At 45.5% G+C, this 71,867-nt stretch overlaps 1 protein-coding gene across 3 annotated transcripts; it reads right to left on the bottom strand.

Moving 5' to 3' along the window:
- Positions 1-31,229: 31,229 nt before the first annotated feature.
- Stk35 (serine/threonine kinase 35) lies at positions 31,230-64,028 on the bottom strand. Of its 3 annotated transcripts, none has more exons than XM_028878547.2 (4): positions 62,497-64,013; positions 61,326-61,932; positions 51,883-52,632; positions 35,711-35,797 (listed from the first exon to the last, which is right to left on the bottom strand). In XM_028878547.2, the coding sequence occupies exons 1-3, from the start codon at positions 62,995-62,997 to the stop codon at positions 51,920-51,922; spliced, it is 1,821 nt and encodes a 606-aa protein (XP_028734380.1). In that variant the 5' UTR covers positions 62,998-64,013; the 3' UTR covers positions 35,711-35,797; positions 51,883-51,919. The 3 variants fall into 3 exon arrangements, with proteins under 3 accessions (XP_028734382.1, XP_028734380.1, XP_028734381.1); XM_028878548.2 differs by lacking the exon at positions 62,497-64,013 and adding an exon at positions 62,340-62,490; XM_028878549.2 differs by lacking the exon at positions 51,883-52,632 and having other exon boundaries at positions 31,230-35,797; positions 62,497-64,028.
- Between the last annotated feature and the right edge of the window lie 7,839 nt (positions 64,029-71,867).

Raw genomic sequence — 71,867 nt, 5'->3', positions numbered from 1 at the left:
TTAGCTGGTCTAGGATGGCCGCATTTATGCATCTGGCACAATTGGGTTGGTTTACCTTCTCATAGCCTCCACCCCTCCCACTGGATAGCTCAGACTCTAGCACTATAGTCTGAAGAGAATATAAAGAGAATAAATCTGTTACTTTCCAAATCTCTGTCACGTTCAACACCGTCGCTGTGGGTCAAGCAGGCCACATGTCAGTGACCAAGTCAGAGTGAGAAAACACCACCAAAGAGCAGATGAAGAACACCAAGGCTGGAGGTGGTCTGCGGAGGACTTGGGTGGGTTCCTAGCGCCCACATGGTGGCTCAACCATCCATAACTCCGGTTCCAGGGGATCTGATGCCCTCTTTTGGCCGCCATAGGCATTGCATGCTCATGGTACACATGCATGCATACATACATGCAGGCAAAACACTCATACGCATAAAAAAATAATTAAATCTTGAAAAAAAAGAAATGGCCGTGGTCACCATTTACCACTGGCAATGAGCTGTGGTGAGCAGATGGAGAAACCCAAGGGCACGGTAGGAAAGTGGCTTGAAATTGGAGGGAGGCAGAGCAGGGAGTCCACGGTTCAGGGCTGGGTTTGGTTTTTCTTTTCTTTCTCTTTCTTTTCTTTTCTTTCAATTTTTGTTTTTCAAGACAGGGTTTCTCTGTGTAGCCATGGCTGTCCTGGAACTGACCTTGTGGACCAGACTGGTCTTGAACTCACAGAGATCCACCTTGTCTGTGCCTCTCAAGTACTGGGATTAAAGACTTGCGCCACCACTGCCCGATTTGGTTTAGTTTTTCTCCAAGGCCACGTAAAACAAGCTGATTCGATAATATCTTGTGCAATAAGGAAGATGTAACAGTAAAACATTTGTTGTGAGAATAAGCTAGTCTTGTTTCCTGTGCCGAGTGCCAGCCTGGGGTAATTGCCTTCTGCACAGAAAAATAAGATGGACTCGAAAACATTTTCCAGAGTCCAGAAAGGTTGCCTTCTTTTAAAGAATCAATTATGAGTTCGCGCTTGAGAGAAAACACTTGACAGAGCATTTACATTCTAAGTGGATTCAGCTCCGGGCGGAAACGTACCTGGAAACCCTTCTAGTAAAGAAGACAGGTGGAAATCTCCAGTTCCCTCTGCTTCAGCTGCGGGTGATTCAATAATGAACCGCTTTGTTTAAATCCACAAAAATCTGTAAATCAGGTTTCCCTCTGCTTCCTGCCCTGCCCCTCCCCCAAGCGCATACCTAGAAAAGGACTGAAGCATCCCATTCCCTCTAGGTCACCCCTACCTGAGGCCGAGCTCGCTCTTGGTTCTGCTGCCTTCTCACAACCGCTGGCTAATGTCGGTGGCTCCTGACCTTGGCTTTTCTCTGTAGTTTAGGGGCGCTAGCTATGTTCCACAGGGTTGGAGGACACGGAGCTCTGAGGGCAGCTGCAGAGGGCAGTGCATCGCACCAAAGCCAGGGTGCGGAGCTGCCTGCCGTGAGGGACATTTGCCATGGACCCCTGCCTTCAGACTGCCCATGATGTCCCAGCTGCCGGGCAGCCAAGCAGAGCAGTTCCCAAGAAGAGGTGATGAGAAGTCAGCTAGGATGAAGTGGGAGGGACGTTAGCCCCACTTTTCATAAGCTGGTTGAGGTGTCCTTGGTAGGGATAAGTGGTGATTGGGGTGCATTTGCCTGAGTCACTGCTGTGTGACAGACTTTTCCTGGGGAGTTGAAACACACAAGTCTACCCAGACAGGGAGTCAGAAGAGATCTAAGTACAGATACCACTCAAGTCTGGCCTAGAACCAATTAGTTTTATTGGGGTTACTCACAGGAATATAGGTGAGGTGAAGGGTTACTTACAGGACCAGACATGACCCCAAAGCCCACCCCTGCATGAGGGACAGCTCACAAAAGCTGGGAACCTGGAGCACACTGCACAGCTTGCAGAAACTCAACAGGTTGGAGAGCATCCTTTGCAGGTGGCTCAGTTGGTCTGAGCCTCTTCTAAGCAGCTTGGTGGGTCTGGTCAGTTTCAGGGACTTCCTGTAGTCATTTTTTAGTTGTTTACTAGAACTCTGTCTTAAGGGGCGCTTCCCAGCAGAAGCGATGTTTCGATCTCAGAAGAATCTGCTGAACGACAGAAGTGGGTGGACAAGGAGTGTGGAGTATGGCTCTGCACTGGGCAAAGGGAACCATGTCGGACAGCCCCCTTCCCACAGGGGTGGTGTGTTCTGCCTTCGGAAAGAAGAGTCAGAAGTGCTGCTAAGGGGGAAAGAGGGCCCTGGCTGGCCACTGCCTCTCTGAGAGCAGCGACAGCACCAGGCAGGGCCAGCAGCCCTCTGGTCACATCATCCCCAGGTCACTGACCCCAGTTCCTCCAGTTTAAAATGAGGACGGAGACGCACAGTTTCTGGGGTATTGTGATGAGTCTAGAATGTGAGGACACGAACCCAGAACTGTATTGCTGACCCCACTCCGTATGTTCAGAGTCCTCTTGCCAGCCAGGTGGGTGGCTCTCCCCTTATACATACCGGATACTGGCTACTTCTTCCCTACCATCTTGGCCACAGAGGAACCACATCCTCTTTAGGCTTAGGAGGCTGGTGCTGGCCCCGCAGCCCACCTCCAGCTTCATCCTCAACTCCTACCTTGAATAGACTTCATCTCCTCTCCTTGTTTTCTCTGCCGGAGTCCCTTTGCCCCCAGGCCCACCCAGACCTTCACCTCAGGGCCTGTGAACGTCCTATGTCTTGGCTCACCCTTCTTTAGTTAGGATCTTCCTCAAACACTACCACTGCAAAGAAGCCGTCCTGACCCTGATCCTCTTTGCCCCATGACTTTGACTTCTCAGAGCTTTACTGCCTGACGGATACTTTTTCTTATTTACATTCGTCTCCCTGCATTGGATTCTAAGTGCCCGCAGGGTAGAAACTGGAGGCAAGAGTAATGTTGGGACCCCAGCAGCTAGCCTGTGGCTTTAACAGTGGTCCTTGCTATTGACCTTTGAGAAGAAGCAAGGCTTTCCATCACTTCCTGAGGTCAGTTTGATTTGATGGTAGACAGAGGATGACCCCCACTGGGTCACTGTGGGTCAAAAAAAGAGACCTGAGGTGCTGGGTAATGCAGCTCGGGCCATGAGTCCAGTGCAGAAAAAGGCCAGTAGGCAGATAAGCAGTCAAATCCATAGCACTTAAGAGCCCCGAGCATGTGCAGGCAGGTGGACAAGTGAGAACTGCCCAGGGCACCGAGGCACCCAGTTACAGCATCAAATACATGCCAGAGTCCAAGCTCTTCCCATGCCCCAACCCTCCATCCATGAAGGTTCCTTTCCTAGCCAGTAGGCCAGCTGAATGGGAGCTGAAGCCTGTCAGGGCAATTAGGAAACACAAAGCTGAAGAGTTGATAGCCCAGGATGTGGCCTGGAGAAGTTTCTCTGGGCAAACACGGAATAAAAGATCTGCCTGCCCCTTTCACCCCTACCCAGTGCCAGGTTATGTAATGTGTTGATGTTGCGAGTGGCATCCACCCAGCCCTCTGCAAGCTGTGCCTACACCCCAGGAAATGAGTCTCAGGATGACCCAGATAGCTGGATGCTTCAGCGAGAGAGACATGTGGCATCAGAGAACAGATGGGAAGGCCAGTGTAGCCTGACCAACACACACACACGCACACACACACACACACACACACACACACACACACACATCCATACATGCATGTACACTGAATTCACACATACATTCAATGCATACATATCACAATCCAAATAAATACACAAACCTGCCTTTGGAGTCATTCACCTAGTAATTTTTATTATGTCCTTAATTTTTATTAAGTACAGTTAAAAAGCAGAAAACAAGATGGAAATGAGCACCCTTGAGGCACTGGCATTTAGTGGGGGAAACAGACATGTGATGCATCACATTAGATGCTTATTTGTGCTCCAGAGAACAATAGTCAGTCAAGAAGAAGATGAGAAGGAGTAGGCTGGCGGAAATCAAGGAATGGGTAGGGGGACCATTTCAGAAGCATAAATAAAGTACAAGAGTTCCAAGGTAATAGTGTATGACCTCAAAATTGCAGAAAAACCAGTGAGGCTTGAACAGTGTTAGTGAGAGAGAGGGACTGGGAAAGGGTAGGAAGTGACAGTGGGCAAAGGACCTTGCCTTTGTGGTCAGGATTTTCACTTCAGAAAGAGAGACATGCAGCATCAGAGAAGAGATGGAGGAGCAAGTGTGGTCCTGTGCATGGGCACAGTGCAATGGCTGCATCTCAGCTACAGGCCGAGCTAGGGACTCCTGAACCTCTTGAAACCACCTTGGGAGTCCCAGAACATGTGCAGCATGCCTATGAATTACTACTGTATATGGACCCTGTCCATGTACCTCAACCAGACCTTGTGGGCCGTCTAGAGGGCATGAGATGAGACAGAGGAAAGTCTGTATGAGGAAAAGCCCTCCTAATGTCCCTGGCCCAGGCCCCAAACCCAGGCAGGCTGGGAGTAAGGCTGACAGACCAGGGGGCTCAGGTACTGCCTGCTGCCTAGAGGTCAGAGCCTTAGGTGGACTCTCCAAGCTGAAAAGGCTAGGGGAGGCCAACCACCATTTTGTTTCTCCTCCAACTCTTCATCTGTGTATTTTCATGGTGGCAGAAAAGCAGAGGAATCATACAATGGAGACTCTTTCATTCTTTACCTAGGCTCCTGGATGGAGCACATGGCCAAACATGTGTGTTCTGTCTCCCCCCTTGGCAGGTGGGATGTATCTATGTCTACTTCTGTATCTATATCTATATTATATATGTAGATATTTCACACCAAAATCCATCGCATATTCAACTAAACAAGGGGCACTCTCCCATACACTAAAATACCAACTATGTTACCTTGTCACAAACCATCATAACACAACCCTGAGTCTTGACAGCTTTTATTTGTATCTTCATTCTTTTTCAATCTAGGGTTGATTTTCACTGTTTCCACTGAGGAGGAGCCTCCTCACTTGGTTAAGTTCCTCTTGGTAGAACTATAATGACCTGAGCTCCACTGGACCAACCTTCCCAGCTTGTTTCTTTCATGGCATTGACATTTTCAAGAGAGTCAACACGGTTGTCTTGTAAAATGTCTCTCCATTTGGGCCTGATGCGCTGTTTCCACATGATTAGACTCTGGCTAAATGTTATGGGTAATACCCTCGGAGAGGTGGGGCTGTGTCCTGCCCACTGTTACGTAAGGAGGCACCACGCCAGTTTCTCCGATCGTTGGTGAGGCTAACTGTGGTCATTTGATTAAAGTGCTTCCATTATGAAGGTAATCTCTTTTGTAGATAATAACTCATCTGTATGATGGATTATATTTGAGATGTGAATATGCTCTTCCACCACAAATTTTCACAAAGTGACTTTAATAGCTGTTGATCATTTGTCTTGAATCAATCATTGCATTAGTGACTGCGAAATGAAGATTTTCCTAATTCTGCTCTTTTTTCTATATAAAAAGCTTCTCTCATCCTTCCTTCTCCTCCTCAGTTTCTGTAGGATTACCACATACTTACGTGGGTTTTTAGAAAATTATTGTTCAATGTGTTAAATATATTACTGCTGTCCTTTTTTATGTTCACATTATTACAAATTTTGCTGGGGGAGGGTGAATCCCTTTAAGCAAATTTAATACTCTTTCCCTTCCTTTCTGAGATGGTTTTATTGAGGCGTAGTTGACGTACACTAAATTACACATTTTTGAAGTGTGTGGCTTAATAGGTTTTGACCTATGTTTGCATTCGTGAAGCCATCACTGTATACAAGATAAGGAACATATCCACCACCCTCTACAGTTCGCCTTCCAGCCCTTCACTCCCCTCAAGCAACCACTGACCCGCCTTCAATTATTGCATATCTGTTTGCATTTTCTAGAGTCGTGTAGAAGAACAGAGTTGTAATTCTTCTGAGTTCAGTTCCTTCTGCTCAGCATAATTGCTTCAAGGCTATTCTGCATTACTATATGCACCAAATAGGTTTTTTTCCCTTCATTTTTGTTATGAATAGACCTCCACTGTGTGGATATACCACAGTGTAATTATCCAGGTGTTGATTTGCAGACAGACATTTTGGTCCCGTTTGGGGATATTACAAAGCGGGGGTGGGGGGGTGGGGGGTGTGTGTCTATGAACATTTGTGTAGACCTTTGTATGGATACAGACTGCCTTTTATTTTTGACAGAAAAGATGGAATGAGCGACTACTACACTGATCTCTCACAATTGAAGACATCACGGGAGCATCATTTTCCATTCATACCAGCAGGTAGAAGACTTTCAGTTCTTCCACACACTTCCCAGCATTGGTATGGTCAGCTTTAATTTTAGTCAGTCTATTAGATGTGTATCATTATCTTCTTAAGGCTTGTTTTGGTTACTTTCCTGTTGTTGTAGTAAAAAAAAAATAAGGATTTCTTTTGGCTCACAAATCAAGGCCACAGACATCAGGTGGGAAGGCAAGGTGGCAGGAGCTGGAAGCAACTGGTCATATAGTGTCCACAGCCAGGCAGAAGCAAGCAATGGCTTTCTTTATGTGCAATCTGGGACCCAAGCTCCGGGGATGGCACCGCCCTCCTTTAGGGTGGGCCTTCCCATCCAGATTGACGGTAAGATAAACTCACACAGATGTCGGCAGGTTTGTCTCCCAGATGGTTCCAGTTCCTGGCAAGTTGACAACTGATAGTACCCACTACAGGATGATGTACAGCAGTTCCCTGAGACTCAACATTCCATCCTGCAGGGAAGCTCCTAAAGCGGGAAGATAGAGAACTCAAGAGCTTCAGGAAGTCCCTGAAACCGACCAGACTCACTCTGCCCATTCCTGCCAGAGTAAGCCATAAATATTGAGAGTCCCAGAAGAGCACAGCCAAGCTGTAAAGAAAACTCTCAGAGCAAACCAGCCTTGCCTAGAAGAAGCAGAAGCCAGCTGGCCTGCTTGGAAGGGATTTAGACCAACTGAGGCACCTGGAAAGGACCCTCTCCAGCCTGTTGAGCTGCCTGCAGGCTGTGCAATATGCTTCAGGTTCCTAGCTTTGTGAGCTGTCACCCACGCTGGGCTGGCCTTGGTGATGCAGTTGTCTTGGAGTCATGTCTGCTCTTTTAAGTAACCCTCACCTGTATTCCTGTACGTAACGCCAATAAAACTCATTGGTTGACCAAGCTGGACTTGGGTGGTGTCTGTGCCTTGGTCTGCTGTGGGCTCCCTATCTGGGGTGAGTAGACGTGTGTGTTGAGTCTCCCCAGGGAAAGTTTTGCCACGCAACATAGGGTACCAAAGAACCTCTGTGGTTGTAAGGAAGAACTAAGTTAGATATTTCTTTTTTGTTTGTTTAATACATTTTTAGAGAACCTCATACATCAGCACTAGATCTACATTTCTTCTGCCTCTCCCTCTCTCTCCCCTCCAATTCCTCCTGGGCTCCCCCTCCCAAATGCATGATCTCTTCTTTGGTGATCATCTTTAATTATTACATATGCATATACATATGTAATATAACATGTATAGATTATCTGCTGAGTCAGTTTTGCTCATATGTACATGTGTCAAGGGCTGACCATTTGGGATTAGACAGTGTATGAGGCAGCTTGTCACTGGAGAAGGCAGATTATCCCTCTCTCAGCCAGTGCTAACCCCTGTAGCTTTTTATCTAGGGGTGGGACCTTGTGGAATTTTCACTGTCCATGTTGGCATGTCAGAAGGTGTTGTCATCGACATATTGATGGTTAGATAACCATACTGTTGAGGGTTCATGGATGCAACTTACCAATCACTTCTAGAAGACACTATTTCACAAAAGATGTTCCTGTGGCTCTTACATCTCTCCAAGCTCTTTCGCATGAATTTCCCTGCCCCTTAGGCATAGGGTTTCATTAGAGATGGATCAGTTTGGCCAGGAGAAGCCACAGGCATCTGTTATCTGCACTTGGTCAGCTGTGGACCTTTGTAAGATTCTCCAGCTGTTTCAAGGTGGGACACTTCTTTGGTAAGGAGAGAGGGTTACATTAACCTGGGGTATAAGGATAAGTATTTAGAATGCAGTTAGAAATTATCCTGGTTTAGGAAAGTGACCGTACAGTAGAGGGTTCTCTCAGGGCTATGACCTGCGCTGCCATGGGAAGTCGGTCAGTGCAGTGGTTTGATAAGTATGGCCCCAGAGGCTCATACTTCGTCCCCAGCTGGTAAACCTGTTTGGGAAGCTGCGGCCTTGTTGGAAGAGGTGCATCGCAGGGGTGGGCTGTGAGGGTGCCGGGTCATTCCACGTTGGGAGGCAAACTTGGCAGTGTCATCCATGTGGTTGTGGCTTTCCTGAAGGATACATGAGTGAAAGAGCTATGAAATCTCCCTCCATGTTTACACAGCACTGCTGAGGTCAGGTATCTAGCAGGGTAGTTCCTACATGGAAGCCTGAGAGGCCGCTACCTGAAACTGTGAAAATGAAGCCTGGATTGTGTAGGATCCCTCAAGATGTTAGTGGTGTCAGAGCCATGGGCTATCCGCCAAGAAGAGCCGCACAGTGGAGCCAGCCCAAGAGAGAGAAGGGTACCAGAGGCAATGAAGCTGGAAGGGCAGAGCCATCCAGCCCTTTGAGACCAGACATGGAGCTACAGGATTTGGAGTTCGGCATGCTGAGTTTCAGTCTTGTTTGGTTAAGCATTTCCTTGCCATACCCCTATGCATTCCTTTCAGAGTGGCAATGTATATGCTGGGCTATTTAATGTTGGAAGAACGAAGTATGCTTTTTGATTGTATAGGGGTTACAGTTAAGAGCCTGCCTTGAGGCTCAGAAGTCTTTGGACTTTTAAACCATGTTGAGGCTGTGATAGATTCTGGGGACTTTTGAAGTTGGACTGGATGCATTTTGCATTAAGATATGGGCACCAGCCTATGGGGACTAAGTGGTAGACTGTGGTGATTTGAGTGAAGATGGCTCCCAGGGCTGATAGGTTTGAATGCTTGAGCCCTCGTTGGTGGCCAGGGAAGACTTAGAAGGTGCGGGCTTGTTGGAGGATGTGTCACTAGGGCTGGGCTTTGAGGTTTCACAGACTTGTGTGATTTCTAGTGCTCTCTCCGCCCAGTGGAGGGGGGCCAAGACGGGAGCTCTCAGCTGCCACCTCCTTTGCCACAGTGGACTCCAAGTCTCTGAAACAATGAGTCAAATTAAACATTTTCTTTTATTAAGTGCTTTGGTCACAGTGTTTTGTCACAGTAATAGAAAAATTGCTAAGACAGCTCGGTTTATAATACCAGGCATGAATTCCCTTCCTGTTGAGAGGACTTTAATTCTAATTAAACAGTTACTGGTTACTTGAAAGATAAAAGTTCACCATTGAACAGCTGTAGCGGTCTTGCCAACCTAGTCATTGCTGTGGCTCGCTGGCTTTACAGGTGGATAGGATTACCTATTTCTCATCTCTCTTGGCCGCTGCCATAACTCCTTCTGAAACTAGGAGAGCCAGTCCTCGGGAGGAGGCATCCAGATCAGCCTCAGCTGGATTCCTCGAAGTCCTGTTTCCCTGCGGCTTCTTCAATCATCCCTGTTGTTCTTACTCTTGCCCCACCCCTCATTCTCGGGTTTTCCCTCACTCCCCTCTTCCCAGATAGACTCCCCTCCCATTTTCCTACTCACCCCTTTCCAGCACCTTGTGAACCCTGTCTCCTTCTACAGCTCCTTCTCACTCCACCCAGTCCCTCTTTACTTTCCTGGTTTCCGTGCCCACTCCAGGTTATATATACTCACATCTAAATACTTGGAGGGAGGAAGAAGACAGAACATGTAGTATTTGTCTCTCTGGGTCTGGGTCACCTCCCTCAGTATCATACACTCTGGTTCTATCCATGTACCTGTAAATTCCACGATTTCATTTTCCTTTATGGATGAATAGTACACCATTGTGTTTACATACTACATTTTCATTATCCATTCATCAGCTGAGGGACATTTAGATTGCTTTCATTTCCTAGCTAGTAGAGCAGCAATGGTCATGGCTGAGCAAGTATCTGTGGAGTAGGATGTCAAGTCTTTTGGGCATAGCTGGGTCATATGGTAGATTTATTTTTAGCCTTTTGAGAATTCTCCACACTTATTCCCAGAGTGACGGCCACAGTCTGCAATCCCACCATTAATGAATGAGGGTTCCCTTCCTGGGACACTTACAATATTTGTTCTCAGTTTTTGTTTGTTTGTTTTGGGCTTTGTTTTCATCTTAAAGTGTTTAGATTTGCATTTCCCTAATTGCTAAGAATGAGGAACATTTCTGGAAATATTTCTTAGCTGCATGAATTATACTCATTAGTGATTAACTCAGAGTTACCAGTAATGCACAGGTGTCACACTAGAGAAAGATATCAAAAGACTTCCCCTAGGATGAGTCTAGAATTGAATTCTCTGCTTTATCTCCTGCATATTCTATCCTCTACCTGTCTGCACGAGTCTGGATCTGTTCCTGGTTGAAGAATGTTTTGTGAATCTGTTTGCTCCTATGTCTGTGTCTGGGTCTGTGTGTCTCTATGTGTCTGTCTGTCCCCAACAAAGGGCTTCACTCTGTATCTATTAAACAGCATAGAACAGAAAGCATCACATGGGGAAGGAATGGAATACTTCACAGAAACCTTTAACAGAGTTGTACAGGGATTGAGTCACTGGCTCCTGATTCCAACTGACCCAGATAACAAATATCATTGTTTATCAACAAATACCCATAAATGGTTGCTTTCAACCTTTATGGTAGATTTTAGAAGTTGCTCTCAACTGTTGTATTTGATGCTTTCAGCAAATGATACACATGCATTATCTAGGTCAAGGGCATGAAAGACTGCATATTTAAGATTATAGCTAGGCATTAGCTTAGGTCTGAAAAGTTGATCACATAGGAAACCCAAGGCAAGTAAGGTTGATTGTTACACTGTTCTCTTAAAGGCAGGTTAAACAAGCAGCTTGAGCACACAGTAGGACAGCAGTCTTAAGTCTTAAGTGACCTCAAAGTGTATTATTAACTCTGGCTATGAGGTCCAGCAAAGTTGTTAGAAGGCAAGAGATATTTTCATAATATTATATCACCAAACATAGTCATTTTTATTTCTTTGAAAAGTCTTTGTTCAAATCCATAGGCCATTTTTTTTCACTGGGTCATTTGTTTCCTTGACTCTTTTTTTTTTTTTTTTTTGAGTTCTTTTATACATTCTGGACATTAATTCTCTTTCAAATACATAGCTGGCAAAGACTCTTTCCCACTCTGTGGACTTCCTCTTCATTCGGTTAACTGTTTCCTTAGATGTACAGAAGCCTTTATGAGGTACCACTTGTCAATTGTTGGCCTTAATTCCTGGGCAAACAGAGCTCTATTCATAAAGTGCTTTCCTACACATCTATTTTGTAGGGTACTGCCTGTGTTTCTTTCTATAGTTTCAGCATTTCAGGTTTCACACTGAGGTCTCGATCCATTTGGAGTTGATTTTTGTGCAAGGTGATAGATGTGGGCTAATTCATTCATCTATAGGTAGACAGACATTTTCTCCAGCACTATTTGTTGAAGATGCTGCCTTTCCTCCAGCGGATGTTTCTTGCATCTTTATTAAATATCAGATGGCTGTAGTTATGTGCACTCATGTTAGGTCTTCTATTTTGTTCTACTGGTCTACAAGTCTCTTTTTCCGCCAATACCATGCTGTTTTTATTACTATAGCTCTGTAACACATATTGAAATCTAGAATGGCAATCCCTCTAGAATTGTTCTTTTTGCTCAAGATTGCTTCAGCATTGTGGGGTCTTTTGTGGTTCCACATGGATTTCAGGATTTTTTTTTCCTGTTTCTGCAAAGAATGACATGAGGATTTTGATTGGAATTGCATTTAATTGTAAATGGCTTTTGGTAGGATGGTCATTTTCACAATATTAATTCTACCAATCCACGAGCATGGGAGATCTTTCCATCTTCTACTGTCATTCTGTCATTTTCTTCAGATGTCAAGTTTTCACTGCAGAGATCTTTTACCTCTTGGTTAGGTTTATTCCAGACATTTTATCTCATTATTTTTGAGGGTATTGTAAATGGAATGCTTCCATGATATTGTTTCTCAATATGTTTGCCACTGGTACATAGAAAGGCTAGTGATTATTTAACATTGATTTTGTATCCTGCCAGTTTATTGAAATTGTTGGCCATTTCTAAAAGTTTTCTGGTGGAATCTTTGGCATTTATATATATATATATATATATATATATATATATATATATATATATATATATATATATATATCTGCAACAAGTGATAATTTGTTCTTATTTGTAACCCTTTAATTTCCTTCTTTTGTCTTACAGCTCCAGTGAATGCTCCCTGAACTATACTGGAAAGGAGTGGGGATGGTGGACAGTCCTGTCTTGTTCCTGATCTTAATGGACTGATTCAAGCTTTTCCCTACTAGGTCTTCGCTATGCTGAGGTGTGTTCCCTTTACTTCTACTCTCTAGGACAGCAGTTCTCAACCTTTGTGGGGGGTCACATATCAGATATCCTGAATATCAGATATTTACATTATATTTCATAACAGTAGCAATATTAGTTATGAGGTACCAATGACATGATTTTATGGTCGGAGGTCACCATAACATGAGGAACTGTATTAAAGGGTTGCAGCATTAGGAAGGATGAGAATCATTGCTCTAGGATTTTTATCATGAAATCACATTGCATTTTGTCAAAGGCTTTTTTTAAACATCTATTGAAATGATTATGTGACTTTTTTTTTTAACTTTAAGCTAATTCATATGACTTATATTTATTGACTTATGTATTTGAACCATCATCCCTGTATCTCTGGATAAAGTCAACTTGATCATGGTGAATGAGTTTTCTGATATATACCTGCATTGGTTTGCAATAATTTTATTAAGAATTTTTGCATCTATGTTCATCAAGGATATTGTTCCGTGGTATTTGTGTGTGTGTGCACACGTGTGTGTCTTTAACCTGCTTTTTATATTACACAATGACTTTATAAAATGAGTTTTGAAGTGTTCTTTCTGTTTCTTTTTTTCTTTTTTGAGTTAATTTAACAATTTTTGGCTGTAGATCTTTTTTGAAAGTCTGGTAGAATTCTACTGTGAATCTATCTGGGCCTGGGGTTTTTTTTAATTGCTGTTTCAATCTTCTTCTCCTTCTTTTCCTTCTTCTCCTTGTTCTTCTTCTGTTGTTTGATTTTAGGGTTTTTTTGGGGGGACAGGGGGCAGTGGACAGGGTCTCTGTGTAGCTCTGGCTGTCCTGAAACTCTCTCTGTAGACCAGGCTGGCCTTGAACTCACAGAGATCTGCCTGGCTCTGCCTCCCAAGTGCTGGGACTGGAGGTGCATGCCACCATTGCCCATCTTGTTTTAATCTTCATATATATTGATTATATATAATCAGTCTATTTAGGATGTTGAACTCAGGCAGTGGTGGCACATGCCTTTAATCCTAGCACTTGGGAGGCAGAGCCAGGCAGATCTCTGTGAGTTGGAGGCCAGCCTGGTCTACAGAGCAAGATCCAGGACAGGCACCAAAACTACAAAGAGAAGCCCTGTCTCGAAAAACAAAAAAAAAAAAAAAAAAAAAAAAAAAAAAGAAAAAAGAAAAAAAAAGAAAGAAAAGGATGTTGAACTCTTCTTGATTTAACTTGAGTGATATGAATGCCTCTAAAAACTACTAGAAACTTGTCCATTTCTTTCAGATTTTCTTTTTTAAATTTTAATCTCATTAAATTTTGCCAGGCAATGATGGCACACACCTTTAATCCCAGTACTGGGGAGGCAGAGACAGACAGATCTTTGAATTCAAGGCTAACCTGGTCTATGGAGTGAGTTCCAGGACAACCAGGGCTACACAGAGAAACCCTGTCTCAGAAAAAATAAAATAAAATGAAATATAAATATAAATAAATAAATTTAATTCAATTTGATATGTATGCATGTTCTACTTGCACATATGTCTGTGCATCATAAGTGTGTCTGGTGCAGGTGAGGGAGGGCATTGGTTCTCCTAGAACTCTAGTTACAGATGGTTGCAAGCTTCCATATGGATGTTGGGCATCACACTTGGGGCCTCTGGAAGAGCAGTCAGTGTGGGTTGTTGTTGTTGTTGTTTTTCATTTCCAGTCCCTAGATTGCATATGCAGTCAAGTTGAGAACCACGGTGAGCCATCACAAGCTATTGGAACTGGTATCTTATGTAAACTCCATGAATTTTTTGATGAAGTTTATGGTTTCTTCTTTTAAGTCCTGTTGTGTGGTGTTCACCTAGGTGACTCTCATTGGACACCATTTCTATAGGACTGGTGGATTTGGGTCGGGTGAAGGTCATATTGTTTTGGCCTTTTATGAATGTGTTTGTATGGTGAGACCTGGACATGTGAACTTCTTTTTTTGTTTGTTTTTTTGTTTTTGTTTTTCGAGATAGGGTTTCTCTGTGTAGCTTGGCACCTTTCCTGGAACTCGCTTTGTAGACCAGGCTGGCCTTGAACTCAGAGATCCTCCTGCCTCTGCCTCCCAAGTGCTGGGATTAAAGGCGTGAGCCACCAACGCCCAGCTGTGAACTTCTTTTCTTGGTTGTGTGTCTTATGTGAAGTTCTAGGCTGCCTTTATAGACTGGAAATTTGACTGTGTTCTTGCTGCTCAAGCCTAGTTTATTTCAGATCACATATGAGAACTTGGTAGGTCAGTCCTCTGGAGGCTCAGTGTTGCTTTTGGATTGGAGGAACGGGAGAATTCCAATTCAGTGGTAAGCAAGAAAATCGGTGAATGGGACTAATGGCTGGAATTGCTTGGGTTGTGCTTCTTAAATTATGCCTGGCCAGGCAGTGGTGGCGCACACCTTTAATCCCAGCATTTGGGAGGCATAGCCAGGCAGATCTCTGTGAGTCCAAGGCCAGTATGGTCTAGATCCAGGACAGGCACCAAAACTACACAGAGAAACCCTGTCTCAAAAAACAAACAAACAAACAAACAAACAAAGTTTTACCTGAGAGTGTAAAGATGGTGTGGGTGGACCAGGGTCTTGGATACTTATTAGGTCAGCATACAGTCTGTCTGTCTGCGGCTATATCTGAGGTGTGGGTATGACCATCTGTGGTTCGTGGTTTGAAAGAAAACAGCCCCCACAGGTTTATAGGGAGTGGCACTATTAGGAGATGTGACCTTGTTGGAGGAAGTGTGTCACTGGGGGCAGGCTGTGAGGTCTCAGATGAGGTCCCATTCTCTTCCTACTGCCTGCTGATTCAGATGTAAAACTCTCAGCTTCTCCAGCACCATGTCTGCCTGCACACTGCCATGCTTCCCACCATGATGACAACAGACTAAAACCTCTGAAACTGCAAGCCAGCCCAATTAAATGTTTTCCTTTATAAGACTTGCCATGGAGCCGGGCGGTGGTGGCACACGCCTTTAATCCCAGCACTCGGGAGGCAGAGCCAGGTGGATCTCTGCGAGTTCAAGGCCAGCCTGGGCTACAGGAAAGGCGCAAAGCTATACAGAGAAACCCTGTCTCAAAAAAGAAAAAAGAAAAAAAAAAGACTTGCCATGGTCATGATGTCTCTTCACAGAAATAGAAACCCTAACTAAGAAACCATCCAAGCTTCCAGGGACTCATCAGGCTATATAGGTACACAAATGTGTTTCCCTGCCTGGGCCTGGAAGTTAAGTGTAGTGCAGGTTGGCTAGGGTCCAGAGGACTCACCATACTAGACAGTAATAGTATGTGATACCTGGGCTAAGCCTGGAGGTTGGATATGGCATGAGCAGTCTAAGGTCTGGTGGATTCAGCAAGCTGGGCTAAGTAACCCTGCGGCAAGTCTGGAACTTGGAAATAGTGTGAGCAGGACTCACTAGGCTGGGCTGGTGCAGACAAGATATGAGAACTGGGGTAGGTCTGGGGATCGGGAGAGTACAAGTGGACTAGGATCAGGAAGATTCATCAGGCGAGATCAGAGCTCAGGATGTATGGCTTAGGCTAGGTCTGAATATGGTGGGCAGGATAAATTTGAGTGGATTCAGTGGATTGGGCTGGCACAGGGGGTCAGGTAGATACACCAGGCTAGACCAGAACACAGAATACACAACCAGGAATAGGTCTGGAGATTGAATATAATCTAGATATTTCTTTTCTCTCTTCTTTACTCCTACCCCAAACCTTTTTGTGGCTTTAAATTGTCTTGCTTTGTTCTGAAGCTAAATCTGCAAAATTTTTTTGATGTAGAGTTTTTCTATGTGTTTTTCTACGTAGACTAGGATGTTCTGAACCTACTACATTGCTCATGCTAACTTTGAACTCGCAGCAACCCTTATGTTTCAGTCTTCCTAGTGCTGGAATTACAGGCATGCGCCACCACAACTATTATCTGCCCTGAAAGCCATGAACTACAGACAAGAAAACCAAGCCTCCCTGACTTGATATATTCAATAGGAGTCTCGTGTCGTCTTGTTCTGTGTGTAGAAGAAGACAAGTTCTGTCTTGTTTCAGCAACTGTTGTTTGCGAATCTCCCGTCTCTGCAGCAGTGACCAATCCTCACAGGCATGGGTAGTTATTAGCCTCATTTGTATAGGAGGAAACTGGGTTCTTGAAAGGTAGAGCAACTTGGCCGGAACCTAGGCTGTCTCATAGTAGAGCTAGTATGCAGAACCGCTGAACTACAGGTGCCTCCTAGCAAAGGCTAATGGGATGTGTTGGTATTAGATATTGATATTAGGTATACACTAGGTGAAAGGGCAAGGCCCTGCCAATGTGGGGCCAGGAATGTGTGGGTTTGGCACCACACTTGGTATGTTGTCTGGAGCAACCACTCTGTGTTCTTCCCACATTCAAATTGTCTGGTCAGTGCTCCCAAAGCATTTGGGCAGGGGACCTAGCTTGTGGTTATTAAATTCCCAATATTATTTGTCTGCCCTCAGGGAACCAGAAGACCAAGCAGAGGAAATGACTGGAGGTTTTGTAAGAGGGCTGTGATTACAGTCTCATGGGAAACAGGATGCAGCAGCTCAAGTCCCCTGGAAGGAAATTAGGATCTTAAGGTGCAGAGATGTGCTTCGTTCGGCATCTCCCAACACGGACTCTGAAGCAATTCTCTCACAAATTAGTGTGGGGAGATGTTAGCAGGTGGTGTCCAATGTGTGAGCAGTGGTCTAAGAAGCTTAAGGAAGAGCACTGAGTGCAGGACTTCTCAGAGCCTTGAAGATGCACACGGGAAGTTCCAAGAGGGAAATAAACAGCATTCTTAACCATTATTTGAATTTAGGGCCTTTTATTTGAAGAGCGTCTTATAGGGTGCCTTTGGCACAAAACTAGGACATGGAAGGGGCCCTCGACCATGAGCACTTAGCTCAAATGTCTACTTTCTCCCAAGCTCCAGGCACTGACAAACAGGGAGACCCAGAGGAATTGACTTTCTAAACTTTTGTCTTCCACCCTACTCCCAACACCAACAGGTAAGATGTTCCCAGACCCTGAGACTTCCAACACCTACTCAAGTACTTGCAGTACCAATAGGTAAGCAACCACAGATGCTCAGCCTCTGGGTGGGGCTAACCTTCCACTCAACCAAGTCCAGATGTGCAAGTTCCAGTGCAGAAACAAAACAACACAAAGATCCAAGACAATATGTCTCCTCCAAAAATTACTAATCCCAAATTGGACCCCAATGAGAATGACCTGAAAGCATGCCCAAAGAATTCAAACAAGTGATTTTAACTCTATCTAAGCATCTCAAAGAAGAAATGAATAAACCCCAAGAGAGAAAAAAGAGATAAATGAAATAAAAAAGTTAATATAAGAAGTAAAAACAAAATTCAACAAATAATTGAAGAGAAGCCAAACTGAAATGATATTGGAAATGAAAATTCAATAAAACAAATTAAAAACTCAGTGGAAAGCCTGACCAACCTCACTGACAGAATGGATCATGTGGAAAACAGATGCAGAGCTGGAAGACAAGGTAGAGAAATTTGATCATACAATAAAGGTCAATGATAAATTCTTTAAAATATGAATGGAATATAGGAGAGCTCTGGGACACTATTATAAAGTGCAAGTCTTCAAATTATGGGCACAGAAGCAAGAGGATAATATTGCACCAAAGGCTTACAATATATTTTCAATAAAATCATAGAGGAAAAATTTCCACACCTAGAGAACGAGATGCTCATCCAGGTATGAGAAGCCTATAGAACATCAACTGGACAGGAGAAAAAAAGAAAAAAAATTCCCATGACATAGTTAGAACATCAGAAGCATAGAGGAAGGAAAGGATATTGAAAGCTTCACGCTACCTATAAAGGCAGGTCCACTTGAATAAATAAAACTGATGATTTCAAGAACCTTAAGTTTTGAAAAACTGTATCTGTTAACCTACTCTATTCTACCCAGCAAAACTATCTAGTAAAATTGAAAGAGAAATAAAAACTTTCCATTATAAAAACAGAATAAAGGAATTTATGATCACTAAACCAGGTCTACAGAGGATACTGGAAGGAATGCTTCAATTTGAAGAGCCAGGTATATACACCCAAGAGATCACAGGGAATAAATAAATAATACAAGGACAGTGGATCAAAAGAGGTCTAAAAAAAAGTCATAAAATCAAGAAAATAACAGGAATGAATACACACTTCAATAATAACCCCAAATATTACTGATCTTAACTCCTCCAGTAAAAAGACAGCCGAGCAGATTGGATTAGAAAACACAATCCTCTGGTCTTGGGAGGCCAGGGTTCCCGAAAGCCACTGAAGACTACTTTCAGTAGAAAAAGAATTGAATAATAAAATCAGGAGTCAAAAAAAGAAAGAAAGAAAGAAAGAAAGAAAAGAAGGAAGGAAGGAAGGAAGGAAGGAAGAAGAAGGAAGAAAGAAAGAAAGAAAGAAAGAAAGAAAGAAAGAAAGAAAGAAAGAAAGAAAGAAAGAAAGAAAGAAAGAAAAGAAAACACAATCCATGGCTGAAAGATGGTTCAGCAATTGAGCACTAGCTGCTCTTCCAGAGAACCTGAGTTGGATTGCCAGCACCAACACAGTGGCTCACAATATCTGTAACTCCAGTCCCAAGGGACAGGACACACTATTCTGGCCTCTTTAGGCACCAGCCATGTACATGCTTCACAGACAACATTAAATTAAATTAAACTTAAGAAAGAGAACACAATCCATCTTTTTGATGCCTCCCAGAAAAACACCTCACCATCAATGGTAGGCAACACCTTAGGGTAAAAAGTTGGGAAAATAGGGCTGGAGATATGGCTCAGAGGTTAAGAAACTGCTTTCAGAGTCCTGATCACACACCACATGTGGCACAATCGTAATGAATCTCACGTAAAAAAAAAAAAAAAAAAGTTGGGAAAATATTCCAAGTAAATGAAACTATGAAACAAGCAGGTGTAGCCATTCTAATATCTGACAAAATAGCTTTCAAACCAAAACCAGTCAAAAGAGATAAAGTGGGGCATTTCATACTCATGGAAGGAACAGCTCTAAGAGGATATTATAATTCTAAACATGTACACACCAAACACATGTGCACCCAATTTCATAAAATAAATTCTACAAGGTGTTAAAATACAGATTAATCTCAACACAGTGATAGTCTGGGAATTTTAATATTACCAATAGCCAGGTCAGCTGGACAAAAACTAAGCAGAGAAACATTGGCAGAAAAGAAACCACAAGTCAAATGGATATCTTCAGAACATGCTACACAAGCTCTAAAGAACACACGTTCTTCTCAGCAGCATATAGAAGTTTCTTCAAAATTGATCACATATTATGACACAGAAGTCTGAACAAATCCATAAAAACTGAAATAACACTCTGCATTGCCACCATGGAATAAAGCTAGATATCAACAGCAATAAAAACTACGGTGAGAGGCCAGGCGGTGGTGGTGCACGCCTTTAATCCCAGCACTCGGGAGGCAGAGGCAGGTGGATCTCTGCGAGTTCAAGGCCAGCCTGAGCTACAGAGTGAGTTCCAGGAAAGGCGCAAAGCTACACAGAGAAACCTTGTCTTAAAAAACAAAAAACAAATAAACAAACAAAAACTACAGTGAGTAAATAAACTCTTGGAAGTTCAACAACACACTGTTGAAGGGCTTTATGTATGTTGATCCTTCCCTAAATCTCTGTGAAGCTAAATCATAATAGATGAACTTTTTTTTGTATGAGCATAAATTAGGTTTGCCAGGATATAACTGAGAGTTTTTGCTATGTTGATCAAGATATTTGTAAATTTTCTTTCTTTCTTTCTTTGTTTTTTTTTTTTTTTTCCTTTGTCAGGTTTTCTTTGTCAGTTTTCCTTTCTCAGCCAGAGTAATACTGGCTTCATCAGAAAAGCCTGGAAGGCTGCCTTCCTTTTTTTATTTCGTGGACTAATTAGAGTAGTGGTGGTGTTAGCTCTTCTTTGAAGTTCTGGTGGAATTCTGCAGAGACTCCGTCTGGTCCTACTGTTTTGTTTGTTTGTTTCTGAGATTATTACTGCTTCACTCTCATTGCTGGCTGTGGATCTGTTTATCTCCTCTTGGTTTAATTTCGGTAAGTTGTATGCTTCTAGTAATTTGCCCATTTATTTTAGATTTTCCAGTTTCATAAAATGAAAGTTTGTTTTGAATGAGAAATGCCACACACAGGCTCGTGAATTTGAATACTTGGCTCCAAGTTGGTGGTGCTGTTTGGGGCGCAGGGGTTATGGACAGGGGTGCAGCCTTGCTAAAGGAGGTATGTTACTGGGGCCAGGCTTTGAGGGTTTACAGCCATGCCTCACTTCCAGTTCACGTTCTCTGCTTCATCTATGCTGTTGAGACGTGGACCTCTTAGCTTCTTCCTTCAGCTCTCTGCCACCACGTCTCCTCCACTGCTATGGACTCTAACCCTCTGGCATCATAAGCCAAAATAAACTTTTTTCTTTAAGCTGCCTGTGGTCATGGTGCTGGGAAACCTGTGTATGGACACACAGAAAAGTGAAACTGAATACTGCTTACCTCTCACCCTACACAAGACTCAACTCCAGACAAACGAAGGACCTCCACATAAGGCCTAATACCCTGAACCTGCTACTGATAAACGTATGGGGGCAACTTCAATTCTAGGCATAGGAAAGGACTTTCTCAAGAGAACTCTGATACTCCAGGAAATAAGATCAACAATTGACAAATGAGGTTTTGGGAAACTAAAAGCCCTGTAGAGCAAAGGAAATGGCCAATCAAGTGAAGAGGCAGCCTGCGAGAGGGAGACAATCTTTGCCAGATATGCCTGTAACACAGGATTAGCACCTGGAATATACAAAACACTCACAAAACTAAACACTGAGAAAACAAACTACCTAAAAACTGGGCCACAAAACTGAACAGAAAATTCTTAGAAGAAATACAGTGGCTAGTATACTCTTTTTTTTTGTTTGTTTGTTTGTTTGTTTGTTTTTTTGTTTTGTTTTTTTTCCGAGACAGGGTTTCTCTGTGTAGCTTTGGCACCTTTTCTGGAACTCACTTGGTGGCCCAGGCTGGCCTTGAACTCACAGAGATCCGCCTGGCTCTGCCTCCCGAGTGCTGGGATTAAAGGCTTGCGCCGCCACCACCACCACCACCGCCTGGTGGCTAGTATACTCTTTAATGGGTGTTCAGCATCCACAGCCGTCAGGGAAATGCAGAGTACGACTATGCTAAGATTCTATCTCACCTCAGTCAAAATGGCCACCAGCAGGGATAGAAATGACACCAAAGGCAAGGCTGTCGGGAAGGAGCCTCAGCGAGCAAAGGCACTCTGGAAGTCAGTCTGGAGGTTTCTCAAAACTAGGAAATCACCCTATGACCCAGCCATACCACTCCTGGGTATGTACCCAAAGGACCTTCTATTCTACCACAGCGATACCTGTACGTTCATGTTCATTGCTATTCCAGTCACAGCAGTTAGTAAACTACATCAACCTAGATGTGAATCGGTGACAGGTGGAACATGAAAATGTGGTCCATATACACGATGGACTATTACTCAGCTTTTGAAAAATGAAATAATGAAATGTGCAATTAAATGGATGGAACTGGGAAGAATTTTTACTTGGTAATGTTATCCAGACCCTGAAAGACAAATGTTGCGTGTTCTCTTTCACATGTTGGTGGTAGCTTCCGATGTTGTGTTTTAGTGTGGAACACATGTAGAAGTCAGAAAATCAGTGACAGGTCAGTTGGGGGTGGGGGGGCACACGACGTACTTTAAAAGGTGGGGACAGTGGATTATAGGTAAGATGAAAGTAGAAATGAGGCAGGAAGGTTCCAGCAGGTAATGGAGTGATGGGGATGGGAACTGAGGGGACAGGAGAAGGTTTAACCAAATGGAAGTGAGCACGAAGAAGCTACATGGAAACATATGATCTTACAACCCAAGATGTGTGTGTGTGTGTGTGTGTGTGTGTGTGTGTGTAAAGAGGAGATAGCAGAACACATGTGATATAGAACAGTGGGTAGGGAGATACAAGGAATAAGGGTTTAAGTGGAGATATGGGAGAGGGAAACTGAGGGGTAGAGGTTGGGTTAACCCAATTAAGTATGTATGAAGAAGCTTGATAAAACTCCACTAGTTTGTAAGCTAATTTAAGCATAATTTTAAAAATGAGTTTGAATAATTCTGCTTCCAGAAAACAAGTTACTAGGTGAAACTCTCAACATCAGGACCAGGTTACCTTCCTATGAGTTGTTTGTCAGGGAGGTCTCTGAGCCATCCAAAACAAGACAGGCTATTGCCATTGCTCGATTACCCCTCATAACTAGATGCTAAGATCCTGTTGGTGAAGGTATACTCATTTTGGATGCAGGACAGAGAAGTCCAATGAGCTGACCAGCAAACTCTGTCCCTAGCTTTTACAGTGATGGAAAGTGCTATGCAAGCTGTCAGGGTAGAACTACATCAATGGTTTTAACCAGTGCTGGATCCTGATGCTGGAGTAATGACCTGCTTAGCAAGACGTGTCCACTGGTGCATTAACAGCAAGACAGTTTATGGACGCAACCAACTACTCTCTTGATTAAATTTGACACATGCTTCCAGGAGGAATTTCACACCTGGTACCATAAACATGGCCAAAATACATGGCTAGGGAAAACACAGGCCATAAGGAAGAACCTACTGATGTCCTGCTAAATGGTCATGTTGTCCAACTCTCCTACATATTTATGTTTCTATCCATAGAGTTATGTGTGGTGACATATTGTGTCCCCCAATATATTGTGCACCCCAAGAAAGCTTACCTGAGGATCAGAGGAAAAAGCCAGCCACTATATTAAACATAGAAGTCAGGCAATGGTAGCACACGCCTTTAATCCTAGCGTTTGGGAGGCAGAGATCCATGTGGATCTCTTTGAGTTCAAGGCCACACTGGGGAATAAAGCCAGGCAGGGTGACACATGCCTTTAATCCCAGCACTAACCATAGAGGTTTGGAGGTCTGTACAGACAGACAGACAGGAAGTGATGTAGCTGGGCAGAGAGAGGAAGTGAGATGCAGAACAGAAAGGCTTATAGGCATTGGTATACAGGAAGTAGGTCTCTTTGGATGAGGATTTCCAAGTGGTAAGAATGTGGCTGGCTTCCTTCTGCTTTTCTGATCACTCAGATTAGCCTTACTAGGGTGCACAATTGGGGGACACAGTATATCACCACAGTTGTGTTGTTCTCAACCTTTGTCAGAAACTTATTAGAGAGAATAGTGGTTAGTTTAGAGACTCCCAATGTTGAAAAAGCTAGGAATAAGTGAGTGTTCAGCCATATATGGAACATCTACACCACTCTACCCCACCCAAGACTCAGAGAACACTGCAGAAGTGGGGATGGAAAGAACGTGGGGGCCAGAGGACAGGAGGACTATGAAAGGCTGGCCTTTGGACATGACATGGATGTTATATGAACTCACAGTAGCTGTATTTATCTGAACAAGTTGTAATTAGCAAGATCAAAAGAGTTAAATTACACAATGAAGGAGAGAGGGTTTCCTGATGTCCCTCCCCTATCTGGGAAGCAGGGATGGGCAACTGATGATGTGGAGGGAAGGTGAGTCATTTTTCTTTTCAGGAGTAGGGAGTGGCCATTGGTAGTTTGCCCATATCCCAGTGGATGACCCCACATACACATACATAGAGGCAGCACTAATTGGACCTAGTGGGTCATAACAATAAAAAAGACAAGAACTTGGGAGGGTGAAGGGGGATATGTTGAGGAGGCTGGGGAGAGCAGAAAGGAAGAAATGGGAATGGATATGACCAAAATGAATTGTATATCTGTATTAAATATAAAATATAACTATCAATAGAGGTCCTGTATGGGTAACTAATTACCACATGCCAAATCCTATAATATGTTCACTATCTCATTAATGTTCAGAAAAAAAAATCACAAAGAGGAATATGTATGCTGTATGCATTGTTCTGAGGTCATATCCATGCCAGAGAGGAAGTAGTGGACAAGGAGAGAGGAGAATTGGAAGCAGAAGGCTGAGACGAGAGACACTGCAGATGCTGCATGACCAGCAGCATGTGAAGACCATAAGCTACAGCCATGTGCAAGTATAGATTTATGGAATATTAATTTAAGCTATAAAAAGTTAGCAAGAAGCTGCCACGCCATACAGTTTGTATCATATAAGTTCTGTGTTTACTTTTTTTGACGACTGTATGTGACAAATTTGTCTGACTTCAAGGCAAAAAATACAATCAAGAAAAAATATCAAGATATCAACACTATGAAGCAGAGTGGTAACCTAAACACCCACTCCCTGGTTTCTGAATCTACCACACTACTAGCCCCAAAGAAGAGTGAGCCTGCCACTTCCTACATAGTTGCCAGGAGGCCTTGATGGATTTAGATCCAGGACTCTTGACTTCTCTTCCAGTTGCTTTTTCTCACTTTACTTCTAGACACAGCCATGTCAGATGGCAAGTGTCCTAGTCAGCTTGTCAACTTGACACAGCCTAGGATCATCCGAGAAGAGCATCTCAATGGAAGGACTGCCTACATCAGATTAGCCTTTGGGTATGTCTTGATTATTATTACTGAATAATACTAATTATTGAATCTCCCATATGGGGGGATTGTCTTGATAGTTAAGAGGGCCTAGGCCACTGTAGACAGTACCATTCCCTAGGCAGATGTTCCTAGGCTCTATATGAAAGCTAGCTAAGTAGGAGTCAATGAGCAAGCCAGTAAGCAGTGTTTAACTTCCTGTCCTGATTTCTCTCGATGAACCTATAAGTATAACACGACAAACCCTTTCCTCCCTGGAGTTGTTTTCTGTCATGGCACTTGGCACTCCCACGGAAGGAAACTATACAGTGGCTGCCATCTACTTCCCTTGTCCCTACTCAGAACTGTAGCCAGGGAATCAGGTGGGCATGGAGCAGATCTCAGGGCTTGGACCATCCTCCCCACTTTTAACATGCACAGGCACCATCCTCATTCCTGTGAACCTGACACATCACTGACCTGGCCCCATCTCATGCAGATCACAGACTCTGCTCACAAAAGTTTGTTTTTATCTATCTATCTATCTATCTATCTATCTATCTATCTATCTATCTATCTATCCATCCATCCAGCTATCTATCTATTTTATTTATCTATCTATCTATCTATCTATCTATCTATCTATCTATCTATTATCTATCTATCTATCTATCTATTTCATTTATTTATTTAGACCAGTTTTCACTTATGTAGCCCTGGCTGGCCTGGAACTTACCCTGTAGACCAGGCTCTGGCCTCAAACTCACACAGATCCATCCACCTGGCTCTGCCTTCCAAGCGTTGGGATTAAGGCAGGTGTGGTTCTAAGCAGCTGAAGGAAGAGTAACTGACACTCGGGAGAAAATAGGGAATTCCCATTTCAGTGGCCGTAAGTCAAGGCCGCTCATCTGTGTGCACACGCTCAGCGGCAGCCATGCATCGCAGCAGTGGAGCCGAAACAGTCCAACGGGCCCCGTGGCCAGCGAAGCCCAAACTGTTTACTGTTTGGCCTCTGGCAGGTTTGCCGATCCCTGATCCAGATGAGAGAAATTAAACCGCAACATCACTATGGACACCTGGTAATATCCGAAGACGTGTCATCCCCGTGTCTCCGGGCTGGCTGGACTGAAGCCAGGCAGAGAACGGGCGAGGGCTCCTAGGCTCTCGGTTCCCGCCCCACCGCCACAATCGGCCCTGCTGGCTCCCAAACAAGCTCTTTCCTTGAAACTGTGGAATAATAAACAGACTCTGACTACACGGGTCTCTCATTCATCTGCTTAACACTTACAGGCTTACCAGGCACTCTTTAAGGACATACACATATTTTAAAAATTTTTTTATTTAGAGAATATAACTACATTACATAATTACATTATTTCCCCTTCCATTTCCTCCCTTCAAACCCTCCCAGAAGCCTTTCCTTGCTTTCTTTCAAATTCATGGTCTGTTTTTTGATACATTGTTGTTACATACATATGTATGTATATATGTGCGCATGTGTACATATAAATTCTTAAATTCACAAACACAACTTGCTCAGTCTGTATAATGTTACTTATATGTGTATGTTTTCAGGGATGACCATTTGGTATTAGATAATCAATTGGTGTGCTCTTTCCTGAAGACGACTATTTCTCTCCCTCTCAGTGAAAGGACTCTAGGTAGCTCCAGCATGACAAACATTGTGTGGCAAGCCGAGCCCTTCCCCCATCCATTAGATGACATTCCTAAAGCTAGCCACCAAGGTCTATTTCCTTATTCGGCCACTTCCTCCTCCTGAGGCTGACTACCAAGGTCCCACTATGGAAGTATTGAAGTTCAGCAATCAAAAGCCCCCTTAGGCCGCCAGAATTAACATATCCAATTAAAATTAAACACAATGATCTGGAGAGATGGCTCAGGGGTTAAAAGCTGTTCTTCCTGAGGTCCTGAGTTCAATTCCCAGCAACCACGTGGTGGCTCACAACCATCTGTAATAAGATCTGGTGCTCTCTTCTGGAATGCAGGTGTACACTGTATACGTAATAAATCTTTAAAAAAAAATAAATAAACACCTCATCCTAACATAGGGTTCCTCCTTTTACCTTTATAAGCCACCATTTTCCTGAGCCACATCTGTCTCCTCTTTAGCCAGAGGCGGTCCTTTGTCTCAAATACCCTGCCCCCACTCCCCTGTTCCCTTCCCCTTTTCCTTAGTCCTCTATCTCCTGTCTTTGTCTCCTACTCCCTGCCCTCTGTCCCTCTGGGGCAAATAAATCTCCTTTGTGCTGAGACTTGGTCTTGGGGTGTCCTGAGCGGATACCGTTCACTCCACTCAGCATTCCTTAGTTGTCTGTCCGTGTGTAGGGCTGAGGTCCCAGGAGCTTTCTTGCATCAGTGTTAACACGACTGCTGTTGTCCTTGTTCAGTTCATGTTTAGGCAGTCATGTTGGTGAGGCTTTATGGGCGTGGCTTCTGACATTCCTTCAAGACACAATATTACAGCAAACTCCTTGTTCTCTGGCTCTTACAATCTTTCCGCCCCTTCTTCCACAATGATCTGAGTCTTAAGCTCAAAAAGCTGTGTTGTAGGCATATCAGTTGGGACTGTGCTCCACATATACATATTTATAGCTGCATCTTGATGACTTATATACATTTGTGTATAAATTATAGATATGTACATTATATAGTACACTGTGGTAGTGATGTACTTTTAAGAAAAATGAAGCATGTTAATGAGTCAGTGATGACAGGGACATGTTTCTTTAAATAAGTCGGGAAGGGTCTCAGGTGACATGAACAGACCTCCTGTATGAAGTAGGAATACCAATGTATTCCAGGTAGAGGGAACCGTAGTGTAAATGCTCAGGGTAGAAATGTTCTGTGTGCTGAGGGACAGCAGGAAAGCCAAGATGACTTACTTGAAAGCAGAGACAGAGAGGATGCTGGGTGGCAAGGCTCAAGAAATAAGCAGGAGAAATAAGGGCTACTGTGTGGCCTGCTCTGTTGACTTAGAAGGAAATTGTGTGGATACTGACCACGATGGGTCTCAATGACATAGGAGCTCCTTTGGAACCTCAGGCATGGATATGATGATAGGAAGACCTCATGCAAGGCTTCAAGTTGGAAGGCCAGAAGGGAGACCTGGGCCGTTGAGATTGCAGGCTAAGCAGGGTCTAGAGTGGGATTCTGGCTAAGCAGTAGGGTGGACAGGGCAGTCACCCAGGCTTTGTCTCCTCCATGCCCCCCGAGATGTTCCAGAGCCTCATTTGTCTCCCTCTGGCCCAGCCTGCCAGACCAATGTGCCTATATAGTCTCCCACTTTCTTCCTCTGGAACAGAAGCTCCTGAGCAGCAGTGTGTAGGCTGGAAGCAAATATTTATCAACCACTAAGCCAGAGCCTGAAGCTGAAGAGCAGAGAGAATCGGGTAGAGGCAGGATTAGTGAGCTTCTGGGTAACTCCTTCCACTAACAGGAGCATGACTTAGTTGGGTGTGATAGTGGTGTCAACTTGACAGAATCTAGAATCACCTAGAAGATGAGCCTCTGGGAATATCTGTGAGGGATTATTTTATGTTGGTAGGTGTAGGAAGACCCATCTTAATTGTGGGTGAGGCCATTCTCTGTCCAGAAGATCCCAGACTGTGTGGAGAAACAGAGCTGAGTACCAGCATGTATGCATTCACTGTCTCTGCTCCTGACTGTGGATGTGATGTGATCATCTGCTTCAATCTCTGGCCACCCCGACGTTCTCACTCCGTGAACTTCAGAGGAAAGGTGTGTGAGCAAGCTTTAAGTTTTGGGTAAAGAATATGTAGACAGCAAAATGCTGTAATTGTCAGAGAGAAGAGCCATTAACAGAAACCTGTGCTGCCCTGGAACCATAGTAAAGGTGTCCCCATCCAAACGAAGCGGCTGGCAGTATTGTCAACTGGTTTTGAAGCCGTGAAAAACACAAGACTGAAGGTGTCACTGAGAGTAGCTGAGGCCAGGTAATCTCTGACAGGGTCAGAATCCCTGTAAAGAGGTCCTGAGAGGCCATTTGTGTGCAATTATGAAAGTGAAGCAATGAAGACCCTCAGGATACTGGAGATGGATTGTGGGATGTGAGCCAAGGCAAGTTGTAAAAATGAATTGGGACCAATTGGAGAGGCCACAGAGCTGAAGGGGTGTGGCTACCCGTATCTTTGGAGATCAGCCAATTTTATCACAGCCTTGGACACTAGTAGAGAGCTTCAGGGTTTGGTATTTGCTGGACTGGGTTTAGGTCTTGCTTTCCCATGACCATTTGCTGTTATGCCCAGATTCTTCCCTTATGGGAGAAAAAATATTTATTCTATATCATTCTAAGTTGGTTACTTAAGACTTTCGACTTTTAAAGCACTGAAATTGTTAAAAGACTATGTGTGTGTGTGTGGGTGTTATGAGGTGGCTTAGTAGGTCTTTACCTGTTCTATGTGTGCCCTGACAGGCATATGTACACGTGTGCACCCCCACATGCGTACACACACACAAACACAGAAGATCTTTAAAGACGATGGAGACTTTTCAAGTTGGACTGAATGCATTTTACAGTTTAGTGTTGTGTCAGGTTGACAAGGGGTAGAGTTGGGGTCAGTGTAGACTTGCATCCCTGTGAGGGATTTTCTTGGTTAACAGATGTGGAAAGACTCTAAGTCTTGGCATACATACTGTTCCTTTTTCCCTTTGTAGATGCCCTCAGCTGCTTGAAGCTCTTGCATCTTGACTTTCAAGTTTAGACTAAGTCAGAATGGCCTTTCCCCCTTTAGTTGTGCCCTACCCCATCCCCTAAGTAGCCCTGGCTAGCCTGGAACTTGTTATGTGTGCTGGATCAAACCCAGAGATCCCCCCGCCTGTCTCCCTGGTGCTGCGGTGAAAGGTGTGCACCCCCACAACCTGCTAAGTTGCTTCTGTTTGGGTTATTTAACAAAGTGCCAAACAAGTAAGTAGGACATGGGGTAGTTTAGATCTCTCCACCAAAGGTCTAAACGACACACCTCTAGTCCTCAGAGCACAGTGCTTCCCTACTTTGTTCCAGGTGGCTAATGCTTCATGTTAGCCATGCCCACACATGTGCCACAACCTCCTCTTTCCTTTTTAAATACTGCCCCAACTCCATTGTCAAGGATACAAGATTGGGAAAGAATGCTCAGGGAAGAGAAAGGGCATCATCATGTTTTTCCTGTAAAAAAGGCTTTCTCAGTCCTTTACTACTTTGTGGGTGAGAAAGTGAAGTCAGAAGTGGCCAGAGGTTAACGGGCTAATAAACAGCAGGCTCATCTGTAGCCGTTTAATCCTGCCAGGTGAGTCAGAATCTAAAAACCCCTGGCTATTCTCCCGCCCTTCCACTGTACAATGGAGTAGGCATCTACATTTCACACCTACTCAACTAACTACAGGGGGCTATGGCAAAATGCAATTATTGGAAGTTTACAAATAATATATAGCCTCTTGGAAAGTTAGACAAAAGCCAGGTCCAGTGGTGCATGCCTCTTAAAAAAATCTTAACACTCATATACATAAAATAAAAAGAAATCTTAGGACACACACACAGAAACACAAACATAACCCACTAAACTTGTGGGTTACCTTCAAGTGCCAACTCACTCCCAAGTGCTCAAGGAGAGAAGACTCCTTTGCTTTGTTTGTCCCTGTATCCAGGGTCTGGAACGGAGTTTACACCGTCCAAGTTTGTATCAGAAGTCTTTTCCTCTAACACGTATCCCAGGGTCCTGTTTTTTTCCTTTTGTGTTTGTTGTTTCTTCCAGGACTCACAGATCTCCTTGGGAAAGACCCACAATGGTAGACTGTATGTCAAACATTAATCTTTATTTATTAGACAGGTGAGCTTCAACAGTGCTGCACAGTGCCAGCTCAGCTTTCCAGACTCTACTAGAATCCCAAAGCTGACTCTTAAGGGAAAGGAACTACAGTGTTGAGGACGAACGCCATGCTGGCCCAGTGTCGAGCTCTTGTTTTGTCTTTGCTTGCTGAAGGTAGCCATCAGTACTTCCACGTCACGTGGAAAGACAGAGATGCATCAAAGCTCTTATTTGTCCCAGCTGGCAAGTTTTTCATTATTACTTTAATTGGTCTGTCGAGGGCAGGTCAGCAAGTCTAGCTTGCCCAAGGTGCCACAGGGCTCTAACTCTAACCCCAATAACAATGCTGTGGCCTTTCCACTCATCCAAACCAGTAGCAACAAAATCACAAAACACTCATTTGCAAATAGCATATGGCTTTTAGACCCCATCAAATAACTTTATTCACACAAACGTCCCTTAATTTACAAAGCTCAGTCATTCATACACAATAGGGGGATCCACAGTGTTCAAAGAACTTAAATATAATGTATCATACCAACCCAAGTAAGCCAAGTACAAAAAATATTCATATAAAGTTGTTCACACATAGGTCCTATATTACCAGCTTCTGTGCAAAAAAAAAAAAAAAAAAAAAAAAAAAAAAAGGAAAATTAGATTAACTAGTATTGAAACTAACCTTGTGTCTGGCTTTAAATCTCCCTCAAAACCAAATCTGACCCACATGAGCATTAAGAATAACTGAAATATCCTCCGGTTTTGATGGTAGTAGCCTTTGGGATGCAATTTTTTTTTTAAATACCCCCTAAGTAGGTTTCCTTCTTCCTATGACCACACTTGGATTTTTAAAAAAAAAAAAAAAGGCTCACTCCTGGTACTCCCCTCAATCCTAGGGGCCCCCAGGCAACCAATGGCAGTAGATGTGTCCCTCAGAGATGGCTGTGGATGCTGACATCAGCCAATGCTCTAGAATACCTACTGGGCTCCCCTTCCAGAGCATGTTTCCAGACAAGGCTCCTTTCCCTCAAAGTCAACCCTATGCTGCCCTGAGGGCTGCATGACAAACTCAGAATCAGCAAAGGCAGAGGCATCAGCTTCCAGTCTGCTGGCCTGGAGAGCTGAATAACCAAGCTTAGCCAATTCTTAGGTAGACTCCCAGCAGCTGTCTGGAGCTGCCAGATGGGGAGAAAGAACCCAGTCAAGGGTAGGGATAACCCAAAGACCCACCTAGAGTTGAGCCACTAGTGCCCCCAGATGTGGAAGGCGGGGCAAATGATCAAGAGACGAGGTGGGAAGAGCTCACGTGAGGTGAGCAGGGTTGAGGGGGGCAACGGAATAAGGCAGGGCAGTAACGTTCCCTCGTTGGAGGATAGCAGTTAGACTCTTGCTCTTCCCAAGTTTGCAAACGATACCTAAAGGTTAAAACCCACATACAATCCATCCTTTATGCTGTCTTCTAACACAGTAAACAGCTAATAGCATAAAGATTCCCACAATGTTCTTTTCCTGTTCTTGGAAAAAGAGTCACACCAAAACAATATAACCTTATTGCTGAGAACACTGGTTTTCTAAAATAGTGATATGTTAGAGCTGAAAATCTTGGAGGAAGGAATGAGGGGGGTGGGACTGTTGGGGCAAGAAGGCTATGAGGAGGACAGGAGTGGTCTTAGCACCACGGGGTTACGAAGCCAGTGAGTCAGGGGCCTCGGGCTCACTCCAGGCATCTATCCGCCTTCTCTACCACTGGAGTCACCCACTGGCAGTGCCACAGGAAGGCCAGGCCCTATCCAGACTCAGATCTTCACCTAGAGTGGGCGCACTTTTCCTCCAGCTGTAAACAGGGTATTTCTTTAAGTAAACATTAAAACATCCCTCAGGCAGCCAAAGGGCAAACCCTACAAGGTGGGACTCACGTTCCTACTCCCCGCCCCAATGCCCTAGAGCGAGGGAGGTTAAAGCCCGACCCTTAGTCTCCTATGACCAGAAGGGGTTAGCTGGAGCCAGTTCCCATGGTGCAGTCGGTGTCTTCCTGGCTAGAGGTATGAACAGGGAGGGACAAAGGCAGTGTGCATGTGTGGGCAGCAGCATTTGGTCCTGGTCTAGAGCTGCTGGAAGGGCCACAGAGGCAAGAGGGAGGTGTGTCTGGCTACAGCCCACGGGAGGTGGGTGGGGGCTCAGAGGTTTCCGTCCCCTGTGGCTATACAGGTGGGAGAGTATGAGTACAAGTGACGAATGGACAGAGAAGACAGCCACCTGCTTCTGGCAGAGTCTGGACAGAGGAGGACAATGGAATAAGGCACTATGATCTGTCCTTCACTCACAGGGAGCTGAGCCTGAGCACAGAGAACTCAGGCCAGGACAGTCTCCCAACAGGCAACCCTCACACCCAAGAAAAGGGACAAACGGTAGAAGTTCTGCAACTTCTAGAATGTGGACAGATCTAACAAACCTGGAGGCACCTGAGATGATGCCCCACAGAGCTACTGGCAGGCCTGCAACCCATATAGAGGCAGAAGGGGAGGAACAGAGGACAAGGATGCTGATCCCTAAGAGAGACGGAGAGCCAGGCTTTGGGAAGACTACAGAGCCCACCGGGGGCTGACTCACTGGCCATAGCACAGCAAGCGTGTCACCAGGCCAGCTTCCATCTGGCTGGTAGGTGATAGCATAGACTGCAAGGGGGGGGGGGACACAAAACAAAACAAAACAAAACCAACAACAACTAATGCAGGAACAGGCACTTGGGGCTCAAGACCTGGCTCTCATCTGAGCCAGAGATAGAGAGAGGTGCAGTCATCAGGCCAGAGCCAGCTGGGAGCATGGAAGATAAGGTGCAGGGAAGCAGGCTACCCTCCCCGGGCTACCCACCTGCAACCTGTGGGGGCTGCTTTGACACCAAGAAAAGTCCGGTGGGAAAGCACCGTAACCCAAGTCTTGATTGTAGAGAGCTAAGAGACGGGGACGAGAAAGAGCAAGGTCGGTAGACTAGTGATTTGCTAGGAACCCAGAGCAGGACTACGGCAGGAAGTGTGGGGTCCTGAGCTCAGAGACTGCTTTTCCCATCTGCTCAGGCACAAAGACAGCAGCACCCAGGGGAAGGGAGGGGCGTGGAACAGAAATGGAATGTACTTTGCAATTAGGGGCTGCTGCTGCTCCCACCCTCCCAGGTGCTTCTCTGATTAGGCTCAGGAGGCTGCTTAAAAAGTCACTCAAGGAGACGAGATGCTATCACAGTACAGCGCAAGGTAAGGGCCTACATTACCACCTGCAGCCACGTACCCACAGGAAGCAGCAGCTGACCTCTGGCCAAGAAGAGGAAGAAACTTTGGTGCTGAGAGAAGGCTGGGAAATGCAAGTGGACAGAGCTGATCAGGGTTCCGTGTTGCAATGGCCTTCCCACACTACAGGACCAAGGGACAGCTGCTGGAAGAAAAGCTCTCCTTGGCCTCACTTCCCTAACCGTCCTAGTTTAGGAAGGTAAACAAGAACGAACAGATACCTTCCTTCCTTGTCCAGAGACCCCATCTCATGTGACCAGAACAGGGTGAACAATCTGGAAACGTTTTGGAGCAACCGAAGGTGCGTCCCAGTCGAGGGATGCACCAGAGAGAATGACAGGGTCCATGAAGCAGCTGGAGGGAAGGTATCGTCCCTTAGGAGGCTGTGAGAACACTGCAGGGAGTTAAGAGTGAAAGGCTGTGCAGACAGACAGCAGAGTCATGGGGATCCAGGTTGGGATGCTTTAAGACGGCTAGCTGCTCTACGGGCCCTCTAGTAGCCATGCGGGCATCCCTGTCTGCCTCATACCTCCCTATTCAAGGCAGGTCCCTTCTCTTCTCATCAGACAACAGTTACAAAGAGGGTGGTCACCTAACACGAAGTCCCTGCGGGTAAGAGAGATGGCGCTTGACAGTATCACCCGGTGGTGAGTGACACCATGGATCCTGATACACAGGGCACACCTTTCACTGTGAGGAAATGATGGCAGCAGCCAGTTGAGGGTACTCTGCAATGGTCAAAACTGGGGCTAGGTAGTCGCTATGACAGGCTGGACTTGCAGCACCCTGGGAAGATAATCCAGGAGGCAAAATCCAGGGAAAAAGGTATTGGCCTCAGAGCAGTGGCCAGAGGCCAAGGAAGACCAAGTGACGAGGGTCAGCACAACAGTCCTAATAGAAGATAGGCTTGTGCAAGTGGGGTGGGGGTGGGGGAGTCTTTATCCCCAAGTGACGGGATGATCACTCTCAGTCTCCTTCCTCAGGGACTCCGCTTGGAAAGGGCAGAAGGAAGCAATTCCAACTACAGTGAGTCCTGGTGTGGCCTGAGGCTCCCAAGAACTTAAAGAGAACCAAACCCATGGTTTAGGTCTTCTTTAGAGTCCTTCTGGCCAAACCCTGGTCTTCCTCTTCTGAGAGCTTCTTCATCTCTGATCCTGACTGAGGCCTGAGGGCTGGCCAGGACCAGCCCATCCAAGGAGTGCAAGAGCTCCCACGTCTGGGAGGGAGGGAACTCGGAGGCTGCTTCCTTGTATCTTCGCACCGAAACTCGGGGCAGATAGAACTTCTTTGGGAAATGGGATGCTAGAGCAAAACTGAGATGTGTAAGAAAGAAAACAGAACATGAAAGATAAAACTAAAATTGTTTCCTAACTTAAGAAATTAACGGATTAACGGTGAATATATGCATAAGCTTTGCCCACATTCAATGTTCTTAAAAACAAAACAAAAACTCAAACAATACAAAGGTGCCTGTCCAGAGTGTAGCCTTCTGCTCTTCAGAAGTCTTGATGGTTTAATGTTTAAAATAATAATTATTATTATAACAAAGGAAAAAGAAAAGGGTAGCGTGGGAAACCCAAGCAAAAGCTTCACATTGTGGGAGGTCCAGCTGTCAGGAGATCGCCACCACCTGTACCCTCTGCCATCCTGTCCGAGACATGATGAGACTGTGGGTCCCGAAGGATCGACCTGGAAGACAGAAGGTAGGCAAAAGTGGACATTGGATCAGTGGGTGAGGGTACAGGGCCGGCACCCAAACCAAACTGACCCTGAAGCTGTGTGAGCTGGGTTTTCTAAGAACTCGACGTGGAGTAAGCTGAGCCACTCACTACCTTGCCGTCTGTAAAGACACTCTCATTTCTCGGTAAGGAAACTGATGTGGTCAAGGTCGTAATGACTAAGGGCGGACCCTGGAAGAGGGAACATAGGCATGCTGGCTCCATCAGCAATCTGATGACAAATCTTCTCTCTACCTTCTTCCCACTCCAGCATCCCTGTACTCTACAGGACCTATTCCAGACAGAAGTTCCCAACAGACCCTGATGGTCTTGGTTCTATTTAGCCTTACACTTTCTTCTCCACTCTCACCCACAACTATTGGCATAAGCCTCACAGCAACCCTTGTAAGATTTCGCTGTCCTTTACAAATGGGAAAATGGTACTCAGCATCTGAGAACCTACACTAAGTTAGCCAGCAAGTTTTAAAGAGACCACATTTACCCTCTCCTCCTAGGTCACTTGGACTCAGAAAGGTCTCCCAGAAGCAAGTGATAGGACCCATTCTGCCCACAACATCATCTACTGGGGCTATGACTGAGTGTTCTGGAGACAAAACAGTCTTAGTAAACAGGCTCTCAGCTGGCTGTGTGCAAATTCAAGCCCTTTGTTCTTTGGTTTCATCATCTACACCTATGTCATAAGCTGTTTTTGAAGATTACATAAATTCAGTTATGCATGGCTTAATGATATATGAAATGTAGAGCTGCTTGAACATGACAGTATTTATGGGACCACCATTGTATATTGTCTGCTGTTGCCTGAAACATCATTTTGTGTCACACTGTATTACTTAGAAGAATGCCTGGTCCTGTGAGCACTGGCTGCTATTTGGGAACTTCTTTGGTGCCAGGCCTCAGGAATAAGACAAGAAGCTGCCCTTCAAGGAAACCTAGCACATAAAAGCCAATAGAGATTAGTCTTGGGTCAGCTCCATATTCTGAGCCACTTAATCACATAGCTAAGTATAGCTTTGTCTTAGGCAAGGCAGGTCATCTATCTGGGCAGCGATGTTCTAAAGTTTTCAAGGTGCACAGTTTCACCCTATGACGGCCCAAACAAGCCCTTCCCTGTATGCGTACAACCCTTCACGGCTTCCTTGCTCCATGGACACACCGAGCTCATTGTCTGCAGCTTGACAAGTACGCCCTGGTTCCAGCCCAGTGTGTACCCTCTTCACTGGAGCTGCGGTCAGTACAGCCAGATGAGACTGGCCCCATAGACTCAGGTCTTAAGGTGGCCTAGCTCATTCACAAAAGTGACACCAGGGTGGGCCTGTCTGCCTGTCTCCTCTAAAGTCTTCCGTCTCTTTTGGGCTCTGAGTAGAAGGAGTATAAAGTACCGGGCCTACAGAAGCTTCGGACATATGCAATGTGCCCATTTCCTTTGCCTGTGTCTCCAGCTAGACTCTGAATGCACCTTCAGCCATTCAGCCATCACAAGCAGTTGCAGGCACCATGGGAAAGGCATCTCCCACACTGTTGGAGGATGGGAAGCAGCTGGGAAAGATGCTTTCAGAACTTCAGGTCTGCTGAGAGCTAGAGCCTGATAGCTCACTTCTAGAAACCTAGCTATCACCTCTAACTCTAAACATGATAAAGAATTCACAAATAAAGATGTTCAATTATGGGAAATTACTTCCAATGTCCCAAACTAGAGACTAAAAAAAATGTTATAGTGAAGAATGAGAGATGGGTGGCATTTATGCATCAGTGGGAAGCCTGTTAATGAGTCAAGTGGAATACATAAGTTACAAAGCTGTGTAGTAGAAAGTAGGAATATGGTTTGTCTCTACAGCTCAGGATGGAGGTTAAAGTCCTTACAAGGTAACAGGTGAAAACTTGGGGTGTTTGAATGGATGTGGCCTTTGGGAGGTAATTAGGATTACATAAGTCATTTGGGTGGGATTCCATGATTAAGCTCTGATGGTCTTTTAAGGGGAGATCCTAGGGGCTGGAGAGATGACTCAGTAGTTAAGAACATTGGTTGCTCTTCCAGAGGACCTGGGTTTGAGTACCAGTACACACAAGCAACTATACTTTCAGTTTCATAGGATCCTATGCTCTTTTCTGACCGCCATGGAAACTAGGCATGCACATGATACATATACATACATGCAGAAAAAGCAGTCATATACATGAAATAAAATGAGTAAATCTAAAAAAAAAAAAAAAAAAAAAAGAGGGAAAGCCTACACACATACTGAAATACACACAGAGACACAGACAGACAGACAGACACAGACACACACACAGACTTTTGGATACATGATGCCCTGTGTTGCCTCAAAAGACAGCCAGCAAGAAGGGACCAAAACCAAGAATCACCTTTTATCCTTACGTTTAACTATTATTAAAAAAAACAAACAAAACTTATACATAAAAACCAGAATGTACCAAAATTAACCAGACCCAACCTCTCTACATAAAAGCACACACTCTGCAAAGAGGTTAAGTGTAGAGTAAGGGAAGCATCTCCCAAGGAAGGAGAAACAGAATATATAGTTACAGACAAATTGGGGGAGAGGGATGGAATGGGAGGATTAAACTGAAGGCAGGAGGAAAGGAAGAGAGGAATACGGAAGGGATTATGGCGAGGGACAACTAACACTGAGGACCACTGGAGGGGGTCATATGGAAACTGACTACTGTAGAAGCATCTTTTAATATATACATATAAGAAAGAAATCTAAATGGAGTCAAACCATGGAGGAGAAATGCCCTCCCTATGTAGTTTTCTCCACCAAGCAAAACTTCCGGTGCCAGGAATGGGTTAAAGGGGCCCCATGGAAAGCCCCCAACAACTCAGGATACTGTGAAGGATATTGGTTGCTTTCTACCAGCTGATGGTACAGCCTACTGCTGCAAACAACACTTACATATCTCCTTGAACACGGGGAAGCCAACCTGGTACCTAAGCAGAGCCTTCACCCCTATTGACAAGTGTTCATGATACTGGAAGGTACTCTGCATGCTCCCGGAGGAGAAAGGGAACCGCAAACCCAGCTACAAACCCTGTGATCTACCATGGTAACCTGCCTGCAACTGGAACAAACACTGTGGGAATAACCAACCACTATCTGAATGGATTAAAGACCCACTCCGTGAGATGGAACCCATGCCTGACACTGCTTGGGTGGCCAAGAACCTGAGACTGGATAAGCAGGTCATAGGCCTAGAGGAAAACCAAATACCAAATTTTTCTCCTAAAGAAACACAGCAATAAAATGACTCCTAACAACTTTGTGCTAAGCCTATAGATTGGTGTCTTGCTCAGCCATCAGAGAAGCTTTCACTTACAGTAGATGGGAAAGGGACCTACAATTGGGCCGTGCACAGACAATGAGAGATCTCATTCTTTGTGGACGAGGAGGTGGAAAGACTTGAAGAGCCAGCGGATATGCATGACACCAAGGAAACAAGGCCTTCCAGACACAGAACTGATGCACCTATGAACTCACAGAGACTGTGTTAGCATGCACAAGTCCAAGCTAGACAGGGCCCAGCACTGAGAGGGGGAACCAGACAGAGCTTCCATCCCTAACCAAAAAGCTATCTTCAATTGGCAAAGGCTTGCCAAAGGAAACCTAGTTTTCTCAATGGAGTTCGAGTATATACACTATACCTAGGGCACCCCCGCCTCCCATGCCCAGCAGTAGATGGCCAACACAAACTCAATGGTATTTTTGGAGTTTTTTTTTTTTTTTTTTTTTTTACCTTACTGGTCTTTTGCATATTATCGTTTCCGGTTTTGTGTTTATGTGTTTTGGGTGTTGGGTGTCTCTCTCTGTATGTATGAGTTTCTCCTGGTTTTTTGTTTGTTTTGGATTAAATTCTAGTTTGTTTGTTTGTTTTTTTAAATTTGTCTGTTTCCTAAAGAGAAAAAGAAAAAATGAGTGGAGTTCAGTGGGTGAAGAGGTGGGGAGGATCTGGGAGAAGCTGGGAAAGGGGGAACCATGATCAGAATATATTAAATGGGAAAAAATGTTTTCAATTCAAAAATCAAAAACAAACAAAACCAGCATGCACCAAAATTAACCAGACCCGAGGTCTATATGTAAGGAGCATGAACTCTGGGGAGAAAACTCAGATCTCTGAGGCCTGTTTCACTGGATGCTTCTGCTCCCCTACTGGCAACAGGAATGAAAGATTCCCCCAAAGGTCTGCTTGAGGACTTCTTCCCAGTTTTCAACTTGGCTTCTCATACTCCCTGATGACCTAGCAGCCATTCCAGCCTCATGCGGCTTTTCCCTGTTGCTTTCTGCCTGTGTTTTCAGAAGATGAGCAGGTGAAACATAAGACAGACAGGCACGCTTTTCCAGGGAAGCCACAGCACATGCTTATAGGAGGATGGAGGTGGCACTTTTGTCTACCTCAACAAGAACAGTAAAGACTATCTGGTTTGGAGTCAGAGCAGCCAGCCCATTACTAATGCTCGTTAGAAGATGACCATTAGAGCCTTGGTGGGCTCTTGCCAGCCTCCACATCCTAGTCACAACCATGATCCTTGCCTCCCTCCCTTCCTATTTTTTGGAAATGCAGACAGTGTGATTTACATTTTAATGTCTGCTGTGAGGAGTGGGAACTCCAATAAACTGCCAGCAGTCCATCTGGTTCACTCATACTCACCTATTCACCACTCGGCTGGCAGAGTGGACACTCCAACTACCATACTGTCCAATGGTCATTTTGGCTGAGGGCATCAGACCTAGAACTTAACTTTTTTTGTTGTTTTATTGAAACAGGATCTCATTCTGGCTTAGACTCAGGTTGGTCTCTAAGTCAAGGCAATCCGCCCACCTTAGCCTCCCTGAGTGCTGGGATAACAAGCCTGAGTCATCATGACTAGCCTGGAATTCACTTCTCAAGCCTTAATTCAGGACTAGCTTCTATCTCCCATACAGGGTGAGAGAATGAACAGTGATGAAGAGCAGCCCTGAGCTCTGGTCAGAGGGCATAAATCGGCCATAATGGTCCCAAAGACAAGCCTCTCGCCTCGGCCTCTTAAGTACTTACTAGGACTACAGGCATCTGCTACCCTGTCCAGCGTCCCAACAGTCGTTTTGTTAGAGCAAATTTACAACTTGGTCTCTAGTGAGTCTTCTCTTGGGGTGAGAGCCCCCTTGTCTTAGGCTTTAGCACCCACTCTTCTGCTTCCTTCCTCATCTGGCTGTCACCTAGCCTTCCAGGTCCCCCTCCGGACCTCCTCCCACAAGGCATGGATGGCCTAAGAACAGTCTTTGCAAGGCTTCTGCTTTGTGGTGAGCCTCGAGGCCCGACAGCCTCTACTCCCCACACTGCCGGCCTCCACCTCACTACCATTAGACTAGTCTGCTGAGTCTCTTAGGGCTATCACATACCACACGCTGCTGCAGGCTCCAATGAGCTCATAGACAGAATGACTGATGGAAACTCTCAAATTAGTATGCACGGCAACATGAAACTAACTTATGAACTCCTCAGATACATCCAACAGGACAGCATTAAGGGGGAAATATGGTTATAAGAACTTCTGTGACTAAGCTCCTCGCCTACTGCCCAGTACTGACACACACCCACAGCGAGCATCTGAGCAGCCAGCCAGTACACGGAGGAAGAAAGTTCATTCACACCTATGAAGATTTGGCCACTTCTCCACGCTCTGACATCTGGTGAGGGACAGAGCTGGGACTGTGCCCGACCCTGATGCCTGGGCTACTTTGGAACCAAGCTGAACCATCCCTCGGCTCTCTCACCATCAGAGCTGGCCAGGAGAAATGATGCATATGGAGACCATGAATTTTTCTGACATTTAGACAGTCTCCTGGTTACAGAAAGAGGCTCCCGGCTCCACCTTTTCTTCCCAACTTCTCAGCAGGAGAAATTCCCTCAAAGGGAAAGCAGATTCCACACAATGCTCACCTTGAGAGAGCTCCTGAAACCCAGGTGTGACAAAGCTGAGTGACAGCTGGCTCCAGACTGTCCCTGGAGTTACATCACACATAGTACACGGCTCATGTCAAGAGCAGAGTTAGAACCTGGCAACTATCTGTCTATAAGGTGGAAAGTAAATAAATAGTAATTAGGTTTTGAAAACGGCTTTACTCCTCGAAGGTGGCAAGTAGCTCAGGAGGTAAGAATGGAGTTCTGGCAGTGCTGGAGGACTCGGACTCCACACTCCTAATTCACAACGTCAGAGGGGTGGCTGTGGACAGATGGCGGCTCTCAAAGCAAACAGGCAGTATCCACTCGGACCCAGGAGGCTCACCCTCCCGTCTTCTACATCCCACGCGCCCACTTTGTGCAGAGGAATCTGGCCTCTTGGCTTCTCTGAAAGGCACGATAGCTCTGGGCTGCAAGAGCACGGGCAAGTCTTAGGCAGATTCCCAGGTGGAGGCCTCGTCAGACACAGCAGGAAGAACTGCATCTCTACAAGGTGGACAAGGACAGGAGAGGCCTGGCTTCCGGTACCGCAGGGTTTTCCTTTAGAGACTTCACTTGTTCCCCAAGTGCTCAAGGAAGAACTTGACAACAGAGAAGGGATTTTTAATCCAACGCTCTTCTACTCTCAGGAATTTAGCGTGGGGTCTAGAATCCCTGAAAGGCCTCAAATCCTCAACGTGTACGTCATCTACAGTTTTCTGGTAGACCATCTCACTACTCAGATTCTGAGATGCATCCATGACATAAGGTCCAGTGAAAGCCAGGAGCCTGACTTATGCAGGCAAAAACTAACCAGAGGTAGCCTATGAATGCCCAGAGGAACTGCCCAGGGCTCTGGAGGTAGGCATAGGTAAACAGTATGTGTGGCTGAGATGGCAGGGAAGCAGGTCAATGAGAAAGGGTGAGCACTATCTCTTCAAACGGAACCTGGGACCCTTCTTCATGCATACAACACCATGGAGAGACATGGGCTCTATCTCCTATCACCTGAAGCTGGATCCACAGCTAATGTACCCCCTAAGAAACACATTTCTGAAGCACCACTGCTAACCCAATGGCTGTCAGGGCAGGACCGGTGAGAGAAAGGACAGGAGCAGAATTTAAAGCCAGGGTCGCATGCTGTTGAAAACACGGCAGCTTCTCCTGTACTTGGACAGAATGCTCCAAGGGGCAGTGAGCGAGCCGATGGCAACTGCACTCAGGAAGCTCTTGTACCTGGAGACCTGCTCATAAGATGGTCACATCACCGTATTACTGACAATACTATTTCAAGCCATCTGACTCCTTAAAGTGTGCTGCTGAAATTAATAGTATTAAAAAGTTCACCAAATGGACACCAAGAAGAATCCCTGGCCAAGATGGAAGAGTCTAGATTTAAAAGGCTCCATGGTGACCTGATAGTAGTCAGGGCTGTCTGCTGAGTCATCCTGAATGTGCTGGAGAACTTGGACCCACTGAGATCTCTGATCTGACCTTGACTAAGTCAACAGGTCTTGGGGCTAGGGCTGGGGCTTTTCCTTGGGCACTTTAGCTAGTGAGCAGGTCCTGGATGAAATAAGACTGAAAGAGGCAGGTTTTGTTCCTAGAAACAGCTCTGATAAAATCAGCATTAGATAGGTAGATACCATAACAAACACCCTGCCTCAAGCTTATTACGGGAAGGGCTGAAATAAAAGCTGCCAATTGCCTCAGTTAGGCCCCACAGAACCAGGTTCAACTGAGCTGCTGTGATTAGCAGAGAAAGGGCTCCAGGGAAAAGTCGGGGATCCTGGGATTTCCCCAAAGGACACTTTCCCACCAGGAGGAAGTCATCTAAGTCCTTGTTTCTAAAGGCAAGGTCACTCTTCCATGTAGTGACAGGACAATTTGTGGTTATAAAGGAAAGCCTCAAGGCCAAAATGATAGAGGCAAAAAGATTGCATGGTCTTCTGGTCCAGCTCAAAGCTGAGCATGCCACGGGAAATCCTTGGGGCTCTTTCTAAGGAGTCTGTGGCTTTCTTAGGGGAAAGAAGGGTTCCTCTACACATTATTAAGGAGAGAGAAAATGATACTCGTGGTCAGCTTATGAAGGTTTGGCAAAAAGAAAATACCACGATTTTGGTAAAATGGGGCATTGCCACTGCTAAATTCTTTGCTTGCTGAACTTCAGTGGAGACCACTGTGAGCACCATCCTGCATTTCACACAGGGAAAAAGCCCAGAGAAAGGAGAGGAGCTGCCCAGAGCCACTGACACAGCAAGTGGAGTGTGGCTTACATGAAGATTCCATAGCAAGCCCCTCAATGTCACTACTGTGGAAGCTTCGCTACGGTCAGGGAACTGCGCAGCTCATGCTCTCTGCAGAGGCACCTGCCAGGCGTGCTTCTGTAGCTCCCTCCCAGGCTGACCCACCTCCTAAAGCCTACAGGCACCGTTCCACCCACTCTCCAGCCCCACCTTCTTTGCAAGATCAAGTTCATCTTCTTCGGGCTGAGAAAGCCCCCGGCAGCTCAGAGATAGCTGACCTTCGTAGGAGGCAGCCTAGGCTCTTCTCACATATTCCTGTGCTCTGACAATGCTCACTTGGAGTTCTGCTCAGGATGCCCTTCTCCACGTGCATCTAGACATGAGAGTCCCAAACGTGGCTGTCACTTATCTCAACAAGACAGCACTCTTTTCTCTGAGCTGCTACTGGCCTTAAGACGCTCTGGACCCCCCAGGATTGCCTACATGGCCTCTTTGGAGCACAATGGAGGAGAGCCTGGGCTGGAGCTTCAGCCTTGAGCCTTGTCACTCACATAGCTAAATCACTTCCTCTCTGGAAAGGAAGTGAGAACATGGAGAAGGGACAGCAATATCAACGGCACAGGATTTAACAAGATAAACAGCAGGAGTACTGAGTCTGGCAAGCTCAGCAAGTTGAGGAAGTAGGGGTTCCCTTTCACATCCCACTTATGTTTCCCAATGATGAAGAAGCCAGCTTGTCCCAGGCCTGCATATGCTCACATGTGCAAAGAGAAAGGACCTAGGGGTTCCTGGGTTCTACTGTCAAGACCTGCCTTTCCTTTGTACCGCGTATCGTTCAAACCAAGGTGTGAAAGGATACTGAAAGACAGAAGCCTCTTCTCAACCAGCCAGAAGTCCAGTTAAGGCTATGGAGGCACCCCTAAGCTTTTGATAACTGTCCTTAGGTCCTAAAGACAGCTGAGAGGACTGTGACAGTGGCTTGAAGCTCTCTAGCTGATCAGAATTATAATCTAGTTAGTAGGAAACTCCTTGCTCTGGCTGTCTTCAGTTCTTGCCACTGCTAAATTGAAATCACCTTCCAACACAGCCCCATTCACCCAAGGTCAAGGAATGGGGTTGCAGAAGACTTCCGTTAGTCTTCCTGCAGCATCAACCCCCAGCTCTAGGAGCAGGTGGGCAAGTGGAGTTCTGGTTTTCTGTAACGGAGATGGAGCTGTGTGTTCTCCAAAGGCTTTTTATACCACAGTAGAATGAACCTAGGCCCTGAGATGGTCCAGGGAGGGAGGAGGACGTCTGGACTGTGTCAGTGGTGACAGCTGTACTTCACTTTAGGTACTTGGCTTAAACCCCAGAACAAGTTTCATAAAGGTAAAAAGTCACCCTGTTGTTTGTCTGGGTGTGGTATTTTCACACCCATTTCTGCTGCCCCATGCAAACTGAGAGTTCCTTCCAAACATTCACCAGATCCAAACAGGCAATCTGGTTACTAACAACAAATGAGTGCTTACTTGGGACTTCCAGTTTTCTTTATGTCTGGTACAAGGGGCTGGGTCCCGCTGGCAGTGTCTGAGCAATCTGCCAAGATCTCAGCATACTCCTACTCCACGCCTGAGATTTGCCCTCGACTCCAGCCTTCAGGAAGGGCATGTCTTCGGCATGTCCAATAAAAAGGAGAAAAGGAAAAGCAAAGGGGTGCTGTATCTGCTGTATCTGTCTGGTTGCTAAGGGTGTCCCTTTCCCAGAGAATGGACAGAGATACAGAACCAACCAGCTGCCTCACATCGTTTTGGTAATTTTACTCACTGGACAATATGATAAACACTAAAACCCAACATGATATAGCCAGTCTGTTTCCCTCATCACTGCTATAGCACCAGGCTTCTGAATTCAGAAAACCAAAAAAATCCAGCCATCATTCACAAGACTCCTTCCCCCAGCATCAAATCAAGATTTGTTTTGTAGCCGGAAAACAAGCATTTCTATCTTCCTTACTATGCCTTACGGGGTACCTGGGTGGCTCTAATACATTCTTCTCAAGTCCCTAGACATCATTTCCTTTAACAAAGAAACAAAATACAGAATTCTTTCTGACCTGTTTATGTTGCAGGCTGAGTTACAGCTTTCCCCTGGTACCTCTTACTGAAAGTGAAATTCCGTTAAAGTTGGGAAATTCACTGCAGTGTTTTATAGTATTGATTTATTTTAAACTTGCTTGGCATTTTTAAGACCTGCCATGCCTCTGAGCCCTAGAAATGCTGAAAGGGATCTCTATTTCCTCTGATTTGGAGTATCATGAGGGTATTAGGTGAATGAAGAGGGGCAGGCAACTTATCTGCGCTTCCCACTTTGTCAAGACAAATCTTAGGCACTCTCCTCAGGCCTGACTCCATGCATCAGCACTTGGGAATCCCACCCTCCTCTCACAACAGAGTAGTCCTGAGTGAACAAGGCCTCCTCCGCACATACCCAAGTGATCTCCTCGCAGCTCAACTATGATAAGATATTCCCAAACTCCCTCAAGAACCAGCCCTAAATATTTCTCCACAAAGGCTTGCCTGCTCTCCAGAGCCATCATCTATAACTAAACTGCAAGCTCTCAGGAGACAACGCTGACTTCTAAATGACCCATGCCATCAATGGGTACCTGCCTGCCAGGTTCTAAGATGAACTCCCCTACCAAACCTGACTTGGCCCCAGAATTTTCCAACACAGGGTCCCAGGCGGTCCCACCCATGAGAGCAGACAAAATGATGGCATCCGAAGCTTTAGTCAGGATCTGAGAAAGTTGGGAGATCTGTCACTGCAAATTATGACAACGTTCCTCTTCTGCTTTGGGTCCTCATCTACCTGAAATTTCTGGCTGACTTTTGGGAACAGGCTTCAGCCAGGACTCTTCTTTTCTCAAGCTGCTGCTGCATCACTTAAATGAGAACACCCCTTGGTTATATGGGTGTCTCTATCCGAGCCTGCCTCCCCTGCCAAAGGGCAGTGTCAGAGTAACCCAAAGAAATCTGGACACAGGTAGACATCACCAACGCAATGGCTGTCATCCTGCTGCGGTATGCACACCAAGAGCAGCTGTGTCTGTGGAGGACACCCACAGGAACTATGTATGCAGGCCTATGAGGGCAGACCTTTCTGGAAGGGAACTCATGGCCTGCTTTCAAAGCTTGAACCACACAAATGTGGTTTTCAAGAGACTGCAGAAGGCAGACTTGAAGGGATGGAAGCTCTGACCACACACACTGTATCGAATTCTGACTCTTCATGAACTGCTGCTCTCATACAGAATGAGGACAAATACATAACTAGACAGATGATGTAGAACAGTAAGTACATAACAATATGAATTCCATGAATAAGTTAATTCAGGGATAGAGATGAAGAGCAAGAGCACTGGCCCCAACTCACAGGCCTCCCAAAGCAGGCTTCTTTGATAACATGAAGTTATTACTTTGGTCAGTGGGAGTGTCTTCATGTCCCTAGGGTCCCAAGAGATAGATGAAAGTCGGAAGAAAGCTAAACCTTCAGGCAGCTTTGCTGGCAGCTGGATGATTATCAGAGTCCCTCAGATTTACCCAAGGGATGTGATCTCTGCTGGGTGGACTCAAGGATGTCAGAGAGAGCCCAGAGTATGAGCAGCATCTGGGCCTTGCTACCAACAGCCCCAGGGCAGGCCTGTTCCTTCCAGATGTTTGCATATCCATCCAGCTTGCAGGAACAGAGGGCCCCTGGGTGGGTACACAACCCATTACAGAACTGACAGCTCAGCTTCCTAAAGTCTGAGAGCAGGAGCCATCAAGAGGTAGCAACAAGGATGCCCCAGGAAGCTGCCTGAACCTGATAACCAGCTTTCCCCATTTGTGAAGGAAAACTCCAAAACACCTAGAAAGATAAGGCCCCAAGGACATGTGTGTGCACTGGTCCCTAAGCCAAAGTCATCACAGTCAAAGGCAAGTTCCATTTCCTGGGACAAGAAAGAACCAAATATGGCATCTTCCCCCAAAGTTCTCTCTTGGCACAACTCTGTGGAGTGCTAATGAGACCCGGTTAAGACAGCACTGACCCCTGCTCTAGACACAGGGACGCAAAACAAGTTAAGACAGAAAAGACAAGTTCTAAGTCTGCCTGAACCACCCCCCCAAAATTGTGAATCAGTAGATCCCCTGTAGCCAAGTGATCATTCTACTAAATGCCTCATTCTTATGGATGCAATAATCTACTTCAGGCCACAGAGTGGCAAGTCCCTCCTCCTGCCCCCACCAATTCAATGCTCCAGAGACTAAGGCTAAAATCAGCTTCTGGGACAGAAATCAAAGGCCTTGGCCCTTTATCAACCACACCTTTCCTTGAGGCCTGGCTTGGACCAAGACATTAAATCTCATAGAAGAACTACCTCCCATGGGAAACCTACTAAGTTCTCTTACCCTTGCCTGCACTTCAGACTACTTAGAGCTGGACAGCCAATGTCAGGCTGGTCCATGCTAAGTTATTCACCGGATTCAATTATGACTATATCTTAAGACTTGAGTTAAAATCTAAAGTCCACACCTTATTAGTTCTATCTATAACCTTCAACAAACAAAAACCAGGTTTAGTTCTTTGATGTTAAGCAACTACCAAGACCTCATATGGAGTGAAGAATATTTTCTATGACCTCATCCCTCCACAGATACCTCAGGTCATATCAACATCTGATTTCCTTCAGCAGGCTTTAGCTGTCCATTCCAAATATGTCACCCAAGAGCTTGGCTTCAAAAGGCCCTAATAATAGAAATCTGTGTATTGGACCACAAGCTTGGTTATTAATACAAGGCCCTCATATCACAACACCCTCTCTGGGAAAGTATGGGTTATGGCACCAGAAACATCAGTCTGGCTGGCTTCCTGCTTGGGATAAGGCTGTGGCTGATAGGATTCACTAAAATTACTCTCTTCTAAAAGTGACAAATAAGAGAAAGATAGGCCTTATTGAGCACTTGTTAAATACCTTTCTAGAACAATCAACAGGACAAGTTGGCTTTGTTTTAAAGGCAAATCACCCAATGTTCTTACAGAAAAAAGCTACTAAGCCCGTGCCTCCACCTCGGCTAAGCACACACCTAAAGCTTAACTGAAACAATTAGTCTGGGGCCCTTCTACAACCCCTATAAATTATGCATGGTTAATTCCATTTTGTGGGTAATAAAACCAAGGCCCAAAGTGGTGAAATACTCTGCCTGATGATCATACAGCCAATAAACCACAGAAATAAGACTCAATCCCTACACTGTTTGTAGCCCATTATCTCTCCATACGAATTCTACCTTTCCAGCCCCAAGTGCAGTATCTCTCTCTTCTCATTGTTACAAAACAGCAACAGTAACTACTCATTCAGCACTTACCTAAATGTTATTCAGTTGAGTTTTTCATGTTGGTATTAGGACCAGGTATGCTCAAATTCCCCAGCCATGACAAGTCTAACAGAAAGGTACCTAGACATTAGGGAATTTAAATTCTGCCCCTTCATTTGGGACAATCCTCAAATGAATCCCTGTCTCTGTAGGGTTCTGACTACCACACGCTTCTCAGATCCTCTTCACAGCAAATTCCTCTCAGAAAGAGCCGTCCGTATTACTGCTTCTCAGCCCGCCATCTAGTTTGGGAATTGAGGAAGCTCTACTTTTCCTAACGACAATAGGACGCATTTGCACTTTCCATTTTCCTTCTCCCTTAGAATACAATGGAGTTTTTCAGAACTTACATGATGAGTTGTCTGTACCATGTTATAATGCAGAACCCATGAGATGACTAAGGCAAGAAGTAAACAGACTTGCAAAACCAATGCTAGTTATCTTTAGCTTTTGAGAAGAGTTATTTTTCATAAAATATAATTAAGACAATATCTAACTGGTATATTGTAATTAATCCAATCATTCATCTGAAGAGAGCACTAGAAAATGTTTCTTGGGGCTGGAGAGAGAGCTCAGTTAAGTGGCTTGCTGCTCCTCCCAAGGACCTAAGTTTGGGTCCTAGGACCTAGGTGAGGGGCCATCATCCTCTTCTGGATTACAAAATGCTTAACTAATCCACTTAATGATTCCTTGTTTTCTTTTTGTACATACATCCTCCTCTCCCAGCTCACTATTCATTTTTCAGATCAGTATAGTACTTGTTATCACTGCGATAGTTCCCCCACTCCTTCCCCTCTCCTCTCAAGGGCACTTCAAGATGCATTCCCTCAACTATTAGCATGTGCTCAGAGGGCACTGTGTGTGTGGGGGGGGAAGGCACCCTGATCTTGTCTAAAAGACCCTACCTATATACAACACTTAGCCTTTCCTAACATAAGATCTGTGTTCACAGCCTCTTTTCACAATGAAATATAAACTTTGAAAGTGCAAAATTTTGGTTTTGCCCACTATTGTATCATTTATGTTTAAAACAGTATCTAGCAAAATGTTTCCCAATAATACTGAAATTAGTCTGGCAATGGGAAGGGAAACTAGGTCGAAGGCCCTTTCTAACTCTCCCCTTGGATTCTCTAGCTAGGCAGATCCAGCCCATCTGACCAGTACTGAAGCCTGAGGCACCAGTCACACAAAGTGCTCTGCTAGGTCAGGCAAATTAGTCGTCACAACAACAAAAGGAACCGACCGAAGAGCTTGGGACACGCACCCAAAAACAAGTCCCTACCCTTTCCCTCTCCTCTCAAGGGCACTTATTTCTTTTAGATGAAGTCGCATCTCTTTAGCTATAACTTTGCCCTGGATCAGCACAAATCTCATGTGCTGATTCAAATAAGGGCCCAGATCTCAGTGAATTGAGACAATCCCATAATCCTAACCTAAATTCAGGTCCTTTTCCCAATGACAACCTTTCTCTTAAACAACAAAAATCTGAATCCCTAAGAGGTCTTTTTGAAATGCAGAGGCGAAGATGGAAATGGAAAGCTACAGTAGAAATACAATTAAAGCACTAGCCAGCCCACTCCACGGAGAAGAAGACAGGTGCAGACTGCTCAGCTGGGTACAAGTCAGCTCCTGCAGAGGCATGGAGCTACAGAGAAGTCAGGCCCCGTGCCTGCTGGCCCATGGCTGTGACCATGAAACCAGCACTACCCCACCACTGCATCTCAAGACATCAGCAAACTCTAAGTACAGCTTATTTCCACCTACCCGTCATCTCAGTAATCCAGGAAAAGGGGGCAGGTGAATTCAGGTAAGATATACCTACCCTTAATTTAATAGGAAATGGAATAAATGACTTACAGTATGTGTAATATCTAGCATATATGGTGGCCAATTTCCAATATCCTGTCTTGTCCACACCTCAGACTAACTCAGGTTCAGTCTTAACTGTTCTGGGTAAAAAAAAAATCAAACATCTCTGGATACTGTGTTCTGTATTCCAGCTGGTCCCTGTCCTCTTTCCTCTCTATATTATCTATATTCCACACTACACCAAATTAGTCTATTCTCTCCAAGTCCTCCAGCATCAGGTTCCACGTGGATAGAACTGGATACATGATCAGCAAAAACACAGTTTGGACAAAGTTCCTTCTCTGAAAACTGTATTCCTTTCAGCACCATTTTACAGGGAGAATTTATTACTTGATAATAAGAAAAGGTGTTTCTAAAATACTTGGGAGATTCCGCCTTATTTAAGATTTCCTCTTAAAGATTTCACTTCTCATTTTGTACTTAAATAATCTGACCTATCTCCACTCACCAAGACTTAGGGGCCAGTCTGCGTCAACAAGACTTACTTCTTCCTGGCCCTGCATTTTCTCTGCAACTCCAGAGTCCAACCCAGTACAGGACACACAGCCAGCCCAGCGAGTGTGTATGCACAATAACAAGAAAGCACTCACCTAGTTTAAAAACACCCAAGACGTTCAGCCCTGGAGTTTAAGCAGCACATGTGACCTGGTCCATTCGGGTTTCAAGTTCAAAAGCATCAGGTCGGTCCTGTGGGTTAGCAGCTAACATGTCTTTCAAGAGCTGCTTCACCCCCTCAGACATGGAAGTCCTACGTTTCTGGGGGATATGCAACTCCATCTTTGGGTTTTCTAGCAGCGCCTCACCAACAGGGACGATCTCAGTCCCCTGTTTAATGTAGGTCCCCAGGAGCTCCTTCTTGGTTTCAGAGTCAATAAAAGTAATTCTTTCTATCATTGCCCAGATGATAATGCCCAGGGCAAAGATGTCCGCCTTGGCTGTATAGTGTCCCTCCCAGACTTCGGGAGCCATGTAGAAGTCTGAGCCACAAGCTGAGGACAGCCAGTATTTATTCACATTCACATTTTTGTTATCTTGATTGCCCTCTTTGCCTCGAGGTGCCAGCCCTGCACAGACCTTGCTCAGTCCAAAGTCTGCCACCTTGAGGATGGGGGTGCCAGACCGCTCTGTGATGAGGATGTTGTCTGGCTTTAGGTCCCTGTGCACGATGTGGTTTTTGTGCAGGAAGGCAATGGCGCTTGTAAGCTGTAGCATGAAGCTTTTGTTGGTGGCGGGGTCTGGTCTCCGGGACAGGACATACTGATTGAGGTCTCCACCTTCACAGTACTCCATGACAAACCAGAGATAGCAGGGCTCCTCAGCATAGCCCAGGATCCTTTCTCCTAAACCAAAGGACAGGAAAGAGCTTGAGTGGACATTCACATCACTAGATTAAAGAAAGAAGACGGTGATAATAACTGTGCCAAGAGCACCTACAGAACTGGCACCTGGCAAATCTTACGCACACAGTCACACAGTCCACTTCTACCCAGAGAGAACAAGTCAAGGGATGGCAAAGGCATTAGGGCCTGGTGTCGAGCACCTAGGGTCTGAATTTAAGAACCTAAGCTTACTGCCATCTAGTTGGCTTGGAGGCCATTTTGTTTATATATATTTTTTGAACTGGTGTACAAGTCTACCCATTCTTTGTAGGGCTGCTGGAAGGATGAGCATAAAGAGCATACAAAAAAACTCTGTCAAGTGTGTGCTGTTTCTGCTATTCCCATTTAGTTACTGGCCCAGCTTCTACGACTTCTAATCGGTGCCAGGCACGTGTTCTTTGCTCTCTTCTTTCCTGATGCGCTTAAGCATTCTTATTAACACAATGACATTACAATTTTATTTCCCACATACACTCCAATCCATGCTAGTTCACCACATGCCTAGTCCAAGAGAGGTCTGCTTCACGCCTCTGGCTCTATGGAGCTTGGTTGCACAGGTCTCTGACAGTAATTATCGTGAGTGGAATGTTGGCAATAAGGTCACCTTCTATGGAAGATCAGCACACATGCAACAACTCCAGGCAGAGATGAGAAAGACGATGGGCACCGGGACACGTGGAGCAGGAAGGTTTAGATAAATGGGAGACAGAGGTAGGAAAACTGAGCCTGATGGACAGTGAGATGTGAAGCAGAAGCAGAAGGCTGGGTTGTGTGGGTTCAAAACCAGGAAAGCGGTGACTGGCACTTCTATGTCAATCAAAGCAACTGATGAAACACCAAGTCCCTATGGGAAAGCTATTGGATGATAAACGCCCTATCAGCTAAGTCCAAGAAGGCAGGAATGTCTTATTTTGAGAAACAGAAAGATCGATACCGTGTGTATAGATTCATACCTTTTATCCCAGTGCTTGGGAGGCAGAAGCAGGCAGCTCTCTAGGAGTTTGAAGCCATCCTGGTCTACATAGGAAGTTCCAAGACAGCCAAGGGCTACAAAGTTGAGACCTTGTCTCAAAACAAAACAAAAAAAGGAGGAAGGAAGACACCCAGACTACAGACTGACTGGCCATTTGTTAAGTGAGTTAAGACCTAAAAACTGGTCCCTTGGCTCAGAGTATGCTATGTCCCAAAGACAAGGCTAACACTCCCTCAGCCTCTGGAAGGAGGTTCTTTTTCCTAGCTATTTACCACAGTATCATACTACAGTGATTCAATAAGCCAGATGAGTCTCTGCTTCCCCAATGGCCCTAAATCACTAAGGTACAAATAAAGTCTACCAAAGCCAGCCGGGCGGTGGTGGCGTACGCCTTTAATCCCAGCACTCGGGAGGCAGAGCCAGGAGGATCTCTGTGAGTTCGAGGCCAGCCTGGGCTACCAAGTGAGTTCCAGGAGAGGCGCAAAGCTACACAGAGAAACCCTGTCTCGAAAAAAAAAAAAAATAAAGTCTACCAAAGCCAGAGATAGGAGGAGATATGACAAAAGTTTTTGGTTTTAACCACAATCTGACAGACCCCACTTCCCTTGTAATTGTACAGTTTGTTTGTTTATATTAGTCACAATCAAAGCTAACACGGACAGAAACAGTTCAGGGCATGTGGTTTCTTTTACGATCCGTGTTGCACTGTCCCCTCAACCCCACCCCCTGCTCTGTAACTCTCCATTGGTCACTAGCAAGCAGGCTGAATCTACCTAAAAAAACCAGAAAAATGAAGCCACAACCTGAAGCCCAAACCCATCTAGATGGTAAGAGACAGAAAAGGGACAGCAAGAAATGTTCCCTGACAGTACAGCCAGGGAAGAAAGCCATCAAATTCCTTCTGTAAAGACGACATCAGAGAGCAACTAAACTTCTAATAGCGGACACGGATAGGGAAATTATTATTTTATACACAAAGCTGGTAACTATGGAAACTAAGGGGAATAAAAGAAAACAAGCTGGCCAAAGGAACTATAACACAGATCTAGGTTGTAAGAATCCAAGGAAAGGAGCCAGGCAGTGGTGGTGCACGCCTTTAGTCCCAGCACTCGGGAGGCAGAGGCAGGCCGATCTCTGTGAGTTCGAGGCCAGCCTGGGCTACAAAGTGAGTCCAGGACAAAAAAAAAAGAATTCAGGAAAGAAAAGTTAAGTAAAAGTGCCCCACGCTACTCTATGGGTGGGGCAGTTAGAGCCTGAGGATGCTGGAGGAGCCCTGTGACGACAGAGATGCTGAGCGGAGCAGCCTTCTCAGAACCTGTGCAACAAACATCACTGACCGGAAAACATCACACGGAAAAACTGCCGGGTTACTTCTCTGAGCAGGCAAGGGGCTGGGCCTCCCTCAGGAGAAGCATGCTTTCCTGGAGCATCTTTTCATACAGGAGTCCCAGCTGCCCACCCACAACACAGAAGAGACATATCCAGTCCTTCCTTCAAGCAGACTACCTGCCTGAGCCTCTGCTAACTCATGACCAAGACCAAGGGAGAAGACACAAACAATGTCTGGAACTGAGTGAATTTCTATGGAGAAGCAAGTCAAAATGAAGGAAACGGGATGAACACAGACCAGGATATTGAGTCTGAATGACTGTGGACCCCAACTTCACCCTCTAGTCTAATGTATAGCTCAATGTCACAAATGGAAGGTAACCAGAACCTTGGGAAAATCCCTGAATTCAGAATTCTTACCCATCAAATTTGAGAATTTAACATTACCTGACAAGGTTCCAGTGAATTAAGTCACAGGTGTGCAACAAATTTTGCAGATCATAAGATACTTTTGGAGACCATCACTAACATCCTCATTACAACCCAAACCCAGGCCCCTCAAAAATCAATGGGGGGGGGGGTTGTTATGCAACTGCAAAAGCCAGGAGAGAGCATCATATCCCCTGGAGCTGGAGTTACAGGCAGCTGTAAGCCACCTAATGTGGATGTTGGGAACCAAACTAAGGTCCTCTGGAAGATCCTCTTAACCTCTGCACCATCTCTCCAGCCCCTGATGTTTTTTGTTTGTTTGTTTGTTTTTGAGACAGTCTTGATATGTAGCCTAGGCTATCCCCAGTACTAGAATTACAGGTATGCCACCACACTCAGCTTGGAAATCATTGATTTCTCAGTACTATAATATTGCCCAATGATTATGTTACATGTTAGGCAAAACAAGAAATTTAGAACCAAAAAGAAAGGAAGATTGCTCCATTGACAACATCACATTTCTTGGGCTGTGATAGCTGAAGCTGACTTTCTAGCTAGACCAGAGAGGTTAAGTTGTGCAAGGGCATCACATCTTAGACAATGGATGACCAAGTTCCCTCTGAAGGCCGAGAGGTGGGGAAGACAGATGAGCAGCTAAGAAGTCATCAGGAGACTCTGAAACTGGGTGAGGACAGTCATGGGAAGGGAGCTGGAAAGGGACAGGGGAAAGATTTGAAGGCTTACATAAGAATTTAGTAACTAATCTCCTGTGATAATCAAAGAATTCAAAGCATTCTCTCCAACTGTCTCTGCTCCAAACTGTAATCCTGATAACTACAACCTTAATCCTAATAATTATACCCTATTTTCAGGTGAGAAGACTGAGGCTCAAAAGATTAACTATTTGTCTGTAGTCTCGAAGCTAATTGGGGGCAAGATTCAGAAGTCCTCACTCAAAGCTAACAGCAATTTCACACTTGAATATTCTACTTTCCTTGTTACACAAGCTTCTTACATGCTGGTTCTTGCATACACCAAGCAACTTAAGCTTCATCAAGTCCCTAGTGCTGGATTATCCAACTACAGAAAATACAGATTCCTTTTTATGGTACAGGATTTTGATTGACTTAAATGTGCTTTGTGAGAGCTACTCATCAGGATGCAGCTAAATAAGGATCGAGAATCTGAGTCACTCAGGAGGATTCCTAGCCCTAAGGATAGGACTGAAGAACAAATTCAAGGTGAACTGATACTCTATGAGGGAAGTGAAGCTCTCCCTGAGAGTTTACCCTAGAAAAAGCCTTACCCAATGCAACTCCAATTAATCAATGTTCTCAATTAAGACAGGGTGGCTTCTATCTCCTGGGGCTGGTTCCTAAAATCCCTACACATAGAAGGAAAACAGGCAGTAGCAAGAGAAAAGTCTGTACAATTGCCCCAAGGCATCCAAGAACAGGTCAGAAAGCAGGTGCAGTGTCTTTGGCTGCTGAGATACTAAGGCCCCAACAGAAAGCCGTGCAATAAGCACCGATAACACTGAATTCAACAAACAGCAGTCTGTATTAGTGTGTATTAATACATTAGTACTAATGTATTACCTGCCGGTAAAGTATAATTACATACATTTCACAACCAAAACAACAACAAAACACAATTCTGAACTTGAAGCCGTGTTCTCCAGCACAGCCCCTTAGCAGTTAAAAGACAACTCAAATCAGAAGGTCTGCACCTGAGCCCCGGGTTCAGTTACTTCTTTAGCTATTTTACACTATACAACTTTATGCACTTTACTAATTTTGGATACATCACCTGCAAAAGAGACACTCACAGTATCCATTTCAAGAGATGCTCAGGACGGCTGAATGAGTTATGGTACAAGCCTTTACAACAGCACTTGACACTTATCAGCAAAGTTTTATTTGTTTCTGAGACAGGGTCTCACTCTCAGCCCAAACTGACTTAGGACTCACTCTGTAGTTCTGGCTGACCTTGAACTCAAAGCAATCTTCCTATCTCATCCTTCAAGTGCTGGGTTTATAGATGAGCGCCACCACAACTGGCTTCATCCAGCAAATTTTAGTAAAATTGGGAATAAAACCTTTGGACTCTAAATCCATTGTCCTATTGTATCCCATTAATTGTGAAAGTCCCCCATGCCACTTTTATCCATGCCAAAACAGCCAAAGAACATCCAATTCTGTCGACCTGGAGGGTCTCTACATTCCAGGGCCAAGCCACAGAAGCAGAGAATTCAGAGTTGCTTTACTGAAGCCTGGGCAAAAGATGACTACCCTGCTCGGAGCCCCTCAGGCTGGTTTCCTTAGGCACTCAGTCAGGAAGTTTGAAGTTAATTCATTTCCAGACTAGGTCCCCTACACTAGGTCCCCGGTCCGCTACTTCTGTTCCTGCTTCGCTAGGCCACTAACAAAACTCTCAACAAGACCCTGTTTATTAGGATGCTACCACTTGTGACCTTGCAGCGTAATCTCTTAGGTGTACAGGTCTTATAAAGGGAAGCCTGCAAAGCCTCTTACACAGCAACCTGGTTTACAGCAGCATCCGTATGAGGCAAAGACTGCTGCCCAAATGCCTGGGTCAAACCCATCTCGAGAACCAAAGAATTTTGAGTAGACATCAGAGCTTATCAAATAACAAGTAAGCTGGCCTGCCAGCTCTTCTAAATTTCTATTTTTATGAGAATTAGTGCAGAATTTGTATGTGTTTAGGGTACATGGGGTCAATCTTTACCTGCTTGTCAGAAGGATTTAGACTAGGACAACAATTTGGAGTGTGAAAAGGAGTAAGGCTTGCTTGCTATTTTCTAAGTGGCAATGATCTTAAGCTTTGTTTTAAGAACATTCAGGACAGAGGTTTCTAGGGATGGAAAAAAAAGGTGATAAAAGCAACTGTCGAAGCCTTAATTCCCCTTTTCACTGAAGGACTTCAAAGCGGAAGACAGTTGCTAACCTATCAATCACATTTATAGGGCTGGTAATCATTTTTTAAAGCTCTAGAGCTAGTTAGTGTTGTGCCATCATTTCATTTTAGGCAAGTCCTGTCCTCCTCTCAGAGCTCCTATGTCTTTCTTTGTGAAACAGGCTAAGGGCTGGGGAGAGAACACCACTGGGACAGTGTTTACCCAGCATGCACGAAGCCCTAGGTTTAATCCTCAACAGCATATAAAAGGTATGATGGTGTATGCCTTTAGCCCTAGTACTGAAGGCAGAGAATCCTTAGTTCAAAGTCATCTTTGGACACAGTAAATTTGAGGCCTGCCTGAGCTACATGGAATCCTATGCCCCATAATGTGTTCTCCCACAAAAGGCCCAAAGAGGTATAAGATATTCTGGCCATACTGTACTTGTGGGTAGGATTAACTTGTTTGGTCCATCTCAGAATTTAATGCACAGACGCTAACAGAGTGGGATATGACCAAGAACACAGTTTTTCTTTCTAATTTTTTTTTTTTTAATTTATTGTGGATACTTATTTGTACATCTGTAAACCATAAAACTGCTTTCTGTGTATTCAGAAAGCTGAGGTAAGAGGGGGAATAACTAGTCTATTGTTACAATTCTCTGCCACTTAAAGCCTGAGCACTAGTCTTTCAAGATCACCTTTTCTGCTAACTCTTCCTTCTTTTTCTCTTCATTCTCTCTACAACACTCTCTACAAAGCCCTGGTTAATGAGCTAACCCTGATCTCTATTTATGCCTTCAAACTTTTCAAATATTCATAAAGGCTATAAAATGTGCTTTGTTTTCTTGTTTCCCTTCCAATACTACCAGAGGCATGCAGTTAAAAAAGTATGTTTGAAAGATGCCAATGTAGATAACCATTTTGGGCTATCTCAAAACAATTCTAAATTACAAGAAACAGGGCAAAGAATGGTTGCAAAGAGCTTCTGGGTTTAAGGAAAGTTATCCCTGGCTCTCCAGTACTCTCTTCAGCTCTGCTATCACTGGACAAGATGCTAGAAACCCAGGGCCACAGGACAGACACTTCCAGTGTCAGCAAGCAGGGTCTGGCTAGGTACTATTTTCTTTGCTAAGTTGACATGTAAGCCTGACTGTCATTTTTGTAAGTAGAGACAATGTATATTAGGACTCCAGATTGAAACGAACAATAGTAATATCAGCCCAAAGGAAAAAAATGAATTTCTCTAGTTTTAGCTCACAGAATTTCTCTAGTTTTAGCTCCTAAAGGGAGGTTGAAAAAACTAGTACTGCTTTCAACCTACTCTTCTGACCACACAGGAAATGTGTTCCATATCAAAGTCTGGGAAACTTCAGTAAGCACCCCAATCTCTAAGAGGATGAAGATGGAAGAAATTCAGAAAGTCTGAACCTACGTGGCAATGAATTCCTTATGGGATATTACTGACATCCCCAGCATGCACAACCACCTCATGACAGAGATACCCCATCTTAAAGACACTCTCCTCATGGGTTGTCAACTTGTCCAGTGTCATGTATCAGTTCAGAACAAGCCAGAACTGCATGCACGTAAGCCCCAAACTCCAGGGTGTTGAAATATGAAAACACCAACTATTCATTAAGTATGTTTCATTCATTTGTACACCATCAAGAAATTGGTGTTTTTATAAAAGAGCTAAGAAAATAAGTGATAAGAATGCAGGCAAAGTAGAAAACTCACCCTAAGAAGTCACCCTAAGAAAGAAAAAGCATCCGCCCTCCTGGAAATGAAGGCCTTTTCAGAATGGACAAGCAGTATGGGAAAGGGTCCCCAGAGAAATAGATCACACCATCCAATCCATTGTTAAGTTACTTCAAAACTCTACAAGGGGTTCTGCTGGGGTGTTCCAGCAAAATCTGACAGATGCTCCAGAAAGATTTTAGGAAATCACCCTATCTAGTCCCACCCATTCTTATAAGTTCAACCTTAGGTAGGGAAGGCAGTATTACATCTGCGAAGATCTTCGCGTACAGACAAGTCTGGGTTCAAAACATTTCTGCTTCAAGGACACAAGAACTTGCAGCCAGGAGTCTCACCCCTTCAAGCTGATTAACCTTAATCAAGTTGTGTTTGTTCCCCTCTAAGCCGTAGTTTCTCTATTTATAGAATGGAGATAGAATTTACTTTCACAGATATTAACTACAATTGTTTAGAGCTCAGATTATAGCTGGGATTCGGATTAGTCACTGTTCCCATGGACTCTTTGGCCACAGGAAGCCTCAGACTTCTCTAGTCCACTGCCTCTCACCTTTTGTAGTTCACCCGGGAATGCAAGCCCCTCCGCCTCCAGGAGCCCCGTTTCCTACAAAACCACTTCTCAGTCATCCCTAGAGGTTATGAAAACTACTGAGATTGTAAATTGGCAGGAAAAGATGTAAGGTGTGTTTTGTTATCCGAAGCTCTTGGCCCACCTGTGGGGGTTATTACTCTGTGAGTTATTAACCTGCATGCCTCCGGGACTAAGTGAGAACCAACTGAATGACTGTCTGCCCTGGGGTGAAGGGCTGCGGTTCTCAGAGGAAACCACACTTGGAAGCAAGAGTTTGGGAATGGAGCTGGAAGATACCGGGAAACTAAAAGCCAGGAGAGCATGGATGGGTGGGTCCACCAAGTTTTTTCCTCAATGTTTTGAAGAGAAAAGGCATGAGGGGACTCTGCAGTTCGGGTCACTAACTTTTGAATCCTACTCTTCACCTCTCTTTAAAACGCCAGACTTGTAATTATGGCTCACACCTCCTGAGTGAATCCTCAGAGGGATCATGGTTGGCACTCAGTGAGCTTGTTACAGAATGCCAGGTAATGTTTGGGGAACAGACTCATTTTTGCAGCATTCAGGGAAGAGAAGGTCCCAAAGCCTGGGCAAGGGCCTGAGTGAGCCAGAGACAGGCTGAGCAGTACTGAGAACAAGGGGGTCCGGGAGAGGGCAGGACTGCCTGCAGTATTCTACCTTTGAGTGAAGTCTCCACCAGGCGCAGGTACAGCTGTGAGTTCTTGTTGCCGTGACTCATGCGCTGGGCTAACCCGTTGCGCTGCAGGACGCACTCCTCAAACTGCACGATATTCTGGTGACGGCGCTTCAGGCTGGTCAGGGCCCAGAATTCAGCTAGCGCCAATTCCACGTTCTCGGGGGCGTCGCAGCGGATCTTCTTGACTGCCACCCTGGCCCCACTGCGCCCAGCCACAGCCTCGTAAACCACGCCGTAGCTGCCGCGCCCGATCTCTGCCAACAGGCTGTAGCGCGGCCGAGCAGGGCTACCACCGCCGCCGCCGCCGCCCTCTGGCCGCCGCCGGGCCAGGAAGGCCTCGCCCGGGGCCTCGGCCAAAGCGGGATCCATGGCCTGGGCCGCCGGCCTCAGCTTCGCGCAGAGCACCCGCTGCACTGGGCTTCGCCTTTTCCGCTCCGGGCTTTTTGTCCCTCTGCGGGCTCCGTTCTCTTTCCCCGTTTCCATGGCTGCGGGAGGCGGGGGGAGCAGCAACGGCGCCGCCCGGGCCCCCCCTGCCTCATCCCTCCGTCTAGCCCCGAGATGCGGAGGAGCGGTACCTTGGATTGTGATCTGAGGGCGAAAGAATCAATTAAAACCACTAGGACGAGAAGGGCAGGCAAGGAGCTGGAAGTGTCCGGCGTCCCACCTCCGCCGCCCGTCGCGGCCCCTTTAAGAAGGAGCCACCGCCTCGGATTGAACGGGGGAGGGGAAAGGAAAGCGGGAAAGACGGAACCACCGGGAAGTACAGAGGGAGGACCGGAAACCCAACACAAACCGTCCCCTTTCTCCATTGATTTATCCGTCAGGAGTAGGGAAAGAAAAAGGCAGTAGGGACCTCCACCACCGAAGACAGCCGTCTCCAGGGGCGGTCTGGCCCGCTTAAACTTTTCCTGATGCTTAACCCGCGCCCCGCAGCCCCTCCCCGCGTCCTGCCCGGGCTTCTCCCGGTGTAAACAGTCCTTTGAATTAAACCCTACCGAGCCCAGCGGGTCGACCCAAGCCCCTGGGGACAGCGGGTGGAGACGGGCAAGAAGTCCGGCTTCCGAGAACAAACCGAGACCCCCACGGCCCTCCCCGAGTGCCGTGGGGGTGTGAGTCTCCCGCTTCGGCCTCTCCTCCTCCACTCGCTCTTACCTGCCCGGCGCTGTTCCACTTCCGGGCGGACCGGTTCCCCCCTGGAGCCCGCGCCGGAGGATGGTCCGTTCCGAGCCGAGGTTGTCTGCCGAGCCGAGTAGGGCGCGAGGCGGTGACCCGGGCGAGACGTGCAGCCGGTCGCGGCGCTGCTCCTGCAGTGACAGCAACGCTCCCGGGGGAGGCCTGGGCTTCCAGATCCCCGTGGCTGTCCTCGAGTTCGCGCCAGCTGAGCACTTTACGTAACCTCTTTATGTAAGCTGCACCTCCCGCCGCTGCTCTGGTCAGTGGAGATTCCTGGTGGCCCATCCCCCAGGAGGCCAGCCCAGGGCCGTGCCGCCTCAGTACAACCGAGATCGACCCAGCAGCCGCGACAGTCCGGAACCAATCACCGGCAAGAACACCCAGCCAACAAAAAGAGCGCGCCAAAATCCCGCGACTTGTACAGAGGGACCTCGCGAGTCGTCTGCGCTCTGCAAACCACTCTCCGCGTCTGACCTGCATAGTAGCTCCACGCCGGCACTTTATGCTGATTGGGTGAATGGCTTAGGTTTGATTGATTCACAGCTCAGGCCTGGGTTAGAATGCTGATCCTCACGCCCACTAATGACCCCAGTGATCTCAGCCGCACGTAATCCTCAATATCCTTCTCTGCCAAACAGGGTGGTCCTCACTTCCGAGGTTGCAAAGAACCAAATGAAATACGATGGCTGACTAATTGAGTGCCCCGATATAAGCTGCTTTGGGGTTGGATTTGGATCCCCTCCACCCCGGCCGCCAGTTGTAGGGGGAGGGAGCACACAATGCCTATGTAGTTAAATGATCTTGAACTTTTCTTCCTGCCTTCATGTCCTGAGTAATGAGATTAAAGGCGTGCAGCTCCACACCCTGTTTATACATAGCTAGGAATCAAACTCAGGGCTTTGTGCATTCTAGGCAAGCACTTTACCAACTGAACTACATACACCCCAGCCCTTATACGTGGATTTTTAAATATTTCGTGCCCTGCTCTGTACCCTAATGCCTAGATGTCTAATATTTGTTAGCTGAATCTCTAGATATTGAAGGGCATAACTAGAGTTTCTGCTACATGCTATTTTAAGTCTCAAAGAGCAGTGGGCATGACATTCTTTGCCCTAATTGTGGTTCTTTGCCACTGGAGGAGACAATCAACCTTGTGTCTTCATAGAGTTTACAGAGTTAAGTACTGAGACCAGAACGGAGTTTTGCAAAATAAATGGTAGACATTGTAGTCAAACAAGATAGATGAAATGTACTGTAAAAGAACGCACTAGTTTCTGGAATCTGGGGCTACACCACTTAAGATAGCACATGCACTGAAAGCCCCTGACGTTTGTGTCTGTTAAGTGTCAAGTGCACACACACAGAGTAAGACTCGTAGAGAAGTCTCACCCTTTTTGTCAGAATTACATTGTTTTGCTATATTTTCATGTTCTATGAACATATGTACATGCATATGTATACATTTTGTATATGTGTATATCCTTTTATAAAGCCTTTTAAATTTAGATGTCATACTCCTTTATCTCTATATATTTTATTTCTGAGTACAAAGATTTTCTTGCACAATCTCAATACAATGATCAAAATCAGGACCGTTAACAATACCATGTTTTTGTTTATATGATTTTCCTTCCTCTTTTATTTCTTTTCTTTCTTTCTTTCTTTTTTTTTTTTTTCTTGGTTTTTTGAGACAGGGTTTTTCTGTGTAGCTTTGCGCCTTTTTCTGGAACTCACTTGGTAGTCCAGGCTGGCCTCGAACTCACAGAGATCCACCTGGCTCTGCCTCCCGAGTGCTGGGATTAAAGGCGTGCGCCACCACCGCCCGGCTCCTTTCTCTTTTAGTCCAATATGATACCAGTCACCAGTCCCCATCCTATGGGATTAGGGTTCCAACAGCCTCATTTTAACTTAAACTTCTTTTCTTAGTTGTTGGTTTTGCTTTTTTTGAGATAGGGTTTCTCTGTGTGGCCCTGGCTGTCCTGGAACTGGATCTGTAAACCAGGCTGGCCCTGAACTCAGGGATCTGCCTGTCTCTGCCTCCCAAGCGTCAGGATTAAAGGTGTGAGCCACCACACTTAATAATTTAAACTTCTTTGAAGGTGTTATCTCCAAATACGGTCAACAGCCCATTGGGGATTGTACCTTCACATGATTTTGAGATAGGGGTGTAATTCATTTGGTAGCAGTCTCTGGAAAATGACACTGGTCTGCGTGATAAATGGCAAGAAGCTAGTCCTGCCGTCACTAGTGGTGGGGCATTGCGGGAGAGAAGCAGCAGCAAGCCCAAAAGGGATGCTGTAAGGACAAGACTGGTGCTAAACCGTAGTCAGTTACAGAGACTGGTAGAATGTGAAACAGCCTGGGTGATGGCTCAGTGGTAGAGCCGCTTGCCAAGTGAACCCCTTGACCAGATTTCAATTCCTGGAGCCGACAGAGAGGTGGAAAGAGAACCACAAAGTTGTCCTCTGGCCTCTCCCCTGGTGCCCACAATCACACAAAGATTTGGGGTGAAACCAGGAGGTTGAAAGATATGAATCTTCTGCAGCTATTGAATCACTTAGTGAATCCTGGATTCAGATTTTATGCTTTATTTTGGACTTGCTTAAATTTCTAAAGTAACCTTCACTCACTGCTATGCTTGATGGCTAACATTTATGAGCATTTTCTATCTTCCGAGCACAGAGATTGACAAAAGAGCCGTGACGCCTTGAGAAACACATGCACAGTAATAAATAAAAATTTAAAAGTCAGTTTCTTTCCAAGTTAACTGTATGCCTGCCTGTGGCCCAGCTAATTAATACCATGTATAGGTATTCAGCAAGATAAATAAAAACTTAGATTCACAAATAGACTTTTTGTATCAAGCTATTCATAGTGGCTCTTCCTATGAGAGTCCAGAAACTGGAAGACACTCCTGTGTTCACCAATAAATAAATAGACAAATTGTGTCATCGCCATACAATGGGAACAAAAGTGGAATTGAGACTCGACAGCATGGATGAATCAAAATACTGCTGAGTGGAAGAATCCAGGCACAAAAGAATACGTGCCGGGTAACTCTTACACAGTTCTGGAAAGAAATATGACCTAATTTATACAGGAGAGTGGGTGATGGAAAATAGAAGAGAAACCTTTTTAGGATGAAAAATATATTCATTATTTTATGTGGTGGTGGTTTTAATAGGAAATGCTAGAATACCTCAAATTGTGCCTTTTCATGGGTTCGGTCTATGTTCATCCACCTTTAGCTTCACCTCTAAAAATAGGAGGGTACTACATACTGTGTGATTCTATTAATATAAAGCATAGTCACTAGCCTTTGGGAGCAGAAATTTCAGTTGTTGACTTTCGGGGAGGAATGAAGTGCTGAGCGGCACAAAGGTGATGGAATTTGTGAATTACACCACAATAAAGCTTAATTAAAAGTTGAAAAACAACGATGCTGGCTGGTGGTGGTACACACTTTTAATCCCAGCGATTAGGAGGTAGAGGCAGGTGGGTGGATCTCTGAGTTCGAGGCCAGCCTGGTCTACAGAGTGAGTTCCAGGACAGCCAGGGCGACAAAGAAACCCTGTCCTAAAAAAACAAACAAAAAAGTTGAAAAACAAATTCCAAGTCCCACAGCCATGAAGATTTGTGTTTTAAAGGAGAAGTTTCTGAGACCAGAGTGCTATGTGACACAGCCTGCCTCCACTCCTCTCTCCCCCTATGACTGTCCTCCCCTGAGTTTGGAGAGGTTGGGCATGCAGGTCTTGGGAGGACTATGAGTGTGAGTCTTCTGCAGCTGACAGATTGCCTAGTACGTTACAAACATAACCATATTTCTGGCTGTGCCTGAGAGCTATATTGCTGAGAGGCGCTTACTCTCATTAGCCCGTGTATAGACAATGAAGATGAAGGTGAAAATCCTTTTTTTTTTTTTTTTTTTTTTTTTTTTGGTTTTTCGAGACAGGGTTTCTCTGTGTAGTTTTGGTACCTGTCCTAGATCTCTCTCTGTAGACCAGGCTGACCTCAAACTCAGAGATCCACCTGGCTCTGCCTTCTGAGTGCTGGGATTAAAGGCGTGTGCCGCCGCCACCTCCGCCCAGGTGAAGGTGAAAATTCTTAAGTAGGTTTGGAACTGAAGCCCCAGGCTCTTAAAACCCTCCCTGGGTTTAGCAAGGTGGTGCTAGGGGTGGGGGCAAGGTGTCATTTTAGAAAGGATGGTTTGGAAAATAGGGGGCCATTGAGCAAAGACTTGATTTCTGTAAAAGAACAACCAAATGTACCTCTACTATGAAAGTATTCCATGTCAGATGGGAGAGCAAATGCAAAGTCCCTGAGGTGAAAGAACCCCAAGAAGCCAGTGGGTCAGGAACTCAGAGAGTGGGACACGTAAGAGCAGTAGGAAACAGGTGTGTGGGGACCCACACCGAGGCAGGAGCAGAGACTGTGGTAAGGGTTTAGGGCTTTCTGAGATGATAGGCTACTACACACAGCCACACTTCTGGTAAGAGAGCTGAAGCTCAGTCATATTAAGAGCTGCCCCCAGGGGGCGGTGTGGCGCACACCTTTAATCCCAGCCCTCGGGAGGCAGAGGCAGGCGGATCTCTGTGAGTTCGAGGCCAGCCTGGTCTGCAGAGTGAGATCCAGGACAGGCACCAAAACTACACAGAGAAACCTGTCTTGAAAAAAAACAGAATGAAACAAAACAAAACCAAAGACTGCCTGCAGTATGAGCCGGCTGAAGATTGAACTGGAACTGGGAATCCAGCCCCCTTCTCCATGCTCATACCCCAAGGGGCTAAGAACACACACAAAGCATCAGGCCTGGCTCGGGTTCCATGAGAAGGTGGGGGGGTTCTGGTTTGTAGAGAAAGTGGTGGGGAGTAGAAGAGTGAAGAAGGAATAAGCAAAGAGCTGATAGCTCCAGAGGCTGGGGAAAAGTTGGGGGAGGGAGAGGGCTACTCTGGGCCACACTGTGGAATGGTGATTATTATAGGGTGAGCTGAGGGTGAGTGCGCTATCCTCATCTACTATCTACGGCCCTTGGTAAACCATAGTACCAGGATACAGGAGGACTTCCGAGATGAAGGAATAGTGGAGACAGTCACTTGAGGTGGGGACCGCAGTGGAGTGGACACTTGAGCAAGGAACACTGGGAAGGGCCTGGGGATCAAGCAGCTAGTTTGTGACGCTCCCCCTGAGTAACACTGTAACTCCATAGGCTCTGTATTATCTATTTTCTCACCTCTGATGAAAGGACCAAGCAGACAACCGTAACAGGCTGCTCAGTCTTCTCTCAGAGATCAGGCCTCAATTTCAGTTTCCTGAGGCTTGAGCAAGTAGTTTCTGGGAGCGCCATGAACAAAAGACATAGTCCTTGCAGTAGCTCCCTTTCTGCATGTACTCTGACTGCTCAAGGTTCAGTCAGTTGTTTACTGTCTGGGACCCCTCACCAACTTAGAGCTACGAGCGAGCGTGAGTCAAGGACAGAGCCTGGGCCACTGAGCAGCCCCCACAGTCAGTACATGCTAGGCCAGCCAGCCTCCATGGCAGCTCAAGGACAGAGCCTGGGACTTGTCCAGGCCTGCCCAAAAATGGTAACTGTAACCCCCCAGCTAACCCTAGCCAATTAAAAGTCACTAACATGATTGCCACTCGCATAAACCAATCCTGAGTCTGTTTCTGTGTAGTCCGTAGACCCCAAGCCCCCCTTGCTTTAAAAACCCTGCCCTATTGCTACTTGGGGTCTTTCCTGCTCTGCCGCTGTGTCAGACAGATGGAGAGTCCTGAGTTCACTTATAACAGTACAAAGACTCTGCTTTTCCATCGGATTCGGTCTCTTGGTGGTCTTTGGGGGACTCTGGGTACAACACTGAGACCAAAAACTTAACAAAAAGCAAATTAAGGGAGCAAAGATTTACTATTCTGGCTTACAGTTCAGAGGAATGAAGTCCTTTATGACGAGGAAGACACAGCATTAGAAGTGGCTTGGTCCAAGGTGTTGACCAGGAAGCAGAGAAAGGAGGACGCGCTTAGCAGTGGCTTCCTTCCTTCTTTCTTTTATTCTACCTGGAAACTCATGGGATAGTGCCACTCACATACAGGATGGGTCTTCATTTCTCCATTAAAACTCTGTGAAAGACACAAACATTCCGAAGGATGTGCCTCATTAATGCACTGTGAATTTCCTCTCTGTCTCTGTCTCTTGTCTCTTTCTGTCTTTCTCTCTCTGTCTCTCCTCTCTCCTCTCTTTCTTTGTTTTTAAGACAGGGTTTCTCTGGTGGCCGGGCGGTGGTGGTGCACGCCTTTAATCCCAGCACTTGGGAGGCAGAGGCAGGCAGATCTCTGTGAGTTCGAGGCCAGCCTGGGCTACCAAGTGAGTTCCAGGAAAGGTGCAAAGCTAAATAGAGAAACCCTGCCTCGGAAAAAAAAAAAAGACAGGGTTTCTCTGTGTAGTCCTGGTTGTCCTGGAACTCACTCTGTAGACCAGGCTGGCCTTGAACTCAGAGATCCCACTGCCTCTGCCTCCAGAGTGCTGGTATTAAGCCACTGACCAGCGCAATAGGCATTTCTTAATCCAATCAAGATTAATTAGAATAGTCGCCAGGAGAAAGTTGGAGCTTCCTGTAATGCCCAATACCATGCCACTTACAAAAGCTACATGAAAGAGACTGTGTCCCCATTTTTTTTTTTTTTTTTTTTTTTTTTTACTGGAGCTGAGGACCGAACCCAGGGCTTTACGCTTGCTAGGCAAGCGCTCTACCACTGAGCTAAATTTCCAACCCTAGCTAAATCTCCAACCCTCTGTGTCCCCATTTTATGGAGAAGACTGGGGCTTGCAAATTGAGTGCTATGAGAATCCCTCAGTGGCCGGATGGTGGTGGCACACACCTTTATTCCCCAGCACTTAGTAGGCAGAGGCAGGCAGGTCTCTTAAATTCAAGGCCAGCCTGAGTTCCAGGACAGTCAGGACTGTTAATAGAGAAACCCTGTCTCGAAAAACAAACAAACAAGCAAAATCCTTCAATGTTGTTTAAACCCAGATTTCTAGGTCCTCCAAAGAACCACTCATTCAGGAAGTCTGGGGCAGGATATACACGGGTGGTTTTTGTCAAGTTGACATAAACCTAGACGTCTCTGGGAAGAGGGACTCTCGAGTGAGAAATTGCCTCTATTAGATTAGCCTGTAGGCAAGTTTGTGTGGCATTTTCTTGATTAATGATCGATGTGGGAGCTGCCAGCCAACCTGGTGGTCCTGGTTGGTGTAAGAACCCAGGCTGAGGAAGCTTCCTGAAGCAATCTCGTAAGCAGTGTTCTTCCATGGCTTCGGTTTCAATTCCTGCCTCCAGCTTCCTCTCTTGGCTGCCCCTGATGATGGACCATACCCAGTAAGTCTGTTGTTAACATTCTTTTCCAGGGGGAGGTGTTAGCAACGTCCACTACCCCTTCTCCTAAGGTCCCAATGACAAATCAAGACAGTATTCCACCAAAGTTCATGCTGGGTAATCAACGAGTTTATTATGTTTCCTTACAGAGCACAGGTGAGAGGTTACTTACAGGGTTGTGGGTGCTCCTTCCCCTCAATAGGCCGTGCCTGGAAAGCCCTTACCCAGCGGGGTTGAAGGCTCCCCAGTAGCCACACAGATGGAGCCAGCTCAGTCTGTATTCTCTAGCTCCCCGCCCCCCAGGTCATACACAATTAAGGCAACGTTGCATACATACAACATGATAGAGGATGGAAACTCAGGTGGTGGTCACTTGACCACCCCCAGCTGTCCATGAGGGATAGGGAACAAGTCAGCAAACCCAGCTAGGGTAATCTGAACTCTCCAAGATGGTGGTTGCTTAGCCAAATAGAGCTTTTCTGCCTCAAATTGCTTTTGGTCAATGGGTTTATCACAGTAATAGAAGCTTAACCAGGACAGGGTGTGATGTCTTGCAATTCTTTCCAGTCCCAGTGATGTCCAAGTTGATCTGCTAGTCTCTTGGGATCACACTTTATGAATGAATGCCTTACATTTCCCTAATCCTAGACAGAGTGTAAATCTGTGGTGACTGCGGAGAGTCTGAGATCTGGCAACAAGTGTGGGTCTGACTTGGAACTCATATAAGCCCCTAAGCAAATAAGACCTGAGGTGATATTCAAGTCAAGAAAAAAAGCTGCTAGCAGTGATGGTGCACGCCTTTAATCCCAGCACCTGGGAGGCAGAGGCAGGTGGATCTCTGTGAGTTGGAGGCCAGCCTGGGCGACAGAGTGAGTTCCAGGACAGCCGGGGCTACACAGAGAAACCCTGTCTTGGAAAAACAAAACAAGACATTTAGAAGTGACACTTGCCAGCCATTGTGATGAGCACCTGTAATTCTAGAGCTCAGGAGACTGTGACAGGAAGATTGTAAGTTGGAGAGCACCATATCTGCGAAGAAAATTTAAAAATAGGTGGGCAAGAAAGGGGGAGAAAAAAGAAAGGAGAGAGATCTATATCACGGTAATCAAGTAAGGGACAGCAACTGTAGAGCTAAAGTTACTACCTCTAGGTTGATATAGAATATTATTTTAAGATGCGTCACATTTGTTTATGCTCTGGAACATTTGCTTAATGGTGCAAAGATGTGTTGCATTCCTTTATGTTGCATTTGTTTAACTCGGCGAAGCTGTGTTACTGTGCCTGTCTAAAATACCTGATGGTCTATTAAAGAACCGAATGGCCAATAGCAAGGCAGGAGAAAGGATAAGCGGGGCTAGCAGACAGAGGGAATAAATAGAAGGAGAAATCTGGGAGGAAAAAAAGAAGGAACGAGAGAAGAGAGATCAAAGAAAGAACAAGGAGAGGAGGATGCTAGGGGCCAGCCTCCCAGCCACCCAGCCAGCCATGGACTGAGAGTAAGATATACAGAAGGAAGAAAAGGAAAAAGTTCAGAGGAATAATTTAAGTTAAGAAAAGCTGGCTAGGCACAAGCCAAGCGAAGGCCTGACATTCATAAGAAAGAATAAGCCTCCATGTGTGATTTATTTGGGAGCTGGGTGGAGAGCAAAAACAACCACAGGTTGGGATTGGCAGCAAGACAGGATTGTTCGTACTAGCTTTGGAGTGGTGATGACATCGTGGCTAAGTTATTTATGGTTGCAGGATTCCTTTTCTGTCAGTTTAATGAGTAAAAAGGCAGGGAAAGCAAGGTCTCAGGACTCAAGTTTTAGTGAAAGTAGAAACACATACTGCTGGAGAGATCACTCAGCAGTTCAGAGCACTGCTTGCTCTGGCAGAGGACCTGGGTCAGTCCCCAGTTCACTTGTGTTAGCTCACAACTCTGTAACTCTGGTTCCAAGGGATCCAATGCTCTTTTCTAACCTCCATGGGCACCAGACA

This window comes from Peromyscus leucopus, chromosome 4, assembly GCF_004664715.2.
Source record: "Peromyscus leucopus breed LL Stock chromosome 4, UCI_PerLeu_2.1, whole genome shotgun sequence".
Taxonomy (NCBI): domain Eukaryota; kingdom Metazoa; phylum Chordata; class Mammalia; order Rodentia; family Cricetidae; genus Peromyscus; species Peromyscus leucopus.
This window is presented reverse-complemented; position numbering and strand designations above follow the sequence as displayed.

Bases quoted from the DNA above. Each gene is read 5' to 3' on its own strand.
- Stk35 (XM_028878547.2), bottom strand. From the start codon at position 62,997: ATGCAGGTCAGACGCGGAGAGTGGTTTGCAGAGCGCAGACGACTCGCG. The intron at 61,933-62,496 runs GTAAGAGCGAGT...TTTCGCCCTCAG, and splicing joins AGTGGAACAGCGCCGGGCAG to ATCACAATCCAAGGTACCGC. The intron at 52,633-61,325 runs GTAGAATACTGC...CCTTTGGTTTAG, and splicing joins GGTGGAGACTTCACTCAAAG to GAGAAAGGATCCTGGGCTAT.